The following is a 72,089-nucleotide window of genomic DNA, read 5'->3' as shown; positions in this document are numbered from 1 at the left end:
CATTTTCTTCAGAGGGGCAGAAACACTTCAGAGGGAATTGTCAGATCCAAAGTTAATACTGCGGTACTGGGTCGGTTCTGCGGGGGTATCAACGGGAGCAACCGCACCGGGCGCAGGTCTGGAGGGGCGCTGAGTCTGCTTTAAGTGCAGGGATTGTTAATTGTGTGTCTCAGCAGTGCAAAGAGGCCCTGTATGTTGCTCCTCCTGGCAGTTTCCCTATTTTCTGAGAACGATTTATTTTCAAAAATGTATCAAAAGTTGTGTCGTCCTCCCCCTCCCCCATGAGTTAGTATAGCCTATGGTGAAGACGTGAAATTCGGTTCTACTAACCAAAAAAATGTCTGGAAACAAATCTGGTTGTAAGAAAAGAAAATTACAGAAATGTAAGGTAGAAAATGCAAAAAAAAAGAGGCAGAAAATGCAAAGAAGGTATATGGTGCTTGGCTTAACGTTCGAGCAGCAGAACACTTGGAGGATGCTGTGGATAGCAATGAAGCTAGCACATCCACCACATGTGCTAACTCAGCAGCAGAGGATACCGGAGCGGACAGCGACCGTGGCGCTTGTGCTAGCACCTCCACCGCTATCGAGAATGCAAACGACCATCAAGAATCTGTCGAGGAAGAGGGAAGTCACGAAAGTGATGGGGATTGTGAGTTAGACGTATTTGATCCTGCACAGTGGCCAGACAGAATGCAGGATGATGACATCAGAACGGACATAGTCAGAAATAAACCACTGCAGGTGACCGATTTTGATTTCCCTAAAATGGATGGGCGTCGTTTCACTGCAGATAATTACACCAGGACAGTTGGTGCCCTAAAAGTACCTCGGTCATGGTTAGTCTACTCAAAGTCTGCCAATGCTGTCTTCTGTTTCTGTTTTAAGTTGTTTGGAACTGACAAAGGGGTCTTCCTTACTGGTTTTTCAAACTGGGTCAAGTTATCAACGAGACTGACTGAACATGAGAGTTATCGTTCTCATCTTGACAATTTTTCAAAGTGGATAACTATGGAATTCGCTTTGGCTACTGGTACAACGATTGACAGCCACCAGCAAGCAGAGCTTCTCAGTGAGTGACAACGGTGGCATGAAGTGCTTAGCTAAATTTTGGATTGCATCATGTTTCTTGCATTACAAAACCTTGCATTTAGAGGAAGTGTCGATCGCCTTTACCAAGAAAACAATGGCAATTTTCTTAAGCTTGTGGAATTTTTGGCCAAATATGATGCTCCATTAGCACGACATCTCAATCATTCCAAGACTACCCACTACCTCAGCAAAAACATTCAAAATGAGTTTATTGGACTCCTACCTGAGACAGTGTTGGAAAAAATCGTGCAGAAGGTCAAAACAGCTGGATATTACAGCATCATGATGGATTGCACACCAGAAGTGTCGCACAACGAACAGTTCTCTCTCGTTTTGTGATATGTTACAACAGACCAGAAGGTAGAGGTGCATGAGAGCTTTTTTGAATTCATTGCTGTGAAAAGCACAACAGGCGAGGCACTTGCAGACACACTGCTGGAAAGGCTGGCTAAATATGGCATTAACATTGATGATTGCAGGGGACAATGTTTCGATAACGGGGCCAACATGAGGGGTGTGCACAGGGGAGTACAAGCAAGGGTGAAGCAGGTTAACAAGCGGGCTTTCTTTGTGCCCTGTTGCCCTCACAACTTGAATCTGGCCATTGAACATGCAGCCGAGTCCTCGAACGAGGCCAAGAAGTTTTTTGGAGTGCTAAATCAGCTAGACAAATTATTCGGAAAATCAAAGAAACGTTGGGGGATTCTTGAAAAACATATACGCATCACACTGAAACATCTCTCAGAGACCAGATGGAGCGCTCGCGCTGACGCGACAAGAACGGTAATTGAGCAGCTACCCCAGGTCATAGATGCACTCATAGCCATCAGTGAAGATAGCACCTATGATTCCGAGACCTCCTGTAAAGTCACAAGTCTCGTACAGGCAATTGAAACATTTGCCTTTTCTGTCAGCTTAGTTGTTTGGCACAAAGTGCTGAATACAGTCAATCAGGCCAGTGTCGTCCTGCAGTCACGACATTTGAGCATCGGTGGTGCAGTAAGAGTTGTCACAGCTATAGAAGAAGAGACGGAACAATGTCGACTGAACGGTTTCCAAGATGCTGCTGAAAAAGCAGAAGAACTTGCAGAGAATATTGACAGTCCACCGGCTTTCCCTGAACATCGCACGCGACGCCGAAAACGACTTCCCGGTGAAACGTCAGTGGATGAGCCTTTGACAGGGGAGGACAAGTTTAGAGTGAGCTTTTTCGACCGCTTGACCGACACAGTGATAACTGAGACAGAAGAGCGTTTTTCATATGTGAGTCAGTGCGATCGTCTTTTCCACGTTTTGGAGGACATTAAAAATGTTAACCTGATTGACAACCACAGAGAGGCCCGTGAAGAGCTCGCGGAGTTTGTGGGGGGATTGACGGTGGAGAACTGGACAGTGGATTTGGATTTTTGTCACGTCTGCTCCCAGCTGATGTAAAAACAACCTGTGAAGTGCTGGATGTTTTAGTTGAGAGAGACATGAAAACGGCCTTTCTCAACACTGCTGCTGCTTGCCAGGGGTTTCTTACAACTCCATTCTCTGTCACAAGTGCAGAGCACTCTTTCAGCAAACTGACATTGATCAAGACACATTTGAGATCAACGATGTCCCAAGAAAGACTGTCTGCGTTGGCTGTGTTGTCCATCGAGGACCGTGTGGCAAGACAGGTGGACTACAATGACACACCTGCAGCATTTGCAGCGGTCAAGACACGACGCGTCAAGTTGTAAGGTGAGATAATGAGGAGGACTTTACAATAGCCCACTGTGGCATGGCTGCTGGTCATTGTGTCCTGTGGTTGATGTTATGTGGAATAGGTTGTTTCTTCTGCTAGCCTGTGCTGCTCACCCCACACACAGGCCTATAGGCTTTATGGCTGTTGGTGGTTGTCACAGTCGTGCATGTCTGTGGGTTTTTTTTTTTTGGGGAGGGGGGCGGTGAGCGATGGTTGCTCCCCGGCCCAGAATAGCATAGGATCGGCCCTGCTGCGGTAAAGACGCATTATGTTCAATATCCGTTTGGATATTCCCGTCCAGCGGCTCGTAGCTTCCTAGCATGTGATATATCCTGATGTGGGGATTTGTATTCTACGGTGTTTTCTTTATGAGTTGGTTTTTTTCTCCTCGGGTTTGATGTTGTGTTTCAAAACGCTTTAGATTTACAAGAAGCTGCTGTGCAGATGTCAGACCAACTGTAATGCAGAACGATTCGCAGAAGTTTATTTATATTTTGATTGTATTTCACAATAAAATTGCAGAGGTTTGGCGTCCGGGTAGAGTAGCGGTCTATTCCGTTGCCTGCCAACACGAAGATCGCCGGTTTGAATCCCCGTGTTACCTCCGGCTTGGTCGAGCGTCCCTGCAGACACAACTACCTGTGTCTGCTGCCGGTGGGAACACGGATGTAGGTATGTGTCCTGGTCGCTGCACCACGCGCTACGCCCCCCCCCCCCCCCCCGTGGCGAAATTCCTCCCTCCTCACTGTCAGGTGAAAAGAAACGGCTGGCGACTCCACATGTGTCAGAGGAAGCATGTGGTAGTCTTCAGCCCTCCCCAGATCGGCAGAGGGGGTGGAGCAGCGACCGGGACGGTTCGGAAGAGTGGGCCAAGTACAATCTGGGAGAACAAAGGGGGGAAAAATACCCCCCCCAAAAAAAAATTAAAAAATTAAAAAAAATACACAGGTTTGACAAATCTAGAAGCACATCTTATTTAAACTCTAGTACATGTTGATAGATGTAGTCCATATTTAACAAGTCCAGCTGCTATGGTTGTCCAGCTAGACCAGGTGGTACGTACCCTGCCCCACCACGTTATGAATGCACAGCTCTTCATAGCAACGTACACTTTTTGGACGGAGAATATAGATGGTTTGAAAGAGGGGTGAAGGAAGCCATCTATGCGAAACTGGAAAAACCATCCGTCAACAGAGGAGGAGGTCTGCGACACCACCTATCTCCCACTTACAATGCCGTCCTTTCATCTCTACCCAGGAGACTCAAGAAGCCTAGCCTCCAAGAACACCAGTGGGTCACTAACACCCCCAACGACTCTCATGACCACTGAACAATGAAGTCGAAACTAACACCCCCAACGACCGTCGCTGCTAAACCAATGCAAATCAATAACTCCAATAACAACGGGCGAGGCCAAACATCGGTACACAAAAGAGTCACGCATATCTATGGCTCTGTTAGCAATGGACGTTGATAAACATCGGAACACAAAGAGCCATGGACATCTATAGCTCTGACAACGACTCCTAGAGGGTAAATTCTGAGTGTCATCACCAGCCAGTCAGACTTGGTCTAGTCAGAAAGGCACGAACTGAGGAAACCTCTTGGATGAGAGGCGAAATGTCTTCACGGATATATACCAAGTCCAGTTGCACTCAATTCAACTCCTTTGGCTAACCATGACCTGGATGAATGAGAACATTCACAGACATCTTCATAAGTTATGTCCTTGTTTGTTGGGGCTTGACGGGCAAGTCTGTATTTGTGAACCAGTCCACGAATTGTTCTTAACCATCTGCAGTTGGTCTGGCATCTCCACATTAGGTTCTTGTCAATCTAATGTGAGTTGAAATACATCACAATTGCCATACAAAAACCAAAAAAAAAAAAAAAACAACTCTTGAAGAAAACACTAGATTACAAATTCACAAATCAGGAAATGTCAAACTGAATAACTTTGAAATGTCCACGCCATAGGAGTGAGAAGTTATGAGCCGCTGAATTTGAATATCAAACGGATATCCAATGAAATGTGTCTTCACCAGCGTATGGGCCCTATTTACCCTGACAAAAGGAAAATGGAGAATGAGTTTTTACAGAAGTCTCACAACAACACCAAGGCTTCACACATTGTGTTTCACACTCTGACTAGTGTTTGATTTAATATGTCACCCGCAGCAAATACTTCTGCCTACGCTATCACTGTACGTAGGGGGTTTAGTTTCAAGACAGTCAGCAGGAGGGTATTTATGAGGGAACTCCATTGTTAGCTGGTACGGCTTCCTGCTACTGGGTCATATTTCCCCTGCTGGGAGGGAGAGACGGCAGGGTGTTACGTCTGCATAGGACAACACAATATTATCTTATATTGAACCGTTGTCATTGTATCTACAACACATACAATCACACAACAGTCCTGGCTGTACTCCCCTCTGTTCTGGGCAGGATGGTGACGGGAGAGAGGGCAGGAGGCCAGGTAAGAAATCAATACCTCAGAAAATAAGACGCAAACAGAAGGGTGGCTTCATAACAACAGATTTGCTGTGTGTGTGTGTGTGTGTGTGTGTGTGTGTGTGTGTGTGTGTGTGTGTGTGTGTGTGTGTGTGTGTGTGTGTGTGTGTCTTCTTCTGGATCGCTACCTTGCCGTTGTGGAGAGGCTTGCATGTACCGATGATCCCGATAGCTATGCCGTCCGGAGCTGGTGAAACTGGGCCAGATCCGGGCCAGATGTATCACGGGACTGGCACGGACCTGCGAAACGGATTTTTGTACAAGGGGCCAATATGGACGTGGATCCAGCTTACGGAGCTGTACCAGCTTTGGGCCGTACCTGGCCCAAAGCTGGTACGGACCCACAGTATTTCTAGGAGCGGATGTGATTGCTATAATGATCTGCCAGAATCGGCACAGAGCCGGGTGGCAGTCTATGGGCGGATGTGTTTCCTAAGCGGATCTGCCGGACTGTGGGTGGATCCGGCCCAGTGTCAGGTGATATGAGAGTAAGGTCACCCAAGGCGGATAGGTCAAGTGGGAGGTTCCAGACAAAGCACGATCCAAAAAAGATCTCAACGGTAGAACTGATGGAAGATGTCTCCAGGCCACTACGGCAGTGAAGCTGGATGAAGGCTGCAACAGAGGGTGCTCCCCAGTCGTCTTGGTTCTCCATGACATGGGACTCTGGTCTCTCCCTGCCAAGGACCGTGTGACGGCTGCAGGCACATCAGCCACTCCACATAAGCTGCATGTGCACGTGCAGGAATCCTCCCATTATGTGGCTCCAGGATCAGCATCTACACCCACCTGAGGACCCAGAGAGACCCAGAGGGAGGACGGTCATACTTAACCCCATGTGACCGCTGATGATGATGATGATGATGATGATGATGATGATGATGATGGTGGTGTGTGTATGTGTGAGTCTGAAGTTTGGCTCTGGTGCTGCTGAATTTGTTTTGCTTGATTGCGTGCAGCATCTCACCTCTTTGCCAATTATTTGTCTATTATCGTTGTTTTTTGAAGAAATATTGTTGCTCATTGCTCATCTTAAGCAATTAAGAGCTCTTTTTTTATTTTGATGCCATTTCAATCTAGGGGCCCATATTTATTTTATTTTTTTCGTCTTTTAAGACTGGGATCTCATTGTGTGAATCATATAGCTGCAAATTACATTCCCTGGTTCTGCCTTTTCCCCTAATGAAGTCATAATTGTAAATTAAACCAAGAGGCCCTAATCTGTCTCACACTATCCTACTGTTTAGATATTGCATCATTGTTGGAGCTGTCAGGATAAGGATGATGTTCAAACATTTCACTTTATTGATGCAAACCAATTATTTTTATGACAATGTCCAAATTAAGCCACATGGACATATGAACAGTAAGAGGAGAGACAATTTGGACAAGAAATAGTCTTTGCTGGTGTGTAACCTGGAAAGAACTTGGGCCATAACTGTCAGATAGAGATCCATCAATAGTCATGTTATTTTCTTACCAAAGGGGTCTAAATTAGCCAAATGTTTTCAAGGGGGGACAACAGTGCTCTCTTAGTGCTGATGGTCCATTACTGTTAACTACTACTACTACTATTACTTCTTCTTTTGGCTCCTCCCGCTAGGGGGCGCCACAGCGGATCATCCGTTTCCATCTCCTATCCTCTGCATCTTCCTCTGTCATGCCAGCCACCTGCAAGTCGTAGTGCCAACATTCAAAATTCCGACTCTCACCTCCACACTCCTACCCTTCCTCCTCTCCTGCTGCCTCTGGACATGCCCCCCCCCCTTCACCCAACAGTAGTGTAGTTTCCACCAGCCCCCTGCTAGCCAACATTACCGGTGGCGGTCGGTGGTAACCTGTCTCTCGACCTATCCGGAATGGAAATCTGATTTATGATCTTCATATTTGATTTGGCAAAGATTTTACGCCGATACTGTTAACTGTTAACGCCATTACTGTTAACTATATAATGGAAAAGTAATACACACCATCGGCTGTGGTGGTGCTGCTCACTAGAAGTAGAGTTGAAAGTAGGAAAAAACACCGGCTCCATATGTATATCTCCTTTTTATTTCTATTTTATTTAGATTGCATTTAGGCCCTCAGGCCTTCTCCAAAATCAACAATAATAGTAGGACACAGGCACTGGTATGCTGTGTAGGCCACACACTAGTAACACCTCTGATGGTGATTAGACCATCATGTTCCACCACTAGGGGGAGAAAACCTATCAATGGGCATCCAGGTGGCATGGCGGTCAATTGCATTGCCTATCAACATGGGGATCGCCGGATCAAATCCCCGTGTCACCTCCGGCTATGTCGGGCATCCCTACAGACACAACTGGCTGTGTCTACGGGTGGGAAGCCGGATGTGGGTGTGTGTCCTGGTCGCTGCACTAGCAACTCCTCTGGTGGGTCAGGGCGCCTCTCGGGGGAGGTGGGGGGGGGAATAGCTTGATCCTCCCATGTGCTGCGTCCCCCTGACAAAACTGCTCACTGTCAGGTGAAAAGAAGCGGCTGGTGACTCCACATGTATTGGAAGAGGCATGTGGTAGTCTGCAGCCCTCCCCAGATTGGCAGAAGTGGTGGAGCAGTGACCGGGACGGCTCGGAAGAGTGGGGTGATTCGCCAAGTACAATCGGGGAGAATAGGGGGGGGAAAAAAAAAGGAAAACCAATCAAGAGGTCTTCAGTGAATCACAACTCTTAACAGTGACAGGAGCTACAGCCAATCAAATCACTTCAAACAAAGTGACAAGAACCATTATGTCTCATACCACATATAGAGATTTAATTTTTATATAACAACGTTTTGGTTAAGTATATTCAAAAATAGTATAAATACATTTATTTTGAATATATTTCTACCAGGTAGACAGAAGAGTTAAACCTCGGCTTTAGATGAACATCATAAACAACTTAATCTAAATATCCAATAAATATAGGTACATTACAGAAAACACTTCAAGTCATAAGCCGTGACTCCGGTAATGGCCAAGCGAATTTTAAGCAAACTCTCAAAATGTCACCAAAAAAAAAAAAAAAAACAATCAAACAAACAAAAAAACAAATTAGGCACACTTCCATCAACTGGTTTGGAGTGAGTCAGCTAGGCTGCACAGAGCACAGTTTCTTTAAAAGTTGGTGGTATAGGCTGCATTATGCATGGCTGTAATAAGCAGAGTAGAAGAAATAGAGGTTTTGAACCGGAAACACAACCAGTCACCTTGGCCATCTATGAGAGAAAGTGGAGAGAGGTTTTCAGGAATTGTTCCAATTGGAAAAGTTGTAATTGTTCTTTCACGTCAGCTATTATTGGCCATGGGAAGATGTTGACAGCGGAAACTGCTGATCAGTCATGTGAGTTACATCAGACCTTCTTCTGCAAAGGGGTTTCCATATCCCATGTAGTGCATTAACTCTTTCCAACAAGACAAAAACCACCTCAAGCGAGTGTACAAACTTTTTTTGCAAAATTGACTTTTTTTTCAAATTTTATCATGAACCTTTGCTAATGAGATGCTTCAAAATGTGTATAAAAATACAATATGGAAACACAGCTGCTGTCTATATTCAGTCCATGAGGTTACAGGGGCCTCAGATGGTGGATCCAATAGTGTTCCCACCTGGAAAGTAAAACATCCAAGTTACCTCCTCTTGAGGGGAGTGATACCTTCTCAACACCAATAGTTCAATCAGGAGAGCCATAGTGAATGAATTATATATGATTATTTACTACAACAGATTATTTAGAGGAGATTAATACATGTCAAGAAAGTCTTAGGCACATAGACTCATCAGGGAGATTTTGTATTTGAGGGGCATCAGCCCTGAGCAGCAGCATAATACAGTGTATCCCCCATGGAGTCCAGACACTGGTGGTGGTGGCATATGACTTCAGCTGAGATGATAGACAAGATAGATATTCCAGTTCATCTTGCCATGCCTAGGTCAGGGGCATTAACCCTAATATGCATGTCTTTGATGGTGGGAGGATACCCACACAGACATGGGGAGAACATGCAAACGCCACACAGAAAGGGCCTCTTACAGCCTGGGGTTCGAACCCAGGACCCTCAAGCTGTGAGGCGACAGTGCTAACCACTGGGTCACCATGCTGCCCCATAAGGCTGGTGAGGCTGATGAAGAGATAAAACTTGTGATCTGTAAGGACGAAGTGGTGGTGGGGAGGTGGACGGGCACATATAGTAGTGGCACAAATGCCTAGAGGTGCAGAGATAAACGTATTTGAAAAGATAGCAGCAAGATGATAGGCTCACCGTGCAGGTGTGTCACCATGCTATTGGACAGATGAGAACGGGTGACGTGTTCAGCTGATAACTCAATTAATATCCCCAGACAATGATAGCGAGGGAGAATATGAGTGAGCACGCATGACAAAATGGCAGGATAAAATAAGAAATATAACTACAGAACTATGCATTGCAAAAGATAGTCTCCCTGACTGAGCTTTCGCTAAAGGTCAGTATTTTAGACAGGAAATTAAAATTTTACTGGCTAATTCACATTTTTTTTTGTATCTAATATAGTGTCTCTATGTTCAGCATATGAGTTTTCAATTTTCTACTTGTCTTTCCAACATGACCTACCACAAGAGCAAGTGATAAGATAAGTGACCGACTTGGTTTAACAGGAACTAACTGCTTTTATAGTGATACCTTCATCTGTGTGAGCATGTTTACAACTGTTACAGCAGTAAATATAATTACACTGACTACAACCACCACAGTGGCAGTAGCCCTCAGGGAGAGGTGCTAAGGTAGCTTGGGCTGGTACGGATTTAGGAGGAGGTAAATATGAGTGTACCAGGTGTTTTTTTTTGTCCTCTTTTATATACCATAAGAGGTCGTTCTTTCAATACACCATTGAGTTGACAATCAGATTCGAGTATTTTTGTTTGTTTAATGGGATCCCCATTAGCATTTCTTCCTTTGCTCGGCAAAAAAAAAAAACTTTACATTGTGACAGCATCATGACACCTCCCATAACAAAAAAAACAGAACAAACACTAGAACACATACAGAGACAAGCTTCTGACACTACAATAACCCAAATATATGAAATCCAGTGACTTCATTTCCAGTGTTACGCGATATCTTCAGTCTAACCTGAAGAGCTCACTCAGATGAGTGATGAAATGTATCTGTCAGTAAACATTGTATCCAGATGAACTGATTCAACTTTCTTTGATTCCCTGGGTTTACTTCACTTATTCCTTATGCTACAAATGTTTATGTGAGCTATTGTTAGTCCCTTCTAAGGTAGTTGAATAAACTTATGATAATAACTTTGCTCTTCATCTAATAACCAGTAGACATCAGCACTCTCACTAAGACAACTTTTATTTATACACAAAACATACAGACAGCCACACATCAATTAAAGACACACACATACAAACTCATTCACTCGCCCTGTCACACCAAGCATCCATGTTTCCCGGCCTGCTAGCTACAAGGGTGGGTTAAATGTTAGTTGTTTATTAAGCCATTGTGAGAAAGATATTAAGAATGACACACTCTGGTGTGTGGAAAAACTAAATGTATTATTTAGGTTCATTAATTGAGCATTAGAGAGGGGGCAGGAAATTATAAGCAGTAACTTCCTCCTGCTCCTTTTCAAACATATATTTGTTGGATTCTCTATGATATTAATTATAATAGAGACTTCTCTATTAAAATAATTAGGAGAAACTAGCCAACTATCCAAAAACAGTTGGATTCTCGATTAAAATATTTCTCCATTGAGAATTATTTTGTTGAATTCTTCTGGTTTTATTTTGATCATTTGTTGTTTTTTTTATTTATGCTTTAGTCATTTTTTTCTTTTATTTTGCATATTCGAAATGAAGACATTCAATTTGTTTTGAAAGATGTGTTACTAGTGTGTGTCCTACATAACATACCAGTGCCTGTGTCCTACTATTATTGTTGATTTTGTAGAGTGCCTGAGGGCTGAAACATCATCTAAATAACATAGTGATAAAGGAGCAATTAATATGGAGCCAGTATGTGCACCATTTATTCCATCCCTGTTTACCGTCATCAACTCCCAGCACTTCTTCAGGAAGTGCCAAGAGACTCAATATCACATCATACCAAGAATGGGTTTCACAAATTCCACCTGATACTAGAAATTTAAGTTATCAATACCTTGTTGTGACATCCTGGGGGAGCGCCGCAGATGTGAGAAGAGCACTCTGTAATGGCCAGCACTCAAGGACCTTAACAGAATGAGGAGTGATGCTAGCTAAGTTACAGCATTGTTCACGGCTCCATGTTGCCCCGAGGGCCCAGTGCACTTCATTTTGGCCATCCTAGGGCCGAGTAATGGAAAAAAGTGTTGGCCCTGATCAGTTCGGTATGACAGGGTTAAAGGAGCCATGAGGAAGACTAGCACCAAAATGTATAATTATTTAAAATTAAGGTGAGTGCAGACTTTGTTGAAAGATGGAAAATAAAAGTGTCGTTTCCCCCCAAATAATTATATTGACAATCAATGTGTCATTTTAATGTTTTTTTAGGATCCACAAAACCTTACTGTGTTAACGAACTGAGACTGACGTTGCATCTCCAGTGTGAAAATGTGAAGGATTGCTTTACTATGTATCTCATAGAGGTGGATAGGCCAAATAGCCTTCCTCTTAATAATAAACAATTCACCTTTAAGTACAAAAGTGTTACACAACAACAATGTTAGTGTAACTATGACATTCGCTAAAAAAATATATATATATATATATATATATATATATATATATATATATATATCTATATATCTATATCTATCTATATATATCTATCTATATCTATATATATATATATATATATATATATCTATATATATATATACATACATTTACACAAAAAGTAAGGAAATGTGTGTTTGATAGATTATTTCTTTGTTGTAACAATGCTTCTTGGCAATAAATCTTATACCTTTGGAAAGCCTGTTTATTTCCCTTTTAAATGGGGCCACATTTGTAAGGAACATGCATTTGTGGGATGAGCAGCAGAGCTGAATATGTGGGTTGCGCCCATGAAAAATTTGCCAAATCTTCTCTGCCAAAGCCAAACAGCTTATTTTACTGTTGCTATTGACTCTTGTTTTGAGCTTCTGGTACCCCAGGTGCTGACAGTCAGGTGCCTGATATCAGATTTATTGCCAAGAAGCATTGTTACAACAAAGAAATAATTACCAAACACAAATTTCCTTACTTTTTGTGCTAAGTTTATATATATATTACATGCATGGATTAATTACTGTGATACATTTTACTGCCTACTACGGCAGTAATGCGGATGTTGGACAGACATCATCACATACTGTGGTGGAGCTTTGGACATGGTGCTATTCATAAAACCTTCACCTATGAGGAAAACAGTGTTTTACAACAACAGTCTTGGTGTAAGTAAGAGATTCACTGAAAATCGTATTTTACATGCATAGGTTATCATGACAATATGAATTTTGACGGTTACGGTGGTGACACAGTGGTGCAGTGGTTAGTGTGGTCGCCTCACAGTAAGAAGGTCCTGGGTTCGAGCCCCAGGGTAGTCCAACCTTGGGGGGTCGTCCCGGGTCATCCTCTGTGTGGAGTTTGCATGTTCTCCCCGTGTCTGTGTGGGCTTTCTCCGGGGGCTCCGGTTTCCTCCCACAGTCCAAAGTCATGTAGGTCAGATGAATTGGCCGTACTAAATCATCCCTAGGAATGAATGTGTGTGTATGTCGGCCCTGTGATGGCATGGCGGCCTGTCCAGGGTGTCTCCCCGCCTGCCGCCCAATGACTGCTGGGATAGGCTCCTGCATCCCTGTGACCCTGAGAGAAGTATGAGTGGTTTGGATAACAGATGGAATGGATGAATGGATGATGGGAGGGAAGAAACAAGCAGGGGGAAAGAGGAAGTGGATTTGTTTTTTTGGGGGCGGGGGTGTTGTGTCAAAATTGCTCACCTCTCCAAAGGTACCTACATTAGCTTGAAATGTTGCACATATCACCTTTAATGCAACTGTATTTATTTTATTTTTTTTAAATGACACCCTCTTAAATGTCTTTTTCTGACATCATAGTGCGTGGTCATCGCACTCTCAGCTTGATGTGGCTTGTAGCCACAAACCCGCAAACGCACAGTGTGACGGTAGTCTTACTTCAGTCCACACAGTTTGACAAGGTGGATACATCCATGTTTTACCTCATGGACAATATGGAAGACAATAAGCATTCAAGACGGCCACACCTGCGCAGTGTGTGGGGGGGCTCAAATCTGGCATGGACACAGGGGGCGCTGTACTGTTCTGTTCTGCAACTGGCAACCCAACCTGCCCATACAGCAGCTCCACAGGCTTGGGCTGGGTCCATGTCCCCTGAGCCAGCTGGCAGCCTGTCATTCAGGGCAGATGGTCCCCCACCTACAAGCAGGAATGAAGAAAAACTCCATCATCAATTAATCATAATGCCACCACACGTTTTCCATTCTTTCGTGGTGCCTTGCAAAAGCCAACTGGCGAGCAAACAGTCGGGATTTCAGAAGTTTGATTCTAATGTGGGAGCACTGGGTTGTTGCATTTTAAAATGTATTATTGTTGGCTTGGGTTGTTATGGGCCTTTTTTGATCGTAAACAGGGCACTGAGAGGGAAAAAATGGCAAATACAATGTTGAAAAATACAATAAAAGTTTTAATGCCATCAAGAGTGCAGCTCTCATTACAACTTAGGGTGGGCGGGGCAGGGGGGGGGACCACAAACATTGAATTTTCTCAAGAATATTTTCTGGAGAGGATGTTAATAATATCACCAATGTATATCAAATTATGTAACAGACACAGCCATTAATAGTAGCTGAATTGTTATATTAATGAATCACTTTTAGGCCGTCACTATACATATCTTACCTGTCTTACAGAGCCACACATCCCCAAATCCAGCGCCATTCATTCTCTGAAAACAGGCACAGCAGTACAACATGACAATCACCGATAACTGTGTGACACATGATGAGCAGTAATATAAAATCAGAATTTGAAGTTAAGCTTGACAGTCTGTGCACAACTTCTTACGCGGTCCTATGGGAAGAACTGTCTCAAGTTGTTTGGCCAATCTTTTCCGAGACTGTTGACAGGAATACAAATTGTTTTTTTCATATTCTTTTTTTATGGTATTTAGTATTCATGAGTCCATAGGGTTAGTTTTTGTGACAAGAAGGGCATCCGACGTAAAATTTTGCCAAATTGGTATGCGGATTGACAAGACCATATCGGATCAGTTGAGGCCTGTGTTAACGGCCACCATTGGTGCTGTGCCCTCACATGGTACTGATGGAAACTGTATAATCCACTGTGGAGACCCCTGAGGAACAGGGAATAAGCTGAAAGAAGAAGAAAAGAAGAAGAAAGTATGTGTATTCATGGTCTTTTATGGTCATTCAGTGAATATGGGACTGTGTGCCCTAACTACTATGCTTGTGTATAGATAAGATAGCCGACAATGTTTTTTTTTTTACAGTGAAATGCTGGTGGCTTTATTATAAACACAAAACTCAAAGTCAGTACAGTACTTTAACCATACACAAAAAAGTAAAGCCCAATGCATGCACTACACACACACAAACACACACATACAGTACTTCTCATTAAATTAACTAACAGGCAAATGCACTAATAATGAAATTATTTTTACTTAGCAAATACAATTGTTGTCTAACATGTAGAAACATCTGCTTCATGAGGCTACTAGATAAAGGAGCCAAAGGTGTTTTTACAGGTTTCGCTGGTCAACTTTGTCTCTATGCACATGACACATAACACCGTTCAGTGTATCATGAGCCATGTTGGCCCTTAGCCAACTTTTGAGCTTTCTCAGGCTGCTAAAACTCCTCTCTGTTTCACAGGAGGACATTGGCACCATTGACAAAAGTCTAACCAGAGCCTCGACTTGTTCGAATAACCCCTGCACCTCCACTGGCAGTCCCCCCCATTATCTCAGCTTCCTCCTCACTGCAGCTGAAGTGATATACACTGCTCAAAAAAATGAAGGGAACACCTAAAAACACAATATAGACCTCGATGAGTGAAATATTTCAGCTGAAAATCTTTATTTATTAGACAGAGGAATGTGTTTAGAGCAAAATAACCTAAGAATGATCAATGGAAATCAAAATCATTAGCCCATTAAGGTCTGGATTCAGAATCATACTCAAAATCAAAGTGGAAAATGAGAACATAGGCTGATCCAACTTCTGTGGAAATTCTTCAAGACGATTCAAAATGAGGCTCAGTAGTGTGTGTGGCCTCCACGTGTCTGTATGCACTCCTTACAACGTCTGGGCATGCTCCTGATGAGACAACGGATGGTTCTCCTGAGGGATCTCCTCCCAGACCTGGATCGGGGGATCGGTCAACTCCTGGACAGTCTGTGGTGCGACATCGCGTTGGCGGATGGTACGAGACATGATGTCCCAGACGTGCTCGATTGGATTCAGGTCTGGGGAACGTGCAGGCCAGTCCATAGCATCAATGCCCTCGACATACAGGAACTGCTGACACACTCTGGCCACATGAGGACGAGCATTGTCATGCATGAGCAGGAACCCAGGGCCCACTGCACCAGCATATGGTCTGACAATGGGTCTGAGGATCTCATCCCGGTACCTAATGGCAGTCATGGTACCTCTGGCTAGCACGTAGAGGTCTGTGCGGCCCTCCAAGGATATGCCTCCCCAGACCATCACTGACCCACCGCCAAACCGGTCATGCTGGAGGATGTTGCAGGCAGCAGAACGTTCTCCACAGCGTCTCCAGACTCTCTCACGTCTGTCACATGTGTTCAGTGTGAACCTGCTCTCATCTGTGAAGAGCACAGGGCGCCAACGGCAAATCTGCCAACCAAGATGTTCTCCGGCAAAGGTCAATTGGGCTGCACGGTGTTGGGCTGTGAGCACAGGCCCCAATTGTGGACGTCGGGCCCTCATACCATCCTCATGCATTCTGTTTCTCACTGTTTGAGCAGAAACCTGCACATTAGTGGCCTGTTGAAGGTCGTTTTGTAGGGCTCCGGCAGTGCTCCTCCTGTTCCTCCTTGCACAAAGGACCAGATAGCGGTCCTGCTGCGGGGTTGTTGTCCTCCTGCGGCCTCCTCCACGTCTCCTGGTGTACTGGCCTGTCTCCTGGTACCTCCTCCATGCTCTGGACACTGTGCTGGGAGACACATCAAATCTTCTTGCCACAGCACGCATTGATGTGCCATCCTGGATGAGCTGCACTACCTGAGCAACTTCTGTAGGTTGCAGATACCGCCTCATGCCACCTCTAGTGGTGAGGGCACTAGCAAAATGAAAAACTAACCAAAGATCGGCCAGAAAAGATGAGGACAAGCAAATGGTCTGTGGCCACCACCTGCAAATCCATTCCTTTTATAGGGGTTGTCTTGCAAATTGTCTAATTTCCACCTGGTGGAAATTAGACAATTTACCAACAGGTGACATTGATTCACAAATCAGTGTTGCTTCCTAACTGGACAGGTTGATATCTCAAAAGTGTGATTGACTTGGAGCTACATTGCATTGCTTATGTGTTCCCTTTATTTTTTTGAGCAGTGTATATTGTGAAAGAAAGGCAACTGCACAGCAAGAGCATCCCTTTTCAGCTCAGGGTACTGAGCTACCGCCTCATCCACCTGTCCAGTGAGGAGCACATTATCCAGTTTCTGCAGCACCTTAAAACTGTCCTGGTCAAAGCAGTCAGCAAATTGAAAATCCACGTTATCTAAGACCTTGAAGAACTCTGTACGGCATTAGTCAACTGCATTCCTAGCAAAGTTTCTAGAGTTTGGCATCTCAACGGCTTGTTTATGTGCAGACTCAACCAATACAGTTGCCTTCTAGAATAGGTTAACATAGTGGTGGTCATTTTGTTTCGGCAGCTGTTCACCTTAAACTTTATAAAATAAGTGAAACATTGTAGCTATTACGCCTTACTTTTAACAACACGTCTTAGAGCGGTGTTGTGTGTTGATGTGTTAGTGACCTCACATGATTGATATCTTTCAATTTATATATGTTTCCAGTAAAACAGGCTTAAGCTAATAGCACTGTTAAGTGCAACAGCATAGAGTCAGCACTGGATAATCTTAAGAGGTCACTTAAAATATATGAGATCACTTAAAATATTAAGAGATCACTTGGAAAAAAATGAATTGTCAGTGAAAATGTCAAACACACACACACACACACACACACACACACACACATATATATAAAATGTAGTCTTGCCACCATATACTGCACATCTATTCATAGGGACAAGCTGGCAGAAACCCCAGGTGCTATTTAACTTTTTATTGAATAACAAGGTGGTGTCGTGGTGGCCTCAATTGTAGAGGATGTGTATCCTTGTGTTATATATCCAACAACAACAACAACAACAACTTAGTTTTGTATAGCACCTTTCAAGGATTCTAAGGATGCTTTACACAAGATAAGAAAAAAATAAAATAAAAGTTAACACAGTGTGCCCCGCAATGGAATTTCTGGTGCAATTTCTGTGCCCAACAAACATATTGCACCAGGAATTGGTCCAGCCCAATGATCGGATCCCCCGGCACAAACAGAGCAATATAGTGAAGTGTTAAGAGCCACGAGGATTGCCATGACTTGTACAGCAGGAAACCAAACAGACACTGGCCAAGAGGATGGCACGCCACAGAAGAGCTAACACGTCAGGCCAGGACTCCACAGTCTACACCCATCTACAGACCAGTGGCCACTCTTTCAAGGATGAGGATGTGCACATTCTTGATAGAGTGGAAGGCTGGTTTGAACGGGGAGTCAAAAGAGGTCATCTATGTTAAGAGGGAACGACCATCCCTGAACTGAGGGGGGGGGGCGCTAAGAGTACATCTGTCATCAACATATAATGCTGTGATTGCAGCCATTCCCAAATCCTCTGTGAATAGTGTCTGTGAATGTTTTCATTCATCCAGGTCATGGTTATACAAAGGAGTTGAATCAAATGCAACTGGACTTGGTATATATCCGTGAAGACGTTTCACCTCTCATCCAAGAGGCTTCCTCAGTTCATGCCTTTCTGACTAGACCAAGCTAGTCTGACTGGCTGGTGATGAGACTCAGTATTTATCCTCTAGGAGTCGTTGTCAGAGCTATAGATGTCCATGGCTCTTTGTGATCCGATGTTTACCAAGGCCCGTCGCTAACAGAGCCATAGATATGCGTGGCTCTTTTGTGTACCGATGTTTGGCCGCGCCCGTCGCCATCGCAGCTATTGATTTGCATTTGTTTAGCAGCGATGGTCGTTGGGGGTGTTAGTTCCAACTTCCCCATTCAGTGGTAATGAGAGCCGTTGGAGCCGTTAGTGACCGACTGTAGTTCTTGGAGGCTAGGCTTCTTGAGTCTCCTGGGTAGAGATGAAAGGATGGCATTGTAAGTGGGAGATAGGTGGTGTCGCAGACCTCCTCCTCTGTTGACGGATGGTTTTTCCAGTTTCGCATAGATGGCTTCCTTCACCCCTCTTTCAAACCATCTATCTTCTCTGTCCAAAATGTGTACTCTGTGAATAGTACACATTGCCATTGAAACTCTAGTTAATGGTCACAACAATTTGCATGTGAAACCCATCGCCCCCCCCCCACTTTTTCCATCGTTATACCACTGTATTGTTTATAAGGGTGGGGATACCTGCAGTCAGCTGAGACTGAAGGAGTCGCTTTGATGAGTGATGAAAAATCTCTCTCTCAATGAACGTTGTGTCCAGATGAACTAATTCAACTGTCTCTGATAACTGCAATATAAACGCCCATCTCAAATAGCTGGGACACAATTAAGGTCGGTTACGCTATGCTGTTCAACCAAACACATGCTCGGGGGGAAGTTTTACGGATATGATTAATGTAATATTAACTAGCAAGCTATCTTAAATATGGATCTGGCTGGGGATATGTTAATTCACTTGAGGCAGTGAAGACAGTCTGGTTATGTTTTTAACGTTGTATAGGCTCCAGCATCCCGGCGACCCTGAGAGCAGGATAAGCGGTTTGGATAATGGATGATGGATGCATGAAGGAAGTATCTGACCGGCCTATTCTAGCAGTCACCAGTCACACCAGCCACCAGACTCGCTCACTGAAGACACAGCTCTGACGTGCTACATAAGTGGAATCTGGGAAGCGTAGGCCAATAACAATCAAAGGTGTCAGGCTGAAGGAATCCATTAACATCAATTCCCAATTTCCCTGGTCTTTTCAACGGTTCAGACCACTGAGAAGGGTACAAAGGGGGAGACCCGGGGCACATCAATGAAACCGAAGTGTTGTGTTGGTGTGTGAATTATTTCAAAAGTGGAGTCGTCTGCTATTAATTACATATTTTCCAGTACTCAAAAATAATTTATTGGGGCGGTGGCGACTTCATGTTTTTCAGAAGTTGGAGAGCAACGTCCCCTTCGACCCCCCCATCCCCCCTCCAGGGATCTGTGCCCAGGGATGCCTGATTCCTGCCTGACTCCACTGATCCATTCAGATTTACTGCCTGCTGACTCACAGCATGAATTTACATTTCCAAAATATGGGTCAGAGAATGTGGCAAGGCACATTTACAGTACCAGGGACGCTATGCGCACGTGCACGTGTGTGTGTGTGGGGGTGTTTGACTGTTCTTGACCCAATGAAATTGCTGTGTCAATGCCATTATGCACAGTCAAGGTGACACGAAACAGATCTTGTGAATTATTCAGGTCTTTTCCTGTTCGATGCTGTCTTGTTCCATAGTGCGCCTCGCCGCTCACGGTGAGGCGGAAGGAGAAGGGGAACAACGCACGGTGCTGAGGAAAGGGAGATACAAATCCAAAGAAGGGAGACTTCCATAAGTCGCTGTGAGGATGGCTGGGTAAATTGGTCAGCACTTGCAGAGGTGTGGTGGCTGAGCAGGGGTCCGAGGCTAGCGGGGGCAGGGGATTGGGACCGTAGGCCTCGTGTAACGACCAGTCTGAAAAATGATCTAAAATCTGAGTGAAATGGAGGCTGCAGACCTGAAATATTGAATTGTAACATGCCGGCATACTTCAACGTGCTAGAATGTAGTGACAGCTGAGCTGACTAATAGTTTAACACTTGATTTTTTGTTTTTCCTTTGCAAGACTATAACAGGAATAACAGAAATCCTAGCTGAGACCATGTACCTGATGATGCTGTATTACTCCAGTTGAAAACATACTGCACCGAGATGCGGGAGGCCAGCTAAGATGGCGGCGTGAGTGCACATGTGTTCGGCAGCTGTTCACCTTAAACTTTATGAAATAAGTGAAACATTGTAGCTATTACGCCTTATTTTTAACAACACATCTTAGAGCGGTGTTGTGTGGTGTGTGTTGATGTGTTAGTGACCTCACATGATTGATATCTTTCGGTTTATATACGTTGCCAGTAAAACAGGCTTAAGCTAATAGCACTGTTAACTGCAACAGAATGGAGTCAGCACTGGGCAATCTTAAGACATCACTTAGAATATTAAGAGATAACTTGGAAAAAATACACACACACACACACATACACACACACACACACACACACACATATATATATATATATATATATATATATATATATAGTGTATATTAATTGTCAGTGAAAATGTCACACACACACACACACACACACACACACACACACACACACACACACACACACACACACATACATATAATGTATTCTTGCCACAATATGCTGCACATCTATTCATAGGGACAAGCTGGCAGAAACCCCAGGTGCTATTTAACTTTTATTGAATAACAAGGTGGCGTCGTGGTGGCATCAATTGTAGTGGATGTGTATCCTCGTGTTATATATCCAACAACAACAACAACAACTTAGTTTTGTATAGCACCTTTCAAGGATTCTAAGGATGTTTTACACAAGATAAGAAACAAAATAAAATAAAAGTTTAAAAGAAAGATCAAAAGTCTACAGGCCTTAGTAAAAAGGCAGGTTTCCAGTAGTCTTTTAAAAGTGTCCAAAGAAGCATGGCTGTGGATCTCTGCTGGAATGCAGTTCCAAAGGGTGGGGGGCTGCCGCACTCAAGGCTCTGTCCCCAAAAGTCCACAAGCTGGTGTGGGGGATGGAAAGCAGGCCCGTGTCTGCGGACCGCAGATTCGAGGATGGGATATAGGGGTTGAGGAGGTCTGATACATACTGCGGGGGTTTGGCCATGGAGGGATTTATAGGCTAGGGGAGGATTTTATAAGAAATGCGGGATTAGACCGGGAGCCAGTGAAGGTGGACAAGGGTGGGAGTGATGTGTTGCCAGGGCTTGGTGCGGGTGAGCACCCTGGCAGCTGAATTCTGCACATACTGGGCCTGTCTAGGGCTTTGCTACGTACCCAAGGCAGGACTCCATTGCGGTAATCCAGACGGGACGTGATGAAGGCATGGATGAGGGTCTCCGCCACGGAGTCTGAGAGTCACGACCAGAGTCTGGAGATGTGTTTGAGCTGAAAGAAAGCAGATTTGGTGGCAGATTTGTTGTGTGACTGGAATGAGGGGATAGAGTGACGTCAAGGTTGTGGACTTCTGGGGATGGGCAGATGGAGCAGCCATCCAGGTCGAGGAGAAGCTCTCCAACCTTCCTTGGCGGTGCCTTGGATACCACAATCATGAGCTCAGTCTTGTTGGTGTTTAGCTTGAGTAGATTTGCTGACGTCTAGATTGCTATTTGGTGGAGGCAGTAAACAAGGGATCATGGGGGAGCGGAGAGGACGGTCCAGTGCTGAGATGAAGATGGAGAGTTTGTTACGGATAAGCGGTAGGAAGAAATGGAAGTGGACCAAAAAAACAAAAGAAAAAGCTAAATTAAATCACCATCACTACCATACAGCTGCTTCTTTTCCCCTGACAATGAGGAGTTTCACCAGAGGGACGTAGCACGTGAGGGGATCACTCTGTTCTCCCCAGCCCCCCCCCCCCTCCTCCCGAACAGGCGCCCCAACCGAGCAAAGGAGGCGCTAGTGCAGCGACCAGGACACATACCCACATCCGGCATCCCACCCACAGACACGACCAACTGGGTCTGTAGGGAGGGGAATTCGAACCGGCGGTCCCCGTGTTGGCAGGCGACGGTTTCCCCTGGGGGATGAGTGAGGCGCTGTGATTCTGAGTCAGACACCTTGCACATCTCCAGCATCGAGACTGGGCTGTACGCCTCGCTGCATATCAGATCCCTTTACTGAAGTCTTGAACCCGAATCGTACCGTAGATACAAAAAAGTGGATTTTCCAAAGAACGAAACCTCAAAACTGTACAAAGATAAGACCGCCTCCTCCCAAATCACGTGACCTCTCATACCCGGGATAACAAACGCGGTGTTGAGGCAAAGGGTTTTTTTTTAAAATTATTTTCCAGCTGTTCGGGATGTTTATCTGCCCTCATTAGGCTCGCGCCGTGATCTGGTCCTCCCTCACGTGTCACCGAGACGACAGGTGGGCGCTCGGGAATTACTCCAGAACAGGAAGCCCCAGACGAGCGGGGCTTTTGTGCTCAGAGCGCCATTTATTTTCTGCACTCGTGGAACGAAAAATGTTGAACCCCCCTTCCCCCACCACCCCCCAACCCCCCCCCCAACTCCCCCAACCCCCCCCTCTGTTTATAGCCGTAATCTGTGACCGCTTGTTTTATGCACCTTTAATGAAGCATTGCTGATGATGTGTCGGATGATCGCATGTGTGTGTGTGTGTGTGTGTGTGTGTGTGTGTGTGTGTGTGTGTGTGTGTGTGTGTGTATATGTGTATATGTGTGTGTGTGTGGGTGTGTGTGTGTACATACACACAGGGTGTTGTGATGCGTCTAGTGCAGCAGTGTGTAGTTGGAGGGAAGGTGCATGTGTTCTTCCAACCCGCTTGTGTCCTTCCTGCCCTTAGCTTGCTGCCGCTGGCTAGCCTTTGTGGCGAATAGGGAAGCGTCCTAGCGTGTAAGCCTTCCCTTGCCAGTACATAGCCTCTCCTTCACCAAGACTCCTGCCAGGCCTCCCCGTGGCCACACATGGTAACTGGGGTCTTACGGCCCCAGGCTAACTTGGCAGGGGATCTCGGAGCAGCAGTGGGCCCCAGAGATATGGTGTGCAGGCCCACCCTGGTGGACACGCCCTGGCACCTATCAACCACTGCCCCGCTGCCTTGTGGGTGAGTCTGGAAGACATAAGGCTAAGGGAGCTTACCCCAACAGAAAAGCAAGCTGTGGCGGCACGCTTCGAGGCGGTTTCCGAAAAACTGGATTTCCGGCAGCTCCCTGCAGTTGTGTGGAGGTGCCGGTCGTCTAGGGATCCCCCTTGCCATCGGAACCATCTCCTCTACAATCAAGTCATGTGGCGTTGGGAGAAGCGCACCTCCCATGCCACTTTAAAAACCATCTCTGCGCAGGTATCTTCTGCTATCTGAGTCCTCAAAGGACCCACAAATAGAAGAAGATGGTCATCATCGGGCACGATGGACAACCAGCAAGCAAGCAAGTGAGTGTGTGTGTGTGGGGGGGTGGGGTGGGGGGGCAGTAGCTTCCGCTAATATGCTTGTCAAAACAGCTTCGGAGATGTCTGTGTTGTGGTTACACCGCCCCGAGCTGCCTCCCCGGCACGTTCAAGCCACTCCCCCAGCTCGGACGTGCCGGAAACATCCGAGCGCTCGGCTCGCGCTCTGAGACGAGCGCTGCACTGCACCAGGTGTTTGCCATCATCCATCAGGCACACCTGTGGCAATCAGGCAGCCTTCTACAAGAAGCCTCCCAGAACGTCTCTCAGTGCTTCGACGTACTGTACCCTGCGGTGAAGTTCTGATAAGCCCTCCAGCGTTCCTTGCTTTCTGTTTATTCCCCAGTGTCGTATCTTCGTGTCTCTGTTTCCTCCCAAGACTCTCCCTCCGCGATTTCCACGGCTCCCCGCGTCTCCCTCGTCCCCAGCGACCTTCACGTTTCTCCCCGGACCTCTCCTGCGATCTCCCCCCTTGTCCCTCTACCTGGACCCCTCCTTTCGGACTCGACTCGACAGGCAGTTGCTGGCCGTCCACGCCGCCCTAGAGGAGTGGAGACACTGGCTGGAGGGAGCAGGGCAGCCGTTCATCGTATGGTCCGATCACAAAAACCTGACCTACGTACGGACGGCTAAGAGGCTCAACCCCAGGCAGGCGCGCTGGGCTCTCTTCTTCAGCCGGTTCGACGTCACCCTCACCTACCGCCCGGGCACCAAGAACGTAAGGGCAGACGCCCTCTCCCGTCTGTTTCCCTAGGGGTCCCCTGACGCCCCAGACACCATCCTTCCCCCGGCCCGGGGGTGGGCGCCGTCACCTGGGCCATCGAATCAGTGGTGAGAAGGGCCCAGCGCGCCCATCCCGACCCAGGCAATGGACCCCGGAACCGGCTATTTGTGCCTCCCTCTGCCCGGCCCCAGGTGCTGGAGTGGGGCCACTCCAGCCATCTTGCCAGCCACCCCGGTGTCTACCGAACGGCGGCCTTCATCCGCAGGGGTTTCTGGTGGCCCACCATGGAGGCAGACACCAGAGAGTTCGTGGCAGCCTGCACCACCTGCGCCCGCAGCAAGGCTCTCCATCGCTCTCCAGCAGGTCTCCTGCGCCCCCTTCCTGTCCCCGGCCGACCTTGGTCCCACATTGCCTTGGACTTTGTAACTGGCCTCCCCGTGTCCCAAGGCAATGACACCATCCTGACCATTGTCGACCGGTTTTCAAAGGCCGTCCATTTTGTTGCCCTCACCAAACTCCCCTCTGCAGCCGAGACGGCGGACCTTCTCGTCTCCCACATCGTCCGACCTCATGGGATTCCCCTGGACATTGTCTCTGACCGTGGTCCCCAGTTCACTTCGAAGGTATGGCAGGCCTTCTGTAAGGGGATTGGGGCCACGGTCAGCCTCTCCTCCGGGTATCGCCCCCAGACCAATGGGCAGGCAGAGCGGGCCAATCAAGCCCTGGAGGCGGCTTTGCGTTGCGTTACCACCAGCAACCCCGCCTCCTGGAGCAAGTACCTGCCCTGGGTGGAGTACTCGCTCAACTCCATGGAGAGTTCGGCTACCGGTTTGTCCCCTTCGAGTGTTCCCTGGGCTATCAACCCCCTCTGTTCCCCCATCAGGAGTTGGAGGTAGCGGTCCCGTCCACGAGGGCCCATCTCCGCCGATGCCGGCGCGTTTGGAAGACCGCCCGGGCCGCTATGTTGCGAGCTACAGAGCGGGCCCGGCGCAGCGCCAACCGGCGGAGAGTGCCGGCCCCAGCTCATCGACCTGGCCAGAGGGTATGGCTCCTGGCCCGGGACCTGCCCCTCCCTACCCTCAACCGGAAGCTGGCTCCCCGCTACGTCGGTCCCTACACCATCGACCGCATCGTCAACCCTTTGGCGGTGCGTCTCCATCTCCCTACCTCACTCAAGATCCATCCCGTCTTCCATGTCTCGCTCCTCCACCCCCCAGGGTCCTCGACGGTGGTGACATGGTCTGGGATGTCGACCAGCTGCTCGCCGTACGCCGCCGGGGGCGTGGGTACCAATTCCTGGTGGACTGGGTTGGCTATGGGCCCGAGGACCGCAGCTGGGTTCCCCGGTCCTACCTGGCCGACCCCGCACTCCTGGAGGAGTTCTATCGGGCCCACCCCAACGCCATCGGACGGTCGCCCGGTGTCTCCCGTAGGAGGGGGGGTCCTGTTGTGGTTACACCGCCCCGAGCTGCCTCCCCGGCACGTTCAAGCCACTCCCCCAGCTCGGACGTGCCGGAAACATCCGAGCGCTCGGCTCGCGCTCTGAGACGAGCGCTGCACTGCACCAGGTGTTTGCCATCATCCATCAGGCACACCTGTGGCAATCAGGCAGCCTTCTACAAGAAGCCTCCCAGAACGTCTCTCAGTGCTTCGACGTACTGAACCCTGCGGTAAAGTTCTGACAAGCCCTCCAGCGTTCCTTGCATTCTGTTTATTCCCCAGTGTCTTCGTGTCTCTGTTTCCTCCCAAGACTCTCCCTCCGCGATTTCCGCGTCTCCCTCGTCCCCAGCGACCTTCACGTTTCTCCCCGGACCTCTCCTGCGATCTCCCCCCTTGACCCCTCCTTTCGGACTCGACTTCCCGGATCTCGGACCTGGACTTTCTCGGACAACCCCTCTTGGATCACGGACTGGACTTTCTCGCCAGGTGCACGCACATTTCTTCAACACCTCCTGGTCATTTACATACCGCACCACACATTGGCTAAAAACACTCACACAGTTATACACGCAAACCACGGGACACCACACATAGTTTATTCACACATCCCACTAACAGAACGCCTTTTTTCACCATACATTTCCCTCCCACAGTAAAACCCCCTTTGTAGACTTAGAAGTCATCTCGTGTCTGTCTGTCTTGGGTTTCGCCACACGGGTCAGGTTCTGGTGCGCGAGCATAACAGTCTGCACGCACTCTTGTTTATTTGCACGTTTTTGTCTATCTCCAGTGATGTGACAGTATGTGGTGGCACCTACATCGGTGCGTACATGTGCTAATTGTGTGTGTGCGTCTTTGTCTGGCAGAGACAAATGTGTGTGTTGCACAGCAATATTTCAACTTTATATTGGGTTACAGGTTGGCACCTGACAGTGCCAAACATGCACGTGAGTGCGCGCGCGCGCACACACACACGCACACTAATAAAGTATGCCAAATGCAGAATGAAAAATGACCCCCCGGTCCGGTTGTCAAACATTGCGGGGTGTTAAATCGATGGCGGAGGGTCGGGGTGGAGGCTTATTTCTGAAGATAATACGATTTGGAGCAGCTATATTTAGAAACACAAGGCGTGGATGGATGAGGGAGCTTACGTTAAATTACTACCAGTGAGTTGGGCAACTAGACCGCACGTGCACGCGCGCGTACACGCACGCGCGTCTTTATCATGACTCAGTCTTCATCACTCATGTGCCTTGTTGGTTCCTGACACTTGTCTGTGTCTGGTTTGTCTCTCTCACCATCGCTTCACAGTCCATAACTTGGACATGTTTCATTCTTTCCTCTCGCCCTGTCCGCCTCTCTCTCTCTCTCTCTTTCTATCACTCAGTCAGTCATTTAGTCATTGTCACTGTGCCTTACATATTTGCATACGCAGTCACTCATTCAGTCACTGTCACTCACTCAGTCACTGTCACTCACTCACTTACCCACTCATGGCCACTCACTCAGCCACTCAGTTACTCACTCAACCACTCACTCACTCATTCACTGTCACTCGATCGGTCACTGTCACTCACTCAGTCACTGTCACTCACTCAGTCACTCAGTTAGTCACTCACTCACTCAGTCACTATCACTCATTCACTCAGTCACTCATTCATTCACTCACTCACTCATCACTGTCACTCACTCAATAACTCAGTCACACTCTCTCTCTCTATATATATATATCTCACTCTCTCACACACACACACAGATACCAACAATGAATGGAAAAGAATGTGATGAATCTGAGGTCTTATTTCACCGACTTACAAATGACCAGGTCTCTGCGTCATGAGAGACTGAGGGGACTGAGGAGACAGAGTCGCTGCAGAACTTAACCAGAGAGAAGACCGCTTTTGCAGAAAGATGACAGTGACTCTGTGACTCTGTCTCCTTCTCACATGGACATATGTCCTTACGTCTCTGCATACGTCTCTTAGTAACTGCGGTCCTTACGTAGGAATGCAAGCGAGCACTGTGTAACAGGACGCCAGCATCCCTTCAGCCCATCACCTGCATGCAAACGAGTTCACTGGAGCTCGTGAGGAAGTGAAAGAAACAATAAAAAAAAACTAATTATGTTTTTCAGTTTAATTAAACTTAGATGAACAGAATGTGTAATTCAACTATGAATCAAAAACATCTTCTCTCCTCTACCCCGCCTTCCAACAGTTGCACTTCTTTCTTTCTCCTTCCTCCTCTTGCTGGTTCTGCAGTATAATCAGGCTAAGCCCGGAGAACAGGCTGCTGAGTACATCACACACTAACTAGCCAGCCAGCTATCACGTTACCTAGCATCCGCCTCCTCTCTTACACACACGGGTCACTCGCCTTTGTGAGGGGGATGCTGGCCTTCTCAAGCCAGGAGCCACGAGGATCTTCACCTTGTTGGCATTTAGAAAAGGAGATACACTTTATTTCTTCTTCTACTTAACTTCCGTTCTAATTAAAAACAAATGCTAATGAGAGGGGAAAAAATATGTATTTCCTTTCAATTATTTAGTGTAAGGCTTACCCAAGGCAATACAGACTCCGATCAAACAAAAAAACAAAACAATAAATCACATGGCAGTAGTAGTAGTCGTCACTGGCTAAACATCATCCCTTCCTCTTGAGAAAAACCTTGGGGGAAAAAAATGGATAATTAGGAGAAAAGCGCTGAAGGACCACATTAGATTTCCATCCCAGCACCTGGCTTGTAAATCATAGTCTTGCATTGTGACGCGTGTCTGTATTTATGTCTGTCCCTCTCCTCAGCAATCCCCATCTACACACTGCACAGACACACGTCTGTAGGCAAATGGCAGCCATGGGATGGCAGGCAGGTAGGGAGGGAGGGAGGGGACCTGTTACCTGGCTCTCATGGCTGCGTGATCTGAGTCACGTGGCTGTGTGATCAGGGTCACATGGTTGTGTGATCAGGGTCACGTGGCTGTGTGATCTGGGTCACGTGGCTGTGTGATCAGGGGCTCATCAGCCTCTCCACGTAAAAAGCTGGCATGCAAAGGCGTCCTCCCATTATGCGGCCCCGGGACCGGCCTCTATGTCCACCTGAAGACCCAAAGGGACCCATAGTGAAGATGGTCATACTCGAACTCGAGTGACCGCCGATGATGACGATGATGCTCGAAATAGCTAAAATCATCTGAGACCATGAAATTCCTCATGGGCGGGAGACCTTGAAAAGAATAAAAGTTTAGGTAAATGACTCAGCTCTGGTTCAAAGATCAGGTTGAATTTCTAATTCAGCTTTCAGACTACCTCACCGATTGTTCCACACAGAAAGTGCTGTTACGCAACCCAAGATGACTGCCCTCTGTAGCAGGGTAAATTACCCTGCCCATACACACCCACACAGGATGATGCTTTTACAGAAGGCCATTAAAGTATCAGAACTTGCAAATTGGTGTTAAGGGCCATAATATATTGGTACAGCACTGCTGTAACTCTTCTGACACATTACGATGAGCAACAGGAAGGAAGACTAGTAGTCCAACCACATATGCTGTGCACATAGTGTTTCTTCTTCTTCTTCTTCTTCTTTCAGCTTGTCCCTGTTTTTCAGGGGTCGCCACGGTGGATTTTATAGTTTCCATGTTTGTTAAAGGCGAAGTGGCTTATTTCCTTTGCATCCAAAAGTAGGTCGATAGCCAGGCCTGTGCCTACAGGGTGCAATTTTGGGGGCGATGTAGACAGACAAAGACCCCAGCAAGAGACAAGGGGATGACACAGAACTAGAAACGTGTACAATTACACCGACAACTGCTGTTTCACTGAAACAACAGCGGTGTTTGCAACGTCCAGTAGATTAAATAGCATTTATTGTTGACTGCATTTTGGCAGTAAAGTCTGCTTAGAATTTATGTACTATGTTCATCAAAGTTCACGCCTGTTTGAATGGATGCAGTGCTGGGGTGTCTCTGCCTGAGGGTCAAAGTTCATGGATGCCCATCAACTGGTGCATGATTATGGTGCCTGTGTTTGTTCCTGAGTCTGTTTTACAATGTGGACATTTCATCCCCGCCATCTGTTTTTGGTGTTAACATTAGTCAGGTGGATGGGCGTCCGGGTGGTGTGGCGATGGCCTTCCAACACGGTCAGTCGTCCCTGCAGACACAATTGGCCGTGTCAGCGGGTGGGAAGCCAGATCTGGGTATGTGTCTTGGGGCCTCATTCATTAATCGTTCCTACATGCAAATTTGTTCTTACACACCCACGGATTTGTTTAGCCCTCCGAAAGGTCTGACAGGAAGCACAAAGTCTCGTGGTTATCTGTAATCCCTTCCCCCTAACATCTATCGTTTGCTGTCACGTGATGCTGGTGAGGCGCGAGATTCAGGTGGAGGGCAGGAAGTGAAAAGCAGAATGGACGAGACGGAGCTGGTTTAGCCCCAACGGCGGTTCACAAGCCATTTTTTTCCGGCGTTTTCTGTCAATTTCTTGCATCTTTTCCCCCCCCTCGTGAACAACAACTTTTGGTACTAAATAAAAATGCCTTGTGGTTTCTCAGTTAATGACGCCAAACATAGGCATTTCGAAAGTTGGTGATAGTGCTTTATATGTAGAAAATCACTTCCTGCCCTCCATCTGTGGTTCGTGACGTCATATGCAAACAAACTATTGTCTACCACGTGCAACGAGCAAGCACCCAGGCCTGCAAAGACATCATCAGTGTTAGCCAAGTGGTGTCTAAATTCAGGGGTTAGCTGGTCTGTCAGACAAACGTCAGGGATAAAACAATCCCATGGGTGTGTAAGAGCAAATTTTTAATTATGAACGATTGATGAATGAGGCCCCTAGTCGCTGCACCAGCGCCTCCTCTGGTCAGTTGGGGCGCTTGTTCTGGGGGGAGGCGGGGCTGGAATGGCGTGATCCTCCCACGTGCCACGTCCCCCTGGTGAAACTCCTCACTGCCAGGTGAAAAGAAGCGGCTGGCGACTCCACATGTATGGGAGGAGGCATGTGGTAGTCTGCATCCCTCCCCGGATCGGTAGAGGGGGTGGAGCAGCAACCGGGACGGCTCGGAAGAGTGGGGTAACTGCTCAAGTACAATTCGGGAGAAAACATGTGGGGTGAGGGGGGGTAAAAAAAAATAGTTGTGTTCCAACCCCTGCAAACATACTGAATTAAAAGCACATAGGTGCACAGCAGAAAAGAGGGAGAAGCAAATGATGGCGGGAGACTGAGAGGAGCTTTTGTGAAGGAAGAAGGAACAGAGAAGAAGTGATGAGGAGAGGAAAGGGAAATATTGGCGTATTGACAGCAGGAGAACAATACATAGAAGAGCTGAAAGAGAGAGAGAGAGTGAGAGAGAGGGGGGAGAGTAGGAGCAAGCTTGTTATACATAATGCAAAGGCTGCCTCCCATCTTTATACCGCCTAAAGTGATGCACAATGAGAACACCAACTGAGCATATACCACACACACACACACACACACACTCTCTCTCACAGACCAAACGCATAATTTATTGATGTAAATCTACAAGTTCAAAAACAGCTAATGATTTTTCTGCAGCTCAGCAGAGTAGAACAACAGGAAACTCACCAAGCACAGCGGGGCCTGCCAGAGCGAGGAGGAGATGAAAGTGGGCTAGGTGCATAGTCAGATATACTGTTAACCCCCATTTGGGTGGAAATGTGTGTTTCCAAGTCTTGGTAGGTTTGTGAGTATTACGCAACCTCTCGGTTGATTGTTATATGTACCCATGTCTCGGATTTCCCCGGGCTCTCGGTTGTTGTTGTTTTCCGGCCCCAGTTACTCACTTATCCATATGTGCTTGAACACCTCGGTTTCACAGATGATTCCGGCACCACTCGCCCTTCCTCTTGGTGGCCTGCACGGGGAATGACAGGTTACCGTGGAGTCATCTGAGGACACGTTCATGAATTTGAATAGTAGTTTAGAATTTGGGGCAGCACGGAGGGCGCAGTGGTTAGCGCGGTCGCCTCACAGCAAGAAGGTGCTGGGTTCGAGTTCTGGGGTAGTCCAACCGTGAGGGTCGTCCCGGGTCGTCCTCTGTGTGGCGTTTACATGTTCTCCCCGTGTCTGTGTGGGTTTCCTCCGGGTGCTCACAGTCCAAAGACATGTAGGTCAGGTGAATCGGCCATACTAAATTGTCTCTAGGTATGAATTTGTGTGTGTGGGCCCTGTGTGACTGCCTGGTGGCCTGTCCAGGGTGTCTCCCCGCCTGCTGCCCAGTGACTGCTGGGATAGGCTCCAGCGCCCCGGTGACCCTAAGCAGGATAAGCAGTTTGGATACGGGATGGATGGATGGAATTTAGAATTTGTGGACCATAGATGTTTTTGACACACAGGGAGCAAACATCATTTTTGCAGGATTTCAGCACGGAGTTCAATTATATCCATGTCCAATAAATGACACCTGACAATCAAAGCAGGGCACCATATGGCCAATATCATTCATTCATTATCCAAACTGCTTATCCTGCTCTCAGGGTCGCGGGGATGGTGGAGCCTCATCGGGCGGTAGGCGGGGAGACATCCTGGACAGGACGCCAGGCCATCACAGGGCAATTATATGGCCAATATGAACTCTGCTAAATTTGGTGAACATTTTAACTTGAGCATCCCTAAAACGTCCTTACAGATTCATCCAAGAGATGCACCCTTATATTGTATTATATATGGCAGAACAAAGTGCTATGCAGCCAACACTCTCACATGTGTAGTGAATCTCAATTTGCTGGACCTTAAATGATGCCTTTGGGATTTTCCTGCAGGGATTAATCTGTTTTTACTTATATTCTGGGCATATCATCTGACTGTCCTGCACTATAGTAGAATACAATTAAATGACAGATGGTCTAATCTGACTTGAACTCCAACATTGTATGCATTAACTATCCGCAAGCCACATTTCCCCTGGTGCTCTATTAAAAATGAATAGATACTTGACTCCATTAGTATCTAAACGGCGGGGCTGATCACGGCTCTGGTGCGTTCAGGATCAGATTCCCGTCTCTCTGCTGGGAGAAATTAATATTGAGGGTAATTCACTGACACAACTCAGTTGGGACTGAATGCTATGTCCCAGTAGATGTGCTGCCAGGCCAAGTGGCACAAACCAATCAGTGGACAGGCATTTAACGACCAAGGCCGTCATTTTGACCGTTTTGGATTTTCCAAGTTTAATAAGCTTGTGAAAAATTAGATACAGACCTGCCGCTCCCTGAATGCTCATAAAATTGCATACATTTGCATTAAATTCAGTGTAGGCGGCACGGTGGCTCAGTGGTTAGCATGGCCACCTCACAGCAAGATGGTTTTGGATCCTTGCCGCATGAACACCTCTGATTCACAGATGATTCAGGCACCACTCGCCCTTCCTCTTGGTGGCCTGCACGGGGAATGACAGGTTACCATGAGAGTCATCTGAGGACACTTTCATGAATTGGAATAGTAGTTTAGAATTTGGGGCAGCACGGAGGGCGCAGTTGTTAGCGCGGTCGCCTCACAGCAAGAAGGTGCTGGGTTCGAGCTCTGGGGTAGTCCAACCATGAGGGTTGTCCCGGATTGTCCTCTGTGTGGAGTTTGCATGTTATCTCCGTGTCTCTGTGGGTTTCCTCCGGGTGCTCCGGTATCCTCCCACAGTCCAAAGACATGTTGTTGAATTGTCCCTAGGTGTGTGTGTGTGTGTGTGTGTGTGTGTGTGTGTGTGTGTGTGTGTGTGTGTGTGTGTGTGTGTGTGTGTCAGCCCTGTGATAAACTGGCGGCCTGTCCAGGGTGTCTCCCAACCTGCTGCCCAGTGTCTGCTGGGATAGGCTTCAGCGTCCCCGTGACCCTGGGTAGGACAAGCGGTTTGGATAAGGAATGGATGTATGGATGAGTTTTAGATCAATTCCACAAAAAAGTATATATATATGTGTGTGTGTGTGTGTGTGTGTCTGTGTGTGTGTGTGTGTGTGTGTGTGTGTGTGTATGTATATGTATGTATATGTATATGTATATGTATATATGATCAGATATACCTAAAACAACCATGGCAGGTCATCATGACCGTCTCGTAATTGGCGTGTGATCGTGTGCGTCATGTCACTATTTATGACGTGTGTTGTTCGCGTCATTTCCTTTGCGAAGGTCATCGCTCTGCCCTAGAAACACACTAGCGTTCTCCAGGGCCGAGTAATAGTCTAAACTTGATTTTTGATTATTTCCAATATACCTGGTTAGAGACGCACCATGACTACCACCGAGGCGCTGCAGTATTTACAGGTGTTGGACAGCAGCCATTTTAAATTGTTTAAAAATAGTGTTAAAGTTGTTAAAAAGATATTTTTGGTGTCAGTCGTTTCCTAACAGACATACTAACATATGCATTGATATCTCAACTGGGTATTTATCTCGACAGAATATACACAGTACAATCCTGAGTGTTAATTTAACTCCGAGAGTGTACAAATGGATGCTTTCGGGTCCATTTTTACACTCTCGGATTTAGATAAACCCTAAAAAAACCGGCAGTCATTTTGACCGCCTATGGTCGTTTTAGGGAGGAGTGGAATCCTGTTTGTTCTAGTATAATGTTCATGGATTTGCTGAATTATAACATCAAAAAGTCAAAATTTCCAATTATTTTTAAAATCACACTTTAAGAGAGCCTGATACAGTAGTGGGCTGTGTATTTTAGACCTTTGCACTTATGGCATCCTATCAAACAGACCGCATCACCATGTAGGTCTGTAGGCCGCAGGGTCTTTCCACGGTAGCATTTTCATCTGCAGCTATTTACATCAATCTCACTTTCGGGCCGTGACCCTTTTCCATAATCATTCGCAATAATAATGATTACAGAAAGTATTGTTGTATGGCCAGCTATGCACGAGTTAAACACAGTTAGCTCGCTAACACTACATGGACTGCTGGACCGGTTCTCTTTATTTATCTCAATGTTTTGCCCCCCCCCCTCAATAGATATAAGATGCTTACAGGCTAAAGCCAGCTACAAGGCTTTAGCACCTATAAGAAGCTGCCCAAAAGGGGAAAAATCATAATCCGATTGGTTAAATAATATGGCAATCATACCACAACCCCCATTTGGTCACAAAGATCATTCCAGCTTCTGAATAACTCCAACTTCTGGAGGCCTTGGGGTAAATCTCAGAGTCATCGGGAGTTGACTTGACGCATGCTCAATGATCCAGGTGTAGAATCCTCTGGAGACAAAGGACAAAAAATCCAATTGAGTAAAAGTAGGATGATGTAGACACAGGCACAAAGCACTCAGCTGAACAGCAAGCGCTCCCAAAGGGAGAGAGGGGTGACTGATGGAAACAAATGATGTAGTGCAACTTAAAGTAGAGAAAAAAGTAATTACATCATGGGAGAGGGCTGGATTATTCACCGTGCAACTCTGTGGGCAGACGCAACAGCTCTATGGGTGGGTGGATGGACCCCCCCCCACCTCAAGGTCATGTAACCATAGTGCCGGGTAGGCGTGCTACTGATGTGACGGAAGCCTTTCACCCTAGGCTCTCAAACAACCGATGAAGAATCCACATCCCAACGCCACGCTCACTCCCCAGTGTCTCTGCCAGCTAGCTGTCCACAACTCCGGTACAACTGGGTCAGCTGCTTGCCAGCTGGCTGGCTACTAAATAAAATAAAATAAATGACAATAAAACAAATGGCATTAAGCTACTGGTGATGTTCTGAATCTACGAAAGCTCGTTTGTGGCTCTTGCTTTTTAGCACCGTAACTGGGGGTTGATGACAGATCTGTTAATACTTCAGCTGAGAGGCCAGTGGCTAAATTACTGATTAGCATTTCAGATGAAGCTCTTAGTGCTAATTTCAGTCAGGCAGACTGTTGCTGTATCTTCAAGCGCTTAAGACTACATGGAACAACTGTGGCGGTCTCTAATTTCACAGAGGGGACAATGTGCAGAACAGACACTCATGTTACCGACACAAGTAGGTAGGGTGCTGTGCGCACAGCAGTGTAAGCTAACTATATTATCATATGATATAGTATCACATTCATCCAGTTCTCTTTTAGTGCATTTTTAGTGCTTCCTACAACAATAATGGGCAGTAAGCACTCTCTCTCTCTCCACCCGGATAAATCCTTACCAGTTAGCCTATGATGTTATTTGCCTGTCTATTTAAAGCTCCTTACCTTACCTTACACTCTGCTTTTTTGGTCACTGTGGGAAGATGGCGGCGCGAGCACACGTTTGCAGTGACTTCACCCACTACCAACTATGCAGTTTCTCTGACCATGTCTACATCTGTGTCTGAGTTTGTGTCCTCATGTGAAGTTTTTATTTATTTATTTATTTTTCGTTTAATGCCTGGGAGAGCCGGCGTTGGGTCGGCTGAGGGAGCCTGGTGTGCTGCGTCCTGTGGGCCCAGGGACCACGGCCCTGCTCGGAGCTGTGCCCGAGAGGAAACACTGAGGCGGTCTGGTGGCGGCCTTGCCTATAGCGTCGACTGTGCAGTGTTTTTGTCTGCGTTTGTGTCGTCGTGTGGAGTGCGGGGGAGGTGTGTCGAAGGTGTCTGGCTGGGAGAGCTGAGGGAGCCTAGTGTGCTGCGTCCGGTGGGCCCAAGGACCACGGCCCTGCCTGGAGCACGGAGTGTTGCACTGCTGTGGGCTGGGTAAAACGAAATGTTGTTTCTTTGGTGTACGCAAGTACATGATGGAAATGACAACAAATCGTTTCCTGATTCAGCCTCTTTGCTGCTGTCATTTTAGTGCCGTTAGATTTTTGGTTTCATCCAGGCATCACCCCACCTCCACCAGGATGATGGCCCCATCTATCACCCCACTACCAGGCTGGATGTCTCATAGGGGATGCCTCAGTCATGTAGCAAAACACAAGACAATTCAAGCTGAAAATCTTCATCATTGTTCTAATAAATTACATTTTGCACATTATATCGAGTCTCATCTGACATATTTAATTTAATTTAATTTAATATAAAACTTTTTAAACACTGTAAATGGTGACATCTTAGAGTACCATAACTTTTTGTAATTATTGGAAAAAAAATATTTGGGAAGTTAAAACATGTTTTTTTTTTTTGTTTGGTAATTTTCCACTATGAATCATATCTCCCGTTTGTTTTTCCTAATGAAGAACATCAGTAGCCAAATGGCAATCCATCTCCACCTCAGGCCAACTATCAAAAACTTGAATGGCTGCCATTTCACTTCCATATCTTCAGAACAATAGCGTGGATTTTGGCACCACCAGGATTAATTACACCTTCCGCAATTACTCCTGTGGATAAGGTGGCCAGATGCATTTGAAATTTGGACAAGGAAAGCAGCGTGCGTGCTCAGCATAGCCGAAATGTGTTTAGGGACTCGCCCATCAAGTGAATACACAAAAGAATGAGTGTTGTGGTTCTCGACTCACGTGATCAGAGGGAGAGGGGAGCGTGCACGGGAAATGAAGGCCTTTTCCATGAATTCCAACTTCAGATGAGTTAGTGGCTGTTCCCAAACTGTCTGGGCTGCTGCCAGTGCATGTCCACCTGTCCCAGCTCCTGAGGAGAACCTGTGTGGAGAGGAGCAACAGAGGGCATGGAGACAAGAACCCAGGCAGAAGGAGAGAGAAAAGACAAAATGTCAGCAAAGTCATTAGAAAGGAGGAGTAGGAGCTGGGAAAATGGATCTGGGTGTGGGGTCGGTATGGGCAGGTGTTAGGGTGTTATTTCCCTGGGCTTTTGGCCTCCTCATTTTCATGCATTTGGGGGGATATATGTATACTGGCTCATGGAGAAGGTGGATGGTGTTGGTGTAGTGATTGTGCACCAGATTCCTTGCAAATGCCCATCTATTCTCCATCTGACGCAGTGTTTGGTGCTGCTGGAAAGGCTGGTCTGGCTCCTGTCGATGGAGTCAAGGGTTTTGCCCAATGGGTGTTTTTTTTTTTTTCATCTAAAACCCTCCTCCTCCAAGATCCCCTACAAATGATCCTGGCAAAAGGAGCATCCTGGTTTTGCTGTATGTATTTATGGTAAAATCAATTTTTAGTGACAGGTATGGGCACAAGTCCATGAATACTGGGATGGATGGCATCCAGCGCTTTACCGGTGCCCCCGTCCACAGGGTTAGTGGTTGTGTCAGGGCGGGCAGCCGACGTAAAATTTTGGCAAATCAGTATGCGGATTGACGAGACCGCCATCAGTGTTGTGCCCTCACAGGGTACCGATGGAAACTGTCAATTCCGCTGTGGCGACCCCTGTGAAACAGGGAACAAGCCGAAAGAAGAAGAAGAAGAGTATGCAGATTGACCAGACCATACCGGATTGGTCGATTGGCCCACGTTATTGCCATTGGTTCTGTGCCCTCGCAGGGTACCGATGGAGGAGGAGGAGGAGGAGGAAGAAGAAGAAGAAGAAGAACAAGACGAACAAGAACAAGAAGAAGAAGAAAGTTATCATAAATTAAGCTATAAAAAGCCAATAACATGTGCTTATACTAAGTACTCTTATCAAAATGTATTTTCTGGCATCATCTATAATCACAATAAAATGGCTTCTTTTTCAGGGTTGTAACTAACAAGCAGCCTTCTAATGTTTTCTCATGCACAAATCTCCTCTCCTCCTATAAGGTTTTTAGCAACAAAACAAAAAAAAATCATCTCGAAGAGAGTACGTAGTGTGAAGGCTTCTGTCAGACTGAGCATGGCGGTGTGGCCTACGAGGTCCCTTACTGAGTGACTGGCTGACTCACACCCCATTGTTGAAACACAAACTTGCACACAAAAGGCCAGGATTACACCAGTAGGGAGAGTGATACAAACACACACACACACACACACACACACACAGAGGCGAGTCTCGACAATGAAGGGGTAAGGGAAACACATAAGGACAGGACGTTGGGTTGCTGTTAAGCCCACTGAGGCAAACTTGTAATTTGTGATGTTGGGCTATACAAATAAAATTGATTTGATTTGATTTGATACCACTGTTGCAATCTAGAAAACACAATTGATGACTGAGAGTACTTCACCTATGAGCAGCACACCTCCTTGCCTACACAGTCTTGCTGTAATGAAGGAATTCACTGAAAAAAAGTATGGATTTGGTAAAGAGATTGCTAAATATAACCACTATAAGTTAAACCTCCTGGTTGTGAGTACAGCGGACAAATGGCCGGAAGAAAACTTCCCCTACAAATGCACAACATGGATTCGCCTTGTCACGAAAAGTGGCGAGAAATGAAGAAATAAATTGAAAATACCAATGCACAACAGTTCTGATGGCACGACATTTATATTAGAAGACGAAAGAAAGAAGGTCACTTTATCTTGTCATTGTACAGGTACAATGAGGGTACTCTGCATGGAACCCATCCCGTTGTATAGGAGCATTGGAGGCTGCAGTGCCCGGGGCCCAACTGCAGTTCTTCTTTCCATTGCCTTTCTCAGGGGCACAGGCAGGGGTATTAACCCTAGCATGCATGCTTTTTTGATGGTGGGAGGAAAGCTATGCAGACACGGGGAGAACATGCAAACTCCACCCAGAACACTTCGGACGGCCTGGGGTTCAAACCTGGGACCTTGTTGTTATGAGACAACAGTGCTAGCCACTGTGCTACCGTACTAAGAGAGTTGCTGCGAAAAACAAAAAAAATGGTACACAGTTTTTTTTTAATATACTAATGTCTAGTTTTTCCCCTTATCCTACATGATTAACCCAATGGCATATGGCCGGAACTCTTGTGGAATAACTCCCCTGGCTCACGTTTCCACAGGAAGGAGATAGTCGTAACACCAGCTTCCTTCAAACTCGTGTCGGCTGCGCGTGATTTTTTTTTCGTACCCGTTTTCCGGGAACTCTGCCTCTGATTGGCTAGTACTCGTTGCCTCCGTTGGTTAAGGTTAGGGTTAGGGTGGGGTTAGCCAATCAGAGATAGAGTAGGGGCGGGTCTTCCCGGAATCCAGGTGGGAAAAATAATAACGCCACTGAAAACGGTTACGAAAGAAACATCACGCGTCGGCTGCTCTCGCTATTTGACACGCTGAAGCCTCCTCGCACGGATTGCATTACCTCCAGGCCGCGAAGGAGGAGTAGGGAGAATGCTTTCGGTTGCTTGGCTGCAGGCGCCCGGATGGGCCAGAAGGTGTCGCTGGAGAACGACGAGTCCCCGACCACGGGTGCACAAGTTTATCCACTCGGCCGTTTTCAAAAGTAACGTCACCGCCAGCGTGAGAGCAGTGCAGCGGGAGGGAGGAGGTAGGAAGGCGAGCGAAGTTGAGTCTACACAGTTCTCAGCACCATTCTAATTAAGATCTTCCTGAACAGCTTTCACAATTACATCGGCAATATTCGATACGTATCCTACAGGGCAAGCCAGGGGCTCGGGGGCAGGAGGAGCACACGGGGGCAGGAGGGGCGCCCCGCTCATGGAGTTCCCGGATGTAGCTTGTGGTCTTACTCAACTAGGATGATCGACCCTCAACGGGAGCAATCCACGTGAGGAGGAGGAGGAGGGGGACGAGAAGATGAAGAAGAAGATGATCGTATTCAGACCACTGCATATATTATTCAAGCTGACCTTTGACCTGCTATGAAAACTAATACACTAGACTTATTAATGTACTAAAACATAATTTAGTAGAAGAATTGCCCAATGATGAATATTTCATGTTTAGAAACGTCACGTGGTTGTACACTTTGACCTTATCTTGTTCCTAAGGTAACTGCTGCTTGGTTTGATAGAACAAAATGTGGGAAGACTTTTTGGAATTTTGGGGTTTTTTTGGGGGTAGTTTGAATGACCCACCCAACTCCACCCTAGACGTGTCAGTGTTGCAGTAGTAGTAGTAGTAGTAGTAGTAATAGTAGTAGTGGTATTTTTGTTGAGCATTTCTTTACTTTACTATGTATAGGGATCTATTTTCAGGAAGAGATGGGATTAAAATGAAAACCAGCAAACACAAGTACATTTACTTCTTCCTTTGCACCAAGGCCCAAGGCAACAACTGACCTCCCCCATGCAAGCACACACACATGCACACACAAAAACCTATTATAACCGTTAATAATCCATACAGTTCATTCGCAGTCATAAATTATGTAGCTTTTTTGTTAGTAGTAGTAGCCAGATTTTATTTATTTATTTTATTTATTGGGGGGGGGTTCCCCCCCCTTTTCCCCCCAATCGTGTCCGACCAATTACCCCACTCTTCCGAGCCGTCTCAGTCACTGCTCCACCACCGCCGGTGACCTGGGGGAGGGCTGCAGACTACCAAATGCCTCCTCCGATACACGTGGAGTCGCCGGCCGCTTCTTTTCACCTGACAGTAAGGAGTTTTCGCCCGGGTGGACGTAGCGTGTGGGAGGGATCACGCTATTCCTCCCAGTCCCCCCCCCCCAAAAAAAAAAAACAAGTGCCCCGAGTGACCAGAGGAGGCGCTAGTGCAGCAACCAGGACACGCACCCACATCCGGCTTCCCCACCCGCAGACACAGTCAAGTGTGCCTGTAGGGACGCCCCGACCAGGCCGGAGGTAACACAGTAGTATCTGATTTTAATGCATTTAAAACAGCCTCTCGAGCCACTAACCCCCAGAACTGTACACGTTTAAAGTATAAAATGTCCAACACACATTTTGTTTTCCTGTAAGTGTGCCGTAGTGTGATTATACCACACTACTCGTGTATCTAAACACAGGTCATTCACATGCAAAGTTCTTCCTAACACTATGGCACCTAATGAATGCTGGCGAGCATGCCACACATGTAGTCAGCATTACCAGTCTGCACTGATCACCCGCCGCAGTAGTCTCTCATGTAGGGCAGTTGTTTCTACCTCTCCTCCCTTCCTCTCCTCCTTATCTCGTGTTTTCCAGCTTGCATCCCGCCATTGCCCGGTCCTCCAGTGACTGTGTGAAGACTTGCTACACTCGGTGAGTTTGTCATGCATCCCTCTGCTATCAGCTAGCAGCTAACAATGGGGCTGTTTGCTCACATGGATGAGACACTTTGTAGCACTACCGTTGTTCGGCTACATATGAACTTTTAAGTATCTAAGCAATACAGAGTAAAGTGAAACATGGTGTACATCACACATGGTAACATATTAAAAGTAAGCAAACATCAGATGTTATTATGAGGCAAATTGTCTTCATAAAGTGGAATATGTTTTATCTATCCATCCATTGTGAACTGCTTATCCTGCTCTTGGGGTCACGGGGATGCTGAAGACTATCCCAGCAGTCATGGGGCAGCAGGACACCCTGGACAGGCCAAAGGCCATCACACAGGGCCCACACACACATAGGGACAATTTAGTATGGCCTATTCACCTGACCTACATGTCTTTGGATTGTGGGGGGAAACCGGAGCCCCCGGAGGAAACCCACACAGACACGGGGAGAACATGCAAACTCCACACAGAGGACGACCGCCAAGTAGGTTGGACTACCCCGGGGCTCGAACCCAGGACCCTCTTGCTGTGAGGCGACCGCGCTAACCACTGCGCCACTGCCGCATATGAAATATGTTATATATATAATATATTAAGTTTATGTCATTTATTAAAATGTATGTCTTTTTTTGTGATGTTTTTGGGGAGGTTTCGCCCTTTTTCTCCCCGATTAATACCTGGCCAATTACCCCACTCTTCCGAGTCGTCCTGGTCGCTGCTGCACCCCCTCCTCCGATACATGTGGAGTCACCAGCTGCTTCTTTTCACCTGACAGTGGGGAGGTTCACCAGGGGGATATAGCGCGTGGGAGGATCACGCTATCCCCCCCCACCCCATAAGTCGCCCAGACCGACCAGAGGTGGCGCTAGTGCAGCGATCAGGACACATATCCACATCCGGCTTCCCACCCGCAGACACGGCCGGTTGTGTCTGTAGGGACGCCCGACCAAGCCGGAGGTAAGACGGGGATTCGAACCGGCGATCCTCGTGTTGGTAGACAATGGCTACGCTACCCGGACTCCTGTCTGTCTGTTTTATTTGTTTATTGCTGAGCATGATTCGCTTCGTGGCGAGACACCAGGAGCAAGAGAGGAGAGGAAAAGAGAGGAGAGGAAAATGGAGGGTTGAGGGGAGTGAAAGGAAGGCTGAAGGATGAGTAAGGAGGTAAGAGAGAGAGAGAAGCTAGGAGGTGCATGTTGTTGTTTTTTTAGAGTATCCATCAATTAGATGTCATAGGTAGACCCACATACTCTCGAGCTTCACACACACACACACACACACACACACACACACACACACACACACACACACACACACGATGTTATCACTTCATGAATACCTGCAATATTTGGGCTGCCACCCTTTATCTGTGACCCAAACTGTATTGGTGGAGTGTAGTGCGCGCGTGCACATACATACGGGCATGCGTGCGTGTGTGCGCGCGCGCGTGAGAGCACTGGGGGTGATAATGATGACAGAAGAGCGTTGTCTAGATTCTACACAGGAAGGTGGAGCAGCCACCGGTGACGCTGCCTGAACGACTTCCCCACAGCACTGATGGCACAGCCACAGAGCTGAGAGAGAGAGAAGAAGAAGAAGAAGAAGAAGAAGAAGAAGAAGAAGAAGAAGAAGAAGAAGAAGAAGAAGAAGAAGAAAGAGAGGACGCGACGGAGAAAGGGAAACAGAGGACATGAAATGTACACAGTGTGTGTGTGTGGGGGGGGGATCTGTGAATTTGAATGTGGGGATTGACCCCAAAAAAAAAAACTTGACACCCCCCGCCCCACACACACACATACACATATATACACATGCAATCCCCAATGCAGACGCTAGGGGAGTAATGTATTTTTTGCCGCTGTCATTCTGATAATTACATAATGTTGTTTAGAGCTTGATCTGGACTGTGTGTCTCTTTTCACCCTCCTGCTGTCCTTCCTCGCCACCCATTCAAATGATTACTGACTCCTGCAGAGGCGTGGTAGGTACGGTACCGAGCAAGGGTCTGAGGGAGAGACGCCATTGAATGACTTGTTCATTTTCATCCCGCTTCCTTCCCATTACCGCTTCAAAACTATTGCCTGCTCCGGGCACACAGGCCTTTATCTGGGAAGAGATCTGCCACTGAAATCAGCAAAGCCCCAAATTCCCGGCGCTCGCTGATAGAATATTCAGTGAGCCTACGCTGCCAAACAGCAAACGGCATCCCTGCAAGTGAGCTGTCAGGGTAGCTGGCTAATACTGATTTGCAAATAAAGTCCAAAACAAAAACGTACAAAGAAGCAAAATGTATATACGGGAATAGTCCCCCGGCCTTGTCAGCCTTGCAGCTTCCAGCAGCCGAGACTTTCCTCTCTCTTGTCTGGAGTGGTTTTAGCAGTGGGAATGGGCCCACGATAAGAACCCTCCCTGCGATGGCTCTCCCTCCCATGACAGCTTGATTTAATGACCCGGGGTCCCAGGATAAACACCGGTGACATGGGGCATCTGGCTGCAAAGTTTAAGAGCCCTCGGTGTATTACATACACTTTCTCCCCATAGTCCACTATAAAGATCTCTCTCTGTCTCTCTCTGTCTCTCTCTGTCTCTCTCTGTCTCTCTCTCTCTCTCTCTCTCTCTCTCTCTCTCTCTCTCTCTCTCTCTCTCTCTCTCTCTCTCTCTCTCTCTCTCTCTCTCTCTCTCTCTCTCTCTCTCTCTCTCTGTCTCTCTCTCTGTCTCTCTCTCTCGCAATCTCTCTCTCTTTATATATACCACATTAAAGTGTTCAACAAATGAGGAGCAACATAATCATATCAATCGATAATCGAACATAATTCAACCACCTGGAAAATATTCAACCAGTAGTAAAAAGTGCAATCTATGCCTAGCTGAAAAAATATGTTATAATTTGCTTACCAGGAACGTCTCCATTGGATGACAGGGATGAACTGGCCAGATAGATATAAGCACCTGTTTTGTAATTATAAATAAATCAGGACCATAGACAAATACCAACGCCCCCCCCCCCCCCCCAATCGGACCGTTAGCGAGCACGTTGTTTTGAGTTTTTGAACGTCGCACCTCTCCCTTCCCCATTGGACGTTGTGCACGTGATTGTGCACGACGAGGCAGTAAACGGTGTGTTCTCTGCCGAGTGGCTTTATTGACAGCCGATGAGTGCTTGTGGCATGAAACAGGCTTGTACTGTCTCATAAAACATTTATTTGACTCACTTGATTATATATATACACTCACCGGTCACTTTATTAGGCACACCTGTCCAACTGCTCGTTAACGCAAATGTCTAATCAGCCAATCACATGGCAGCAACTCAATGCATTTAGGCATGTAGACATGGTCAAGACGATCTGCTGCAGTTCAAACCGAGCATCAGAATGGGGAAGAAAGGTGATTTAAGTGACTTTGAACGTGGCATGGTTGTTGGTGCCAGACGGCTGGTCTGAGTATTTCAGAAACTGCTGATCTACTGGGATTTTCACGCACCACCCATCTCTAGGGTTTACAGAGAATGGTCCGAAAAAGAGAAAATATCCAGTGAGCGGCAGTTCTGTGGGTGAAAATGCCTTGTTGATGCCAGAGGTCAGAGGAGAATGGCCAGACTGGTTCGAGCTGATAGAAAGGCAACAGTAACTCAAATAACCACTCATTACAACCGAGGTATGCAGAAGAGCATCTCTGAACGCACAACACGTCGAACCTTGAGGCAGATGGGCTACAGCAGCAGAAGACCACACCGGGTGCCACTCCTGTCAGCTAAGAACAGGAAACTGAGGCTACAATTCGCACAGGCTCACCAAAATTGGACAATAGAAGATTGGAAAAACGTTGCCTGGTCTGATGAGTCTCGATTTCTGCTGCGACATTCTGATGGTAGGGTCAGAATTTGGCGTCAACAACATGAAAGCATGGATCCATCCTGCCTTGTATCAACGGTTCAGGCTGGTGGTGGTGGTGTAATGGTGTGGGGGATATTTTCTTGGCACACTTTGGGCCCCTTAGTTCCAATTGAGCATCGTGTCAACGCCACAGCATACCTGAGTATTGTTGCTGACCATGTCCATCCCTTTATGACCACAGTGTTCCCATCTTCTGATGGCTACTTCCAGCAGGATAACGCGCCATGTCATAAAGCTCGAATCATCTCAGACTGGTTTCTTGAACATGACAATGAGTTCACTGTACTCAAATGGCCTCCACAGTCACCAGATCTCAATCCAATAGAGCACCTTTGGGATGTGGTGGACCGGGAGATTCGCATCATGGATGTGCAGCCGACAAATCTGCAGCAACTGCGTGATGCTATCATGTCAATATGGACCAAACTCTCGGAGGAATGTTTCCAGTACCTTGTTGAATCTATGCCACGAAGGATTAAGGCAGTTCTGTAGGCAAAAGGGGGTCCAACCCGGTACTAGCAAGGTGTACCTAATAAAGTGGCCAGTGAGTGTATATATATATGTACTAGAAGAACCCCGCTACAATGTAGCGGTTTGGTTATCCACCCGTCTAAATCTCCCTCCTCTTCATCCTGCCAGCTAACCGCCTTCCCCCTGCCCCCTAACCCCCCCCACTCCAACCCCCCTCCCCCCAAATACTCAGAATCATCTGAAATGCCGAGAGAAGTGGTTTTTAGCCATTTTTAGAAAATGCATATTTTGCATAATTATGCATAATTGTGCATAATTATTTTAATGTTCTGCTATTTTTCTGGTCCTCTCTGGAACAATACCTACCACCTCCCAAAAAAATTAGGATCATAAGTGCATTTTTGCAAAAATGCATATATTTTGCATAATGCCAAAACATTTCCAAGTCCCAGAAATTTTTTTTATATAGGTGAAAAAATCAAAGATGCTCAGAATCATCTGAAATGCCGAGAAAAGTGGTTTTTAGCCATTTTCAGAAAAATTCATATTTTGCATATGTATGCATAATTATACATGATTTTAATTTTCTGGGATTTTCCCCTTATTCTCTGAGACAATACCTACCACCTCCAAAAAGAATTAGGATCATAAGTGCTTTAGTTTTCGGTCCCGCTATCTACACTAACTAACACACACACACACACACACACACACACACACATTACGAAAATATGTGAGTAGATATATATATATAAAGAGAGAGAGAGAGAGAGAGAGAGAGAGAGAGAGAGAGAGAGAGAGAGAGAGAGAGAGAGAGAGAGAGAGAGAGAGAGAGAGAGAGAGAGAGAGCGAGAGCGAGAGAACCTCAAATATGGATTGTTCCCTCCAACTACGACGCCCTTCTACGTGCAGCAACAAGAAGCAGGTGATGAATGTGCAGGTGGGTATCGTATCTTTTATGCTGTGTTCATTAGAGACACCTTGGACTGCTTTGCTGTCATTCGTGCATTTTATTCAACTCTGGAAAAACAAGAGGAGAGAGCGAGAAAGAAAAAAAAACAAGACAACACTGGTTGGATAATTATGCCTTTTTCCCCTCTTGTTTTGCTGCGGCGGAGAAGCAGACAAACACAGCACGATACGGTGCCAGCTAGCTTAATTAGCACAGCCGCCCCGCGCTGCTGTGCATCACGCGCGCTGCGATGCGCGGCCGCGAGAGCAGCAACAGCCACGAGAGAGCACGAGCCTTGTCTACACGCATGCGGCGCCACGTAACCCGCGTGACCTGAAAATGACATGCGCAGGTCTAGTGGGGGGTTCCTGACGCACGTGAGCCGTCTCTCAACGTTAGAATGAGTGGAAATAAAATAAAAATGGAGTTGAAGTTAAAAAGTAAATAAAACCTGTAGTGTGCAGAAGCTTTAAACGCACATTGCAAGAGGCTGAACAGCATCAGCATGCAGTGGCCTTTTAACAGGGGGTGAGTCGGTACGAATGATTGACGGGAGCATTTATTTATTTATTTACTTTATTGATTGATTGGTATCGGGAGGTTATTGGAGGTTGTGGTTTAAAGGAAGTGACGGCGCTCCGGGGAGCAAGCAGGGGCCAGCGCAGCGCACTGGCTGAGAACGGAGCCCCCCCACTTCAGCCACGGGTGGCAAACGAAGGTCAGATGTGCTCGTATCAAGTGGCCTGCTCTGCTGCAGGAAGTGGAATCCCAGACCACAGCGGAAGAGCTGATACTTCCACCGGCCGCAGATGTGGGGTCTGCTCTCCGTGGTGAGGCAAGTGCTGCACGATTAAACAAAGAAAATAAGAAAGAAAGGAAACATCCCTCAACACAAACAACACTCCTTGCTTTATTCTTATTCATTCATTAATTCATTCATCCATCCATTCATTCACTCATTCATTCACTCATTCATTCGTGCATTTATTTATTTATTTATTTATTTATTTATTTATTTATTTATTTGGGGGGGGGGTGTTTCCCCCTTTTCTCCCCAATTGTACTCGGTCGATTACCCCACTCTTCCGAGCCGTCCCGGTTGCTGCTCCACCCCCTCTGCCGATCCGGGGAGGGCTGCAGACTACCACATGCCTCCTCCCATACATGTGGAGTCGCCAGCCGCTTCTTCTCACCTGACAGTGAGGAATTTTGCCAGCGCGCGTGGGATGATTACGCAATTCCAGCCAGTTTCTCCCTCCCCCCTCCCCGGAACAGGCGCTCCGACCGACCGGAGGAGGCGCTGGTGAAGCGGCCAGGACACATACCCACATCCGGCTTCCCACCCGCAGACACGGCCCATTGTGTCAGTAGGGACGCCCGACCAAAGCGATCCCCGTGTTGGTGGGCTATGGAATAGACCGCCTCGCGCTCAAACAAGACGTCCTCGTGGCATAAGCCTGCACCTGATACGTCACAGGCAGCCCATTGAGAAAACAAACGTTAAACCCTTGGTTGGTAATTGGTTCTCTACGTCGTCTCTGAGGAGAGCCTGTCGACAATGTTTGGTAACCACAGGTGGAAACAATTATGAATTAAACCATAAAAATATCAATTATTGCGATTTGATTCAGACGAATCGTCCCCCCATTAAAGCAAGATGAACCACCATGGCTTTTAAATGAGATTTGTTTGCACCCACATGCGCACACACGCTCTGCAAGAACACATCCCTCTCTTCTCAATACCGAATTCATATTTCACATAATATTATGTAGTAAACTAGTATGCATTTGCACATAAATTGCTCTAAGCAAAACCCCTTACGCTTCTTTTAAAATTGCTCGAAAGCGTCAACAACAGGTGTTATGTAAAACACATTTCCATAATCGTCCTTGTCATTAAAGCCTTTTAGAAATCGGTAGATTTCAAGATTTATGCTTTCTGTATAGTGGAACAGAAATAAAGCCTCGAGGGCTGTCCATCCTCGCATCGTCTGTAGCTAATATGGCGAGGTGAGGCAAAACGGAATAAAAGCAATGAAATAATGCATGCTGTCTCTACTCAGATTAAAATGGCAATGAGTCAGCGAAGATCAGATATGTCACACTCGTCTTTTAGATGCAAATGAGGCACATGAATGTGATATATATATATATATATATATATATATATATATGTGTGTGTGTGTTTGTGTATATATATATATATATATATGTGTGTGTGTGTATATATATATATATATGTGTGTGTGTGTGTGTATATGTGTTTATATATGTATATATGTGTATACACATATATATATATACACACACACACACATATATATATATATATATACACACACACACACACATATATATATATACACACACACACACACACACACACACACATATATATATATATATATATATATATATATATATATATATATATATATATATATATATATATATATATATATATATATGCATATGTATATATATGCACATACACACACAACATTTAGTGCCAACCAAGTCATTTCATGGATGAGTGCTCGATAGTCAGTATAACAGCACTGGGACCTTTAACTCCACGTATCACTCCGCCGCACAGGTGTTCTATTAATAACCGTTAATTAGGCTACATTAACGGTCGTTATTAACATCAGATCGTAACAAACTAGCACGGAAAAGATGGATATATTTCTACGTATAGATCTAAACAAAAAAAACGTATATGTGAGTTGCCGGTCTGAAAGCTGACTAAAAAGTTACTGGAGACAATCCACAGAGATCAGGAAACGTGCTGTCTGAGCGCTCATCCGAATCACACACGCCACCCAAGCGACTGACAGCGTCAACACACTCTTATTTCCCTGGTTGCACAATACATGGGGACGTCCAGATTGATGCACATGATACAAAGTAGCCAGGCAGCCAGCGGTGACGTGTGTAGGCTATACAAAGTAGCAAGCTGCGCAGGAAAATGTTTGTGTTCAGGTTGCCTGGCAACGGTCCAAGTGCAAGAGCGCAGTTGTGGAACTATTTGTTGGCAGAGCTAGATACACACAAGCACACACACACATACACACACACACACACACACACACACACACACACAGGGGTTAAAGTGGGATTTGGTAAGTGGGGGATCTCTTTGGCTAACCATTAGCCAAAGTTAGCCAACGTTAGCTAACGTTAGCTAGCTAGCTATCGCGATTAGTTGATTGAATGGTAGCTAGCTAACTAGGTAGGTACCTAGCTAGCTAGGTAGCTAGCTAACGTTAGGCTAGCTAACCACTGGTCCAGTAGTCCCGACGTTAGCATTGTTAGCTAATAATAGCTACCGGTAGCTAACGTTTTCTAGCTAGTTAGTTATTTGAATGAAAATATTGCATGGCCAGAGCTAAGGTTGGACAAACACACACACACACACACACACACACACACACACACACACACACACACACACACACACACACACACACACACACGCCTTCACCCTCAAGTTAATACAAAGATAGTCTATTCACTATCTCCATATTCATGTATGAGGCTGCACCCTAGATGACGACACTATTTGGTGCTCTATAGTGTCCCCTTAGCAAGATGTCCCGTTGCTCGGTGGCACAGCGTAGCTGAGACGGCCGCAGAACAATCCTGTTGCTTTGTGCCAGAGCTGCTGCCGAGGTGACAAACAGAGCTGCCGGCTACCGGAACCGCTGCCGAGTTGACCAAGCGGAGCCGCCATGGTTTACCCTTTCCGGGTACTGCCCAGGGATTTGAATTCAGAGTTCCCTTCTCCTAGCCTTTGCCTAAAGAGGCATCAACCCACAAGGCAGCAGGTGGATTTGAAATCAGAGTTACCTTCTCCTGTCCCAATGTGTTGGCTGGACTGGGCACCATGGGAAGTACCATACAGGCATGCAGGAGGACCAGATCTATCAGTAGGGACATCATCCAAGCTAGCCAAAGGGCCCTTGCTGAGGTAAGGTGCTACCCCTCTACAGCCTGCGGTTGCAGTTTAGCATCTTACCCACATGATTAAATCAACAGACAAAAAATAATTACACACACACACACACACACACACACACACACACACACACACACACACATATATATATATATATATATATATATATGAAGACAGCTGTACACTGTCTTGATGAACAGATTGCTGGAGGACCCATAACCACCCTCACATGGTTATAGCAATATGATAAAGTACTTGCACAGTGTGCATGTAGCAGTGACTGTGCAGTATGATTCCAGTTGTGTGTGTGTGTGTTTTTTTTGTTGTCCTATCTACTTTCCATCTTCACAATGCCACAATGCAACGTTGCATTTTCTCCGCTGAAGTTAATTAGCCCTAAAATTGTTTAGAAATTACACTCATTCCCTCATGTATGGATCTGGACACTAAACAGCCTATAAATCAGCACAGAGTAGGCCCACCCACCGCCCTTCGTAAGACACGTTCTGCATTTTCCGGTGAACAACTCTGCCACCAACTTCGCTGATTGATTCAGCTGACGTATCTCCATTTGCAAGGCCGCGCTTCCCGCATGCTAATGCGCGAGCTGCTGGGGCCCTTATGGGGACATGTCTTAAGTCACAGCTAATAAATCAGCTCGCAGGAAATTATTTCTACTGACGGTCGGCTTACTATGGGGCGTGGTGGAGGGAAAAAAATAAAAGATAAATAAGAATAAGACGACCACAATTCAGCTTGAAAGCAAGAGCCCTGTGTTGCACTTTGCTTGGGGCCCGGATGTTGGCATCGCCGAACAGTCGAACCACTTTACATGCGATTAGCTAACAGAATTTAGCCCAATTTATGCTCCAAATGTCTCCCGGCAGACAAATGTCTCCCGGCAGACAAAAAAGTGTCTCGCGTTCATGCTTGTCGCCATGTCGCTGACTGTCTCCTGGTATCCATGGAAACGTGTCGCGTCACGCGTGGTGTTGTAAACGGCAGCGAGTGTTCTTTATATGAATGAGCGCGCGTAACGTAAACGACGCTCTCAAGCAAAACCATGGCAACGCTCGAACGCCTCCGCCCCCTTCAATCCAACCGTCCAATCACAGCTAAGCGACGTAATGCGCGCGAGTTTGCGACGTAAGAAAATGTGTCGCGTACACGACGGCCCCGGGAGACACACAAAGTGTCTCTCATGACGTCAAAGTTGTCGAGAGACGCCTGTCTGCTAGCCGACGTTTGGAGTGTACACTGGGTATTGTAGATGAGTTAAACTGCACGTTGTGTTGCTCATCGTCTGCAATTTTGGAGCAACATCCCATCATCGCCGTCATTACCAGCGTCTGGCTCCGGCCTCACTAGTGGGGAAAATGCTCTTCCAGTATGGCTGTTAAGTCAAAATTGGATGCACTGTGTGTGTGTGTGTGAGTGTGTGTGTGTTTACGCTGCTGGGTGCCAGGATGAAAGGCTGGGTATCTAATGTTCTCTGCAGATTAAAAAAAAAAAAAAAACTAATACCAAACCCCCATTGCACCGTTAACGATCACGTGTTTTTGACTTTTTGAACGTTGCACCTCTCACTTCCTCATTGGACGTTGTGCACGTGATATGCACGAGGAGGCCGTAAGTGGTATGTTCTGTCCTCGAGTAGCTTTTATTGTCAGGTGATGATTGCTTAAGGCATAAAATACTATGTGTGTGTGTGTGTGTGTGTGTGTGTGTGTGTGTGTGTGTGTGTGTGTGTGTGCGTGCGTGTGTGTGTGTGTGTGTGTGTTTGTGTGTGTGTGTGTGTGTGTGTGTATGTGTTTGTATGTATATGTATATATATATATATATACATATATATGTGTGTGTGTATGTGTGTGTGTGTGTTTTATTTAGATATATAAATGTGTGTTATATATATATATATATATATATATATATATATATGTGTGTGTGTGTGTGTGTGTGTATGTGTGTATAATAAATGTGTGTGTTATATATATATATATATATGTGTGTGTGCGTGTGTGTGTGTGTGTGTGTGTGTGTGTGTGTGTGTATTCAAATTAAAACAGCCAATGGGGTAGGTACTATATTGGCTGTTATAATTTGCACGTTTCCCCATCTGATTGGTCGCTGCCCAACCGAAATTAGGGGCGTGGCGCTGGGTGACGTAACGGTATGATTCTTTGTAACAAACACATTAGCAGCTGATGAGTGTGAGACGCACGAGACAGGCCTGTACTGCTATGCATTAACATCTATTTTCCCTGTATCCCTGTTGATATTCCGCTCCTCATTAGTCGAGCACTAAACACCATTGACGCTTTCGGATATATATATATATATATATATATATATATATGCAAATAGCCCATCACCTCGTCAGCAGATGGGAACGTCGCCATGGCGGGTGGAGTATGTGCCGCGTGATCAGTGGAGGAAGCGCTCCTTTGTCAACTGTCTCAACTGATTGAATGAAACAAGGAGTGGGCTGAGTTTTAGCTTCACCCATGCTTCACCCCACCCCCTCCCCCTCCTTCTGCCTTGATGTGCGGTCCTCATTCATTCTCTGCCCGTGTCTGTGACGTCACACTCTCCCTCTCCTTCTTTTATCTGCCCCGCTCACTCTCACTCAGCCGTGCTTACAAGTGCACTCTCACTCTAGCGATTCAGCGGTGCATGCGTGTCGTGCGCATGGATAATGTTGTGCAGAAGTGATGCGCGCAACCCTTGTTTGTGAGACCCTCGGCTGTGTGGGTGCGCCACTCTCCATTATTTATCTGCTGACTGTACAAGTACCCCTGCAACGGTGGTGTAAGCATTGTGTGCACGTGTGTGTGTGTGTGCGTGTGTGTGTGTGTGTGTGTGTGTGTGTGTGTGTGTGTGTGTGTGTGTGTGTGTGTGTGCGTGTGTGTGTGTGCATGGGCTGGAGGTTGCTTTATTTGTTTATCTGTCAGCCACAAGCAGATTTTGTATTTAACAGAAACTGTTCTGGCAGCATTTCTCCCCATGTATTCTCTTCCCCCTCTCTTGCTCTCCTGCTCTCTCTCTCTCTCTCTCTCTCTCTCTCTCTCTCTCTCTCTCTCTCTCTCTCTCTCTGTTGCTCTCTCTTTTCAGATTTTTGTTTGCAGATAATGCTATTTCTGTTTGTTTTTAAGAGTCTTTGTTTCAAAGCTGCTGTAAATGTGTGGCATTGTGTTTAAATTGTTTTTTTAACGTCAAAAAAAATCTCTCTTCCCCTCCCCTCTCGACCTTCTCTTTCTCCAGCTCTTCTACTTTCTTCCATTATCTTATTTTTCTACTTTCAGCCTTGTTGGAATGTTCACGAGACAGGTTTCACGTGTTGGTGAAACATGATTTTTTTATGCGTTGATACTGTAGCGAATTAAGGGGGGCAACCGCAGGAACTGCCGCGGCCGAGACGCGAACCCGTGTCGCCCGCGCCGCAGGAGACGTCGCTAACCGCTTGGCTAAAGGGTCCGACCCGTATGCCAGCGGCCAACGTGTCTACTAATCCATGCACGTTACTCTACTATAGGATAGCCCCTCTGCTTCTAGCGTGTCATCTTCTCTACCTCTCATCGGATGTGAGTATGTGTCCTGGTCGCTTCTCTGGCGCCTCCTCTGGTCGGTCGGGGCGCCTGTTCGTGGGGGAGGGGGAACTGCGGGGAATGGCGTGATCGTTCCACGCGCTACGTCCGCCTGGGGAAACTCCTCACTGTCAGGTGAAAAGAAGCGGCTGGTGACTCCGCATGTGTCGGAGGAGACATGTGGTGGAGAGGGTGGAGCAGCGACCGGGACGGCTCGGAAAGCGGGGTGATTGGCCAGGTACAATTAGGGAGAAAAGGGAGGAACCCCCCCTCCCAAATAAATAAATTAAATAAATATATAAAATCCCATTTATTCCATATTTTCTTTATTTATTCTTGTCCGTACTTGGGATTTTCCTCCCACTCTCTTCCTCCCATGTCTCCCCTGTTCACTCCCCCGCTTTGCTCTCGCGATCTTCTCAGGCTCTAATTACGCGACTCTGCTGCCGCTTCAAAGCCTCGCCGTGCTGATTGAGGCTCGTTAAGGAGGGAACACGAGCGGGGGGGGGGGGTTCTTAATGGCCGCAGACATTCGTTAGCAGAAGATGATGAAGATGGTCCGGATGTCTCAGCGAACGGGATTCCCCCGATCGGAAATTTCCCAGAGGATACCGGGGGAAAAATACTTTACAGTACAGGAGTTCTGACTTGAACACAATATTCCTGACCTTTGCCCTCGCTTCCCACCATTTAGTCTTATACACTCACTGGCCACTTTATTAGGTACACCTTGCTAGTACCGGGTTGGACCCCCTTTTGCCTTCAGAACTGCCTTAATCCTTCGTGGCATAGATTCAACAAGGTACTGGAAACATTCCTCAGAGAGTTTGGTCCATATTGACATGATAGCATCACGCAGTTGCTGCAGATTTGTCGGCTGCACATCCATGATGCGAATCTCCCTGTCCACCACATCCCAAAGGTGCTCTATTGGATTGCTTTGCTTTCATGTTGTTGACGCCAAATTCTGACCCTACCATCCGAATGTCGCAGCAGAAATCGAGACTCATCAGACCAGGCAACGTTTTTCCAATCTTCTATTGTCCAATTTTGGTGAGCCTGTGCGAATTGTAGCCTCAGTTTCCTATTCTTAGCTGACAGGAGTTGCACCCGGTGTGGTCTTCTGCTTCTGTAGCCCATCTGCCTCAAGGTTCGACGTGTTGTGCGTTCAGAGATGCTCTTCTGCATACCTCGGTTGTAATGAGTGGTTATTTGAGTTACTGTTGCCTTTCTATCAGCTCGAACCAGTCTGGCCATTATCCTCTGTCCTCCGGCATCAACAAGGCATTTTCGCCCACAGAACTGCCGCTCACTGGATATTTTCTCTTTTTCGGACCATTCTCTGTAAACCCTAGAGATGGGTGTGCGTGAAAATCCCAGTAGATCAGCAGTTTCTGAAATACTCAGACCAGCCCGTCTGGCACCAACAACCATGCCACGTTCAAAGTCACTTAAATCACCTTTCTTCCCCATTCTGATGCTCGGTTTGAACTGCAGCAGATCGTCTTGACCATGTCTACATGCCTAAATGCATTGAGTTGCTGCCATGTGATTGGCTGATTAGACATTTGCGTTAATGAGCAGTTGGACAGGTGTGCCTAATAAAGTGACCGGTGAGTGTATTTTCTATGTGAGGAACTTCCTAGTTTGTATGCAAAATAAATAAAAATAAACTGTGGCCTGGTGGTGATGCTGTGGAAGATTGGTTTGCTTGATTTTGGGAACTTAACATGACTACAAAGACCCAACAGCAGTTTCATCCAGACAGGCAGATAGACGGAGAGACTGACTGGTTTCTTTGAATCTCCTATTTGAGGGTGTTTGTTGCCACAGCCTTTACTTCAAAACGCTACTTCACCAGCAGTGTAACGAGTCAGCGCCGGGCCTCGGTGCAAGATGGTGGAAGGGCCCCGGCCTGCCCATCACAATCAGACCCAACATAACACCGTGGCAGTAGAGAATAAAGGAAGCAAAAGGAGGAAGCTTTGAAATGACCAGCGGGAAGTTCATTGTGTGTATGTACAATGACAGTTAAAGTGTATTCTATTATATTCTATTTGTCAGAAAAGAATAAAAGTTCACCCTCGTGCATGTTTATTCCCATCTATACCTCCACACAGTTAGACCCGGCTACACACGTGCTACATACAAATGTGCGTGACATTTAACGGGACGGGGCCAAACCTTTTCTCTGTGATTTGTAGGAAAGCCCCCGTGGGGAGCATGAAATGACAGGACTCCAGGGAGGGTTACATTTATTATTTATAGAAAAGACTTTCTAATCAGGCTATGCTATTCTGCTTTACTATTTTAAATACCTGAAACTGTAATCTCATGAATTACAATTTATGAACACTTGATGATTACAAACACACAATATTACTAGATTACATATTATTAGCCCTAAGCCTATCTATGTCCATATTAGCTTTATATATATATATATACATACACACACACAGCGAAAGAGAGAGATAAATATTTAATATAATAATCATTGTTGTTGTTTGTTTGATTAAATAATCATTGTTGTTGTTACTGTTATTATTATAATCATTGTTGTATTGTGTTGTTGTTGTTTTACATGCTTTGGCAATATGTACACAAACATACACTCACCGGCCACTTTATTAGGCACACCCGTCCAACTGCTCGCTAACGCAAATTTCTAATCAGCCAATCACATGGCAGCAACTCAATGCATTTAGGCATGTAGACATGGTCAAGACGATCTGCTGCAGTTCAAACCGAGCATCAGAATGGGGAAGAAAGGTGATTTAAGTGACTTTGAACGTGGCATGGTTGTTGGTGCCAGACGGGCTGGTCTGAGTATTTCAGAAACTGCTGATCTACTGGGATTTTCACGCACACCCATCTCTAGGGTTTACAGAGAATGGTCCGAAAAAGAGAAAATATCCAGTGAGCGGCAGTTCTGTGGGCGAAAATGCCTTGTTGATGCCGGAGGACAGAGGAGAATGGCCATACTGGTTCGAGCTGATAGAAAGGCAACATTAACTCAAATAACCACTCATTACAACCGAGGTATGCAGAAGAGCATCTCTGAACGCACAACACGTCGAACCTTGAGGCAGATGGGCTACAGCAGCAGAAGACCACACCGGGTGCCACTCCTGTCAGCTAAGAACAGGAAACTGAGGCTACAATTCGCACAGGCTCACCAAAATTGGACAATAGAAGATTGGAAAAACGTTGCCTGGTCTGATGAATCTCGATTTCTGCTGCGACATTCGGATGGTAGGGTCAGAATTTGGCGTCAACAACATGAAAGCATGGATCCATCCTGCCTTGTATCAACGGTTCAGGCTGGTGGTGGTGGTGTAATGGTTTGGGGGATATTTTCTTGGCACACTTTGGGCCCCTTAGTTCCAATTGAGCATCGTATCAACGCCACAGCCTACCTGAGTATTGTTGCTGACCATGTCCATCCCTTTATGACCACAATGTTCCCATCTTCTGATGGCTACTTCCAGCAGGATAACGTGCCATGTCATAAAGCTCGAATCATCTCAGACTGGTTTCTTGAACATGACAATGAGTTCACTGTACTCAAATGGCCTCCACAGTCACCAGATCTCAATCCAATAGAGCACCTTTGGGATGTGGTGGACCGGGAGATTCGCATCATGGATGTGCAGCTGACAAATCTGCAGCAACTGCGTGATGCTATCATGTCAATATGGACCAAACTCTCTGAGGAATGTTTCCAGTACCTTGTTGAATCTATGCCATGAAGGATTAAGGCAGTTCTGAAGGCAAAAGGGGGTCCAACCCGGTACTAGCAAGGTGTACCTAATAAAGTGGCCAGTGAGTGTATGTCAAAGCACATATTGAATTGAATTGAGAGGTTTACATAGTGGTTACTTATCTTATCTTATCTTAATTTATCTTATATTATCTTGCAGCTAGCTGCTAATTGCCCAGGTAACAATAGCAATAATATTAATGATAATAATAATATTGTCATATTTTAAGTTTCTACAAGTGTAACGGTATATTTATATTTGTATTGAACCAGTTTCTGGTGCATGGACGTATGGTTTGAATATAAAATGTGTTGTATTGACATTTTTTAGTTTTAATTAATGACTGGTAGGTTACCCTTGTGAAGGAGACTGCTATGCAATATAACCCAGGTTGAGCACTGGCGGTCATTATCAGTGTGTTCCTCCAGTGAGAGTAGGAGTATGGTTGTAGAACAAAAACGTGTTTGGGATATGTTTAACCTTGTGAGAGATAGCTCACTGCATTAGGGCTAAGGACGTAGATTTATCCATCCTCCATCCTCCGCTTTATTAAATTCAAGATGGCTGGCGGCTGTGAGCCATGCCATTATGCATAAGGTGGGGGTAAAGAAGGCTCTTTTAAGCCTCTTTTCCACCAGAACGGTGCCAGTGCCAGTGGTGCAGAGCCAGTGCCGGTACCAGTGCCGGTGCCGGTGCCGGTTCCGGTGCCAGTGCCAGTGGTGCGGAGCCAGTTCTCCATTGGTGCCTTTTGAGAACCAGCCCAAATTTCGACAGGTTTGAGAAGAGAACTGAACGTGACGCAGCGGAAGTTGGGGTAATTTCCGCAAGAAATTGTTTGTGATCCCCCCCCCCCCGTTATTCTACTGGAACTTTCATTCGCTCATATTTTCTCAAAATGGCGGCGTATTTCTTATTTTTACTGCGAAACTAAACAACAATAGACATGCGCCAAGGGTTAAGGGGCGGGGTATGTCTTGTGGTAGCCCCTCCCATGACCAGTGACGTCAGCTCCCAACTTCTGGTCCAGCGATCTTGCGGTGCCGTGCCGGTGCCAGTTTTGTGGCATCAGCGCTAGTCTTTTTTTTTGGTGGAAAAGCGTGGAACCGGTTCTAGATTAGGCACCGGCACCAGGGCGGTGGGAAAGGGGCTTTAGACAGGTGACCTGTCCATCAAAAGCCCATATAAACCTTCATTCACCATCCAAATGATAACCATGGAGAGTTTAGACCATGGTTAACCTGACATGCGTGTCTTATTAAATGTATTTGTTGGTGTTTGCCTTTGCAAGTGAGGTTGTTGGCTGCCTGATTAATGAGATAGAAGAGAGGGCATGCATGTTTTTGTGTGTTCGAGTGGGGTTTTGTGCCTGTGTGTGTGTGTGTGTGTGTGTGTGTGTGTGTGTGTGTGTGTTTGCGCACATCTGCCCGTTTCTGGGTACCCTTTTGTTTACCCTTGAAATATGAAAGAGCTTTGACTAAAAGGTCAAAAACTCCCAGCAGAGTGAAGCTGTAGACATTCTGATGAGAGGAGCGGATACTCGGGCCTTTAAACGCAATAAATCCCAATCCAGTCACTTCTGAACACGAGGCCAACCAGCAAATCACTGCGCTCTATTTATCAGCAGCTGGATAGGGGACACTTCCGGCCTCGAGATGAAGTGGCGCGCCCACACGTGGCAGCCGGGCGGTGCTTTGTCCCAACATGTACTAGCTTGTGGCCCGCCCAGCAGGAAGTGCAAGTTGTATTGATCAAATGCACATCATTACAGCGTGGCAGACATCGTTGGCACTGAAATGCTTAGGCACCAGGCCCACCTCAAAAAGCCCCTATAGAATATGATATTAAAACTTAAAATGAAAACTAAAAAAAACCTGGACTCTAAAAATCAACAGTATAAAATTAGCATTATTGAAAGGGCAGCGTGGAATCTATAATGTTACAGTATTTACTAGCCAAAAAAATGTAAAAAAACTTAAGATTAAACTAGAATCTCAAATTGAGTGTTGACATGTAGCAGTATTTACAGCAGATGATACAGATAATGAAATATTACAGATAATACGTGTTGAACATGTGAACTGTGTCTGTACATAGTGCAGGAATGGTACAGTGGAAAAGTGAACAGTGCAGGATAGAGTGAGGAGTGTGATTTTCGATAGAGACAGAGAGAGGGACAGAGACAGAGAGAGAGAGAGAGAGAGAGAGAGAGAGAGAGAGAGAGAGAGAGACAGAGAGAGAGAGACAGAGACAGACAGAGAGAGACAGAGAGAGACAGAGAGACAGAGAGACAGAGAGAGAGACAGACAGAGACAGAGAGAGAGAGAGAGAGAGAGAGAGAGAGAGAGAGAGAGAGAGAGAGAGAGAGAGAGAGAGAGAGAGAGAGAGAGAGAGAGAGAGAGACAGAGAGAGAGAGACAGAGACACAGAGACAGAGAGAGAGAGGCAGAGAGAGAGACAGAGAGAGAGAGAGACAGAGACAGAGAGAAAGAGAGAGAGAGAGAGAGAGAGAGAGAGAGAGACAGAGAGAGAGAGAGATTTTGGTTGATTTTCAACAGTACTTTAATAAAAATTACAAAAAAAAAGTTACAACAAACTAAGCAGGACAAAGAGCGACATGGTGAGTAAAATCAGATCCACAGAATCTAAATCTTCCCAGGACCCTCCCCAAGACCAGCTCATCATCCACAACACAGCAACGCACATTTCTGTAACACCACACACCGCGGGAACTTTCGAGAGCTTCCATCACTGTTGAAGTAGCAGAACTCTGCTCTTAGACGAGCTCTTAACATTTTCACAGACACAAAGACAGTGGTAACCACGAACCCACCGTGCTGCCGCCCTTCTAATCGCTTTAAATGTATCAACGTCATAAGTTGCATCATTTGTTTCCCTTTCTCACCGCCCCTCTCACGGTGACTCATAGGAGCATCAAGTTTGCCCTTAGTGATACCAGTCAGTATGATATCACAGATCAGGACAAAGGTCTGACCTCTTCATCCATCGCTGCAGTTTATGCAGAAATGGGAAGACTTTGGGGAGATGAGAGGCCGCTTGCATCATAATCCGCCTTTGTTTTCTCAGAGAGCGGCCTCCCCGGATGTCTCGACCTTTTGGATGCCCCGATGTCTCCGTTCACCTGGCGGGGCGGCTCGGTTCTGGTTTGAATCACTATTCCATGTTAGCATCAGCAGCTATTTACAGAGAGAGAAGGAAGTTGTGCTGCGAGTCTGCATTTTTACTGTTTGAATGTGTTCTCTGCATTTAACCCACCATCTTCCAGCAATTGTCCCCCCCCCCCCAACGTGATTTTATCACTACTACTTCATGTTGGACACACTTTCCACAATTTTAGTTTATCTTATTTTGATTTATTTATTGGTTTATTGCACAATTTGCAATTGTTGCACAATTGCACTAAACATGTGCAATTGATCTAAAACTCAATTTAATGCAAATATATGCTATTTTTGGCCCATTCAGGGAGCAGCAGGTCTGTATCTTTTTTTTTCCACAAACTTATCCATCCAGCCATCCATTACCCAAACTGCACATCATTACAGCGTGGCAGACATTGCTGGCACGGAAATGCTTAGGCACCAGGCCCACCTCAAAAAGCCCCTATAGAATATGATGTTAAAATTTAACATGAAAACTAAAAAAAACCTGGAATCTAAAAATCAACAGTATAAAATCAGCATTATTTAAAGGGCAGCATGATATCTAAAATTTTACAGTATTTACCAGCCAAAAAATAAAAATTAAAAAAACTTAAAATCAAACTAAAATCTCAAATTGAGTGTTGACATGTAGCAGTATTTACAGCAGATGATACAGATAATAAAATATTACAGATAATACGTGTTGAACATGTGAACTGTCTGTACATAGTGCACATGGTACAGTGGAAAAGTGAACAGTGCAGGATAGAGTGAGGAGTGTGATTTTCGATAGAGACAGAGAGAGAGAGAGACAGAGAGACAGAGAGAGAGAGACAGAGAGAATTTGAATTTTAAACCAAGTCTTTATTTAACAGAAAAATTTAGACAAAAAGCAGACTTGAAATCCCTCCGAACATAAACAATACTTGTCGAGGTATAAACAATCAATAAGCATTTTTTACAAGCCCAAAAAAACAATCATTCACTGACAACTCAAAAAATAAAAAACAGGTAAGACCTCTTTTATCCAAGTTCTTTAGAAAAGACCAGCTCATCTTTTATGGTGAAACACAGCAGCCCTTTATAACACCACAAGGTTGAGAATGTGACCAGGTCTTTCATTGCCTTGTAGTAATTGAAGTCTACTTTTATCCTGGCCTTGACCATCCTGCAGAACAACAGTTCAACATGACATTCTATACATTCATTAATTCTCTTTTTACGGCTCACATAGATAGCCATCTTTGCCTGCCCTGAAATAAAGTTCAAGAGTTGACATTTAAATTTTACACGTTGACTATATTTGAAACCAAAAATGAAATTCTGTTTGCAGAAACTTTCCCCAGATGATCTAAATAAGCAGTCTAGTAGCAGGAACAGGGGTGTAAGCCTCACACATTCTGAAAAGCAATGAAACACTGTTTCTCTCTGGGCACAATAGAGACAGCTGTCATTCACATTAGGATCTAGCACAGAAACAAAAGCATTGACCGCCACTATGCCATGCAAGACCCTCCACTGCAGATCACCAGCTTTTTTTAAGTAACGGTGGTTTGTATAAGCCCCTCCAGACTGGCTTCACATTCTCCCCCAAGCCCAGCTGGGCCCTCCAGGGTGTATCAGTCCGACCACTCAGTTTATCTTTATTCAAGACTTTTACAAGCATATTATACATGGTCTTACCTTTAAGTACATTCAGCCTTTCATTAAGAGCATTTCCCAAATCCAAAAGTGGCCCCATACAATTTTTCAGATCAGGAACAACCTTTAAAACAGGAAATGGATCCTCACAATTGGGATGAGTAGAACCACTGCAGTATGATGTCAAAAGCCCCCGTTCTACTGCTGTGAGCTTACCGTTCCACTTAAGTAGTACCCGACTAAGGAGGCGCGTAGATTTCACTCCCAGGTGAGATGCTAGAGTGGCAGCGTTGTCAAGATTGGGCCCAGCCAGCTCCACCACCTGACCCAGTGTGACGACCTTTGCCTGGCAGAACAGCTTTGATACCGTGGGTCCAAAGTCGCAGAACGTGTCCATACGCCCACCATACACCACCGGCTCTTTTAGAAGCCAGCTCAGAGAGTCAGAACAGCCCATTCTCTCCTTCTTGAACATATTCCACACTCTCATGAGCCCACGATAAAATCCAGGCAATCCGTTGAGGTCTGAGTTCTTAATAGCCATTAGGAACAAGGGCAGGTCTATTCCGAGTCCACAACACCGTCGAAGTATTGCACAGGCTGCTGGTCGCCACACTAGATCTCTAGGCCCAGTGAGCAATCTTTGAATGAACTGGAGGCGGAAGGCTGCACCCCTGCTGGCCAGATGGACTAGCCCTTGACCCCCCTCATCTTTAGGAAGGTACAGCACACTCTGAGGAATCCAGTGCAAGTTGTCCCAGAAAAAGTTCACCAGCACAGCCTGAATCTTGGCCAGGAGGTTGGTTGGAGGATCAACGCATGTTAATCGATGCCATAGCGTTGATGACACCAGGTTGTTGATTACTAACATGCGCCCCCTATACGACAGTTGTGGTAGAATCCATTTCCACTTCCTAAGACGCCCTTCAACTTTTTCCAAGACATTCTTCCAATTCTTATTTGAGAAGGTGTCATTCCCCACAAACACTCCCAGATATTTCATCCCTCCCCTTTTCCATGTCAATCCCCCAGGTAACATGAATTTACTGTTCAGTCCCTCTCCTACCATCAGTGCCTCACTTTTTCCCCAGTTTACCCTAGCCGATGATATCTGACCAAACTTGATAACATTTTTTACTAAGACATCAATATCTCTTTGGTCCTTTACAAAAACAGCTACATCATCGGCATAGGCAGAGAGCTTAAAAGTTGTGCCGCAACCAGCAAAAGCAACTCCAGACAACTCACACCTCAATTTATGCAACAGGGGCTCAATGGCCAGGGAGTACAACATTCCAGACAAAGAACATCCCTTCCTAATTCCCCTTTGAACCTTAAAAGGAGCACTCAAACCACCGTTAATTTTAAGTACACTCTCAATGTCACTGTACAAAACCTTGATCGTAGCTATAAAACCTGGGCTGAGACCGAAAGCTTTCATGGTTTGCCACAAGTGCTGGTGTTCAACCCGGTCAAAAGCCTTTTCCTGATCTATGGAAATAAGACCAGTTTCAACTCCCAATGAACTAGAGATGTCCAAAACGTCCCTAATTAATGCAATGTTGTCAGTGATCAGCCTACCGGGCACACAGTAAGTCTGGTCAACATGGATGACCTCCTTCATCACCTTTCTCAGTCTGTTTGCTAGCACCTTAGAAAGGATCTTGTAATCGGTGCAGAGCAAGGACACTGGCCGCCAGTTCTTAATGTCCTGCACATCCCCTTTCTTCGACAAGAGAGTAATGACGGCCCTTCTGCAACTCTGAGGCAATCGCCCCTCAGTATTCCTCAGTACAGTCAACAAATCCCCTCCGAGCACCGGCCAAAAATACTTATAGAAGTCAACAGGTAACCCGTCTATACCAGGTGCCTTGCCACTTTCCAGACTTTGCAGGGCGTCATGAAGTTCTTCAGGGGACAGTTGAGCTAGACTAAAGAAAAAGTGAGAAGGAGCATCCATATGTGTGGCGTTCAGAAAGCGTGAGCGGACCAGTGCCCCCTGTGCTGTAATACCCAGCAGGCTAGCCAAAGCAGACTTTCTGGATTTGAGAGCTTCTACATGGCCTCTGTCTCCTGTGGAATATGCCAAATTCTCTAGTTCCACCATTTCATCCTCTAGATCTCTCATAGATCTGGCTATGTCTCTAGTGACATTGCGAGTGTACTGCTGGCAAAACTGCTTTATCTGACACTTGCCAATGTCCCACCATTGCTGCAGAGAAATAAATTCAGACCTTCGGCTCCTATATTGGCCCCAGAAAAACTTAAAAGCATCTCTAAAGTTGTTATCATTTAGGAGGCCTGTGTTAAAATGCCAGAAAACACTATTTGTTTTAACACTTCGTATGAAAACCGAGCACTGTACCAGAGAGTGGTCAGAGAAACAAACTGGAAGCATACATTGTTTAAACACATTAAAATTATGTTTAAAACAATAAAACTGATCAAGCCGTGCCATGGATAGTGCGTTATCTTTTAGATGTGTCCATGTATACTGCCTCTGGGTCCCATAAAAAGCTCTCCAAACATCTGTCATTTCACACGAATTAACCAAGCGTGTGAGCCGACTAAGAGATGCAAGATGTGGTTCCCGATGGTTCCTGTCCAACTTGCAATTATCTGTACAGTTAAAGTCCCCTCCCAGAAATAAATACTCCTCACTGTCACATTTACTAATAACATCAGATAACACATCCAGAAAAACTACTCTTTCAGGGCCAAGGGTTGGACCATAAACATTTATAAAAACCAGTGTTGCGTTGTCATACTGCGCACTTACTTTCAGTAGCCGGCCTTCGACTACTTCCTCTACCTCAAGGGAGCATGGCAAAAAATCTCTTGAGAAAAGAATCCCGACCCCACCACTAATATTGGATTTATGACTGAGAATCAATTTTCCAGTCCAATCCCTCTTCCATTCAGTTTCATTATCTGCTGTGCTATGTGTTTCTTGCACAAGCAAGACATCTATTTTCTTCAGCTCAACCAGTTTAAACACAGCAGCTCTTTTCATGTCATCTCTTGCTCCATTCAGATTTAAAGTGACTAATTGTATATTACACATGAGGAGAGTGGGGCTGAACTGTGCCAGAAACAAACGTACACTGACCAAAAAGATAACAATACCCAAACGTGTCTTAATCATCATCATGAAGTTGCAGTTTTACCTTCTGTACAAGTTTTTTCAGTCTGAAGACGTCCTGCTCAGTGAATGTGTTCACCTCCAAGTCCCCTGTGTTTTTCATAAAGCATTTAACTGATTCAATAAAAAGCTGCAAGTCTGGAAAATAATTTTCCACCTTGACCGCCCTCAAACCCTTGGTAACCTGCAAAAACTTCCTGATCTTCAGAAAGGCATAGCTGCCTTCTGTGTCCACCTGTGTACGAGGAGAGGAACCTAACTCACACTCACTTTCGTCTGTGTTCTCGTCAGACAAAGAGGAGGATGGCTTTTTATCTTTTGAAGCCCTCTTCACTTTTAAATGTTCTTGTCTACCGTCAGTCGGCTTCCTTTTAATTGACTTTTTTGATTTTATTTCATCGTCCAACATAATCTCTGCCTCTTCTTCGAGTACAGACTCTGCCACTCTAACAGCAGTCTGCTGTATTTGCGTCCTCCGACCACCACTCGTATCTGGCCCAGCCAATTTGCTATTATCCCTGGTCTCGCTGTTTTCATCTTCCGTTTCATTCTGTTCAACGTCCGCTACCTTCTCATCCTGGCCATCAGCTGTGACCTGCCCAAGTTCTGTCACCTTCTCAGTGTGCTCAACGGTTTTAATATGCTCAGCCTGCACACCTTCTCCTGCCTGCTCAGTCCGTCCATTTTCCTCATGTTCCCCAGCCTCGGTCTTTTTCTGTGTCACCACCTGGTCTGTTTCTCCCACCCGTCGCTCCCCAGCCTCCTGTCTGCCCTGTGCCGACTCGGCCGCGCCGTCTCCAGCCGGAGATGCGCCGTTCGCGGCGGCATCGGTGGACGAAGGCGGCCCTTGAGGCTCAGACCTACCCTCACTCCTTTCGGGACAAGACCTTACTAAATGCCCCTCTGACCCACAGCCAAAACATTTCATCATACCAGAAGTAACAAATACAATATAACCAAAGTCATCAACCTGAATTTCAGCTCCAGATCCAAATCCTCTGCATTATTTTTCAAAATCATGAAACCTTGCCTCCTATGGGACACAACGTGTTTCAAGTGAGGAGACTGGCAACCGGAGGAGACCATTTTTATGGGGGACACTAGTTGTCCGTATCTTGCAAGCTCCTTCTAAAAAGCTGCATTTCTCATGAACGGGGGAGCATTGGAAATGGTGATTCTCTTGGCTGGGTTAACCAGCGGCAGAACGGGAGTCAACATGTCCCTAATCACTACACCACTTTCCACCACCTGGTTGACCTTATCAATATGTCAATAAACATAACTACTGCACCGTTCATTCTGGACGCCGATTTGATGCTCCCATAGCCCACATGCTCACCTACCGCGAGGCAGCACTCCTCCACCGAGCATTTGACCACCGGAGCCACTTTAATCGCGTGCCGGCGTGTCAATTTTTCGAACGCCGTTCCTCCACCTCCCACAGCGGCCATATTGCCCCGCCGGGCCGGTGGCAGCGCTACCGAAAATAAACAACTCCGCTTAAACCTACCACCGAGAAAAACTAACTAAAAACTAAACAACAACAAACCCACAGAAAGTACGTGAAAGGGACCAGACAAAAAAAGTCCAAAACTCAGAAACTCACTCACACCGAAACAACACGCTGCTGCTCCGTACACTCACTCGCACTTCCGCTCAGAGAAAGAGAGGGAGACAGAGAGAGAGAGAGAGAGAGAGAGAGAGAGAGAGAGAGAGAGAGAGAGAGAGACAGACAGAGAGAGCAAGACAGAGAGAGAGACAGAGAGACAGAGAGATAGAGAGAGAGAGAGAGAGAGAGAGATTTTGATTTTAAAAAGTGACTTTTATTTTAGAAAAATACAATCATATTCAAACCACGAGCCAAGAAATAAATTGCGTAGAAAATAAAAGGTAAATCACATCAGTTCTCCAGAAAAAACAAGTTGGTCATCTTTTACTGAGCACACCACTTGCCTGTAAGCCCAGATAGCACTGAATTGCTGGGTATCTTTCAGTTCTTTGTAATAATTGAAATCAAGAATCATCCTGGCTTTTACCATTGTAGTAAACAGCAGCTTTACATCAGTGTCTACTGAGTCTTCTATCTTTCTTTTTCTGCTTACATATATGGCCAGTTTCGCTTGTCCCAGGATGAAATTCATCAGTTGACATTTGTCTTTCACAGTACGTTTATACACAAACCCCAGAATGAAAGTGTGCTTGGAGAAAACCTCCCCCACCTTTCTGAATAAACTCTCCAACAACATGAACAGTGGTACCAGGCGCACGCACTCCAGGTAACAGTGGAAAACAGTTTCTTTGTAAGGGCAAAAAATACATTTATCACTCACACCCTGACCAATAACTGAGAGAAAAGCATTAACTGCTACTATCCCATGCACAATCCTCCACTGCAAGTCAGCAACCTTCTTTGTTAATGGCGGTTTATATAAACCCCTCCAAGCAGGTCTGACATCGACTCCCAAGCCCAGATGACTTCGCCAAGGTGTGTCGACTCGGTCGTGTAGCTTACCCTTGTTTAGACATTTAACCATCATTCCATACAGTAATTTGCCTTTTGCTTCTTCTAAATTTAGAAAAGTACTTCTCTTCTCAGTAAAAAAAAAACCTGAACAGTCATCAAAGCTGGGACGAATACTTAAACAAGGAAAAGGATCATCTACATTAGGCACGATCAAACCATTGCTGTATTCATTTAACAGGACGGATTCATGTCTCGTCAGACAGCGTCTCCAGTGGTCAAGCAGCCTGTTGATGATCCTCACAGAACGCACTCCCAGACCAGCCGCAAGAGCAGCTGCATTGCACAAGTCAGGTCCAGCAGTGTGCACCACCGATTCAAGGGTTAGAAAACCTGCTCTGCAAAACACTTCTGTGACTGCCGATCCTGCCCAGCAGGGTGTGTTCAGACGTCCTCCATGCGCCACAGGCTCCCTCAACAACCAGTACAGGGAGTCGCTTTGCTTTGTCCTCTCTTTCACCACCATCTTCCACACTGTGAAGACACCGCGGTAGAAAGGTGGCAGGGTTTGAAACTTCACAGTCTTCAAATCCATGAGGAACAGTGAGTCATGCAGTCCCAAACCACCAAACCTCTGCAACACTATGTGTGCCAGTGGTCTCCACACCAAGTCTTTCGGGCCATAAAGCAGTCTCTGGAGGAATTGAAGGCGGAACGCAGCGCCTCTACTGGCCAAATGTGCATGTCCTTGTCCTCCTTCCTCCTTTGGGAGAAAAAGGACAGCCTGGGGAATCCAATGTAAATTATCCCAAAAAAAAATCAACTAAAACAGCTTGAATTCTTGCAAGTAAATTTGGAGGGGGGTCAACACAAACTAATCTGTGCCATAATGAGGAGGATACTAGATTGTTGATTACAAGCGTCCTCCCTCTGTAAGACATGCTTGGCAGGAGCCACTTCCACCTTTTAAGCCGGCCTTCTATTTTGTCTAAAATGTTCTCCCAGTTCTTTTCCAACACAGATTCTTCACCCAAATAAACTCCCAAGTACTTTATCCCTCCTTTTTTCCCAAATCAGCCCTCCCGGTTGAACTAAATTGTCAAGTGGCCTTTTCCCAACCATCACGGCTTCACTTTTTTCCCAGTTTACCTTAGCAGATGACAAACTATTGAAAAGACATACAGTCCCCTCCAAGGTATCAATATCACTCTGTTTGTTAATCATTATCATAACGTCATCTGCATATGCTGAGACCTTCACAGCTGTGGTACAACCTGGGAAAAAAACACCTGAGAGTTTTTCCCTGAGTTTGTGAAGGAAAGGCTCAATGAAAGGGAGTACAGCATTCCAGAGAGTGCACATCCTTGACGTACTCCCCTCTGTACAATGAAAGGTGCAGCCAAACCACCATTAATTTTTAGTATACTCACAATGTCACGGTACAGTACCTGGATCTTGGCTATGAAACCTGGGCTGAACCCAAAGGCATTTAGCGTCTGCCACAGGTACTTGTGTTCAACCCGGTCAAAAGCCTTTTCCTGGTCTATGGAAATGAGACCATTATCTACACCCAATGACCCAGAGAGTTCCAAAACGTGCCCAATTAGTGTGATATTGTCACTTATTAACCTGCCGGGCACACAGTAAGTCTGGTCAACATGAATGGCCTTACTCATCACCTCTCTAAGTCTAGAGGCTAAAACTTTAGAGAGGATTTTATAGTGCCCACACAGCAGAGATACAGGTCTCCAGTTCTTCAGGTCTTGTAGATCCCCCTTTTTCGGCAGCAAAGTGATAACTGCCCTTCTACAGCTCAGCGGTAGCTGTCCTCTGCACAAACTGTCCTGAAGCACCTCCAGCAAGTCTTTGCCGACCACAGACCAGAAAGACTTATAAAATTCAACGGGCAGGCCATCAATGCCAGGTGCTTTACAATTGCCCAGGCTCATGAGAGCAGTGTACAGTTCATTCAGAGACAGTTCTGCATCTAACACCGCATTGGTATCACCGTCCACCTGAGGAAGCCCAACATAAAAAGAACTGGCCAACTCTGCATCCTCCACAAATTCACTTTTAAACAGGTCGTTGTAGAAGGAGGTGGCATATCTGCGATCTCAGGGGTTCCCGTTATTGTGGTTCCATCGCCAGAGCGTAACGAATGAATGATCTTCCTCTGACCATTCCTTCGCTCCAAACCAAAAAAAAACTGTGATGGGGCATCCATTTGAGACACATTCATGAAACGTGAACGGACCAGAGCTCCCTGTGCTGTAGTGCCCAACAGGTTGGCTAAGGCAGCCTTTTTAGCTTTAAGGGCTTCAATATGCCCTTGATTTCTTGTAGAATCCACTAAACCCTGTAACTCTACTACTTCAATCTCCAGTTCTTTAAGAGATCTGGTAATGTACTTGGTGACATTGCGAGTATACTCCTGACATAATTGTCTTATCTTGCTCTTTCCTACGTCCCACCATTGCTGTAATGAAGAAAAAGTGTCTTGCTTTTTCCATGCAAAGCCCAAAGAAACTCAACAGCCTCTCTGAAAGTTCTATCATGTAGAAGACCAGTGTTAAAATGCCAATATGCACTCCGTACTTTAACATGCTGAATGAAAAAAGAGCACTGAACAAGACAATGGTCAGAAAAACCAACAGGAGTTATTTGACTTGATTTAAAGATACCAAAATTATGTTTGAAGCAATAAAAACGATCAAGTCTGGCCAGAGATAACAAATTATCCTTGGAGTGACTCCACGTGTACTGCCTGTCACTCTTGTAAAAACCTCTCCAAACATCCTGTAGGCCATGGGTTCCAATCAACCGCTTAAGTTTAGCAGATGAAGCGGGATGAGGCTCTAGATGGTTCCTGTCTAGTTTGGCATTTTCCGTGCAATTGAAATCACCTCCCAGAAACAAAAAGAAATCGGTACAATGGTGAATTACATCACACAAGGTGTTCAGCAGTCTCATTCTCTCAACGCCCGAAACTGGGGCATTTCGCACCCTCATATTGTACTGTGACTTTTAAAATGTGACCACACACTATCTCTTCTACCTCAGAAGAAGAGGGACTGAAACCCTCA

Source organism: Lampris incognitus, chromosome 1 (genome assembly GCF_029633865.1).
Source record: "Lampris incognitus isolate fLamInc1 chromosome 1, fLamInc1.hap2, whole genome shotgun sequence".
In the NCBI taxonomy this organism is placed as follows: domain Eukaryota; kingdom Metazoa; phylum Chordata; class Actinopteri; order Lampriformes; family Lampridae; genus Lampris; species Lampris incognitus.
This window is presented reverse-complemented; position numbering follows the sequence as displayed.